Below are 61,547 nucleotides of genomic sequence, written 5' to 3'. Positions count from 1 at the left end.
TATATGTTGTTTTTTTTTTCCGACGGCTTTTGTCTTCCGCACGTACGCGGCACTCCTGCCCGCACGCGGGCATGAGATCGCCGAGCAGAGAAATGCAGAAAGGACGGGGAAAAGCTACCGCCAACGAAACACGAGAGATGCGCCGGAGTCGGAGACCGCCGCCGCCGCCGGCCCACCCGACTGCGTATTTCCAAACGCTCTGCTGCACAGCGCACCCACGTGACATGTCTGTTCGCGCGATGAATAACGGTAATTTAACGTTTTCACTGGCTGCGCCCCAAAATCTAAAACGACCTAAAACATACCAAATCACCATTATTTATAAAAACAACGCGTATATTTGGGTGTAGAAAAAAAAATTATTATTAGACAAAAATTAAGCAATGAAAAAATAAACTAAAAAGTAGACCTGCTGAGGCTTGAACCCAAGCCGTCAGCGCCAGTACCCGGTTCTTGACATCGAGGCCACAGAGCCCGAACGGTGGGCTCGTTTTAGCAGGCGCTCAAAAGAATAGCCCGCGGAGTGACATCACACAAGTCACGTGGGTGCTCTGTGCAGCGAAGCGTTTGGAAACACGTCACCCGACTATGGAGGTCACGTGCTGGGCCGACTGCGGCGGCTTGAGAAAGGGAAACGGCGGAGGGAGCGGATTCAACGGAGCTGGGCTTGCGAAGGCTAGCTGCGTGACGTCATGCCGTCTCCTAACTTTTTATGCAGAAATGCATTATAGTCGGGGGTTGTCGTGCGTCCCTTGGCCGGCGTGAGCAGCGCGTCTGATGATGATTGTGGCATGATGCCCCTAGGGATTGGCCAACCAAACAATCCATCACGAGATAGCTTCGCGTTCAACCACCATCGTCATCTTCCCGTAGGGGAACCGCCGAAGAAGAAGGAGAAGAAGACAAAGCTGCGAAGAGGAGGGCTGCGTGAGTTTTGGCTACCGTTATCCTCCTCGGCCGGCGCATATTCCCGATCTGAACCCGGTCGAAGAGCGGCTCATCGCGCCTCGACTCCCCTTCATGAGCATCAGGCGGCTGACTCGAGGCAACGGGCAGTTTGGAATCAAGGGACAGGCGGTGAAGGTGCCCATCGACGTATCGAAGGTTGTGCGGTGCCTTCCTCTTATGGTACCCGAGGACGTTGCGTTCGACGTTCGCATTTCTGCATCCTCACAATCCCCCTCGGGGAGGTGCGGGGGAATTTTTTTTTCCCTCCATGCGTGTGGTGCCTAGACAAGCGACCGTAGCATAACATAGAGTTTCATACTAATATATACTAGAGGGAAATCTGTCGTTGCAGTCGCGGGCCGCGATGGGCGGCGCCATTTCCGAGCGACGTTCCTCGCCTACTTGGCTTAGCTAGCCATATGGCTTCTTTTTTTGTCTCGAAGGCAAAATCAACAAAAAAAGTAACATTTTTTTTGTTCACCGTGCCTGAAGCTTCTACATAATCACTGACAAATTAATCTTTTTGAAGGTTTACTTTTATAAAAACAAGACAAATTTGATGAACCTACTGCAGTTATACTGTTGCTTTTTTGCAGTCAGAGACAACTTTTCAGCCTGTGCATGAGCCACGTCAAGGACAAGTGGAACGTGCCCGGCCGGTACACGAAGGAACGCTCGCCGAAGCGCGGCTCCCCTAGACAGTGGCGGCAGATAGTAAATATAGTGTGAAACTATGTAACCTACTGCTATCGGTGAAGACAGCGTCATCGCCTATCGCGTTATTGCGATGGAAGGTCGATTGCGGTATAACTTGCAAATTGCAGGCTTTTTTGCCAACCCCCGGGAAAGCAGTTTACTCATAATCTAAATTAGCCGTTTCTATCTTCCGCGGTGACCCACGGAAAGGGCGCGCGTCACCACATGGTTGAATCGAGGAACTTACGACTTACTGGGGCAGAAAGCACGTGCTGTCATATTGTTGCTGTAATGGTGATTCAACAGCAGAAGGACGAGTGTGTTTGGGAAATCCCTGACGCGGCCAATCCCGGTACTGGGTAGGTTTTAGGCCGCACGAGAAGAGAACAGACAGTCATATGGGGAGGAATCAAAACGATGAAAATACCCTAAAAATTATGATTAAAGATAAATTTAAGATTACCGTTATTCGAAACCAAAGGCGAACTCTTGTGTCTAATCACGATGAAGTTGTTTAGCGCGACAGGACCGAGGTGACACCCTTGGGTGCGTGACGAGACAAGGAAGAGAAAGAGAGGAATTTTATTGAAATGAAAAAAAAAAAAAACACAGAAAGGTCGGCCTGATGGTAGTATATCTGGCCAGCTATTCTGTGTGTGGGAAGGGAAAGGGGAGGAAAGAGCGTGGATAGAGGACGAGAGAGATGAAGATGGCGGAGAAATGAATAAATGGCTATGTATAGAAGATGCCTATACCGATACGGTGTATTTGTTAAAGTTAAGCCGGACGGGCCTCAACTACAATATCTCTGAGAGGCCGCTGCTGCGCAGAAATGTCAGCACAGCTTTAAATGCCTTGTGGGAACGCTTCGCGTCTGGCCAAGGTCCCAGCAGTACTTCCTCCGACACCACACGACAGTCCAAACGGGCCAATGTTCTCGCTAATTGTTCTCGAGGATGCGGAAACTTTGAAAATGGCGAGCACACTCCGGAACTCAATCCGATGCAGTCAATGCGAAAACTACAGCGTCCGAAGATTCAGAGCACCAGGGTACCGTTCACAATACCGGCATATTAACTAGGCAATTGCACGCTAGTTCTTCAGCTTTCACTGCATGGTAAAGAGTGCTTAAATGACTTCGTAATTTCTTACGCTCAAGTTCGCTCTAATAAATTAACGTTTAATACAAATTAATACTGTGCAATAACGTTTCAGTTCAGTTTAAGTTAATAGTAAGGTTTTCGCTCTCCAAGGACAACCAAAGTATCCTATGGCTGCGCAGTCAACTTAGAGATAGAGATTACAGCTTAGGGGAAGACTTCTCGCCAGAAGTTCGCCTTGCTCGCAGACACTTGATCAAATTTAGGAAGGCTTGGAATGTGCAGTTTAAACTTAAATTCTTGCGATGAAAAAACTTTCATTTTTGCCATCGCCAAGACTGTTATAGAACTGGGGCGCTATTCCAGAAGGCCCGAGATGGCTCGGTCCGGGGCCCTATTCTCGACTGCACAAATTGCCGGCAATTCAGGCAATTTTCCGGAAGTCTTTTCTGATTGGCTTTCAATTTTGGTCACGTGCTTCCGGTTGACAAAGCGGTTGTGTGTGCTGTCGTCATTTTCACGTTTCATGTCGTCTACGGACACCAGTTCTTAAGTTTGCCTTATTTCTCGTTACTAAAGGCGCATAATTCTTGGCCGGCAATGAAAAACCAGACTAAATGCAGCGGACATGACAACGTAAGTTTGCCTTTGCTATTCAACAACAGTACTGCTTGTAATACACACCCCCTCTCTGATTGGCTGAGAAGGCGTGACGTAATTTAAACAGTTGGCGGGAACGATTACGTCATGCATTGGCAACTTCAGCCTGCGTAAAAGTGACGTAATTCTACGTAACAGCTTGAAAATGGCGGCTGTTTTTGTCGCAAAATACAAGCAAAATAGGGCACAATATTGCCCCGGCTTACGGCGCCGCGAAATGTGCGGCAATTTGCAGCAGGCGCAGTTTCGCATGCGCGCTGTTTAAAGCATGTTTCCTACCGAAAAAAATTATAGTTTCAACTGCTTCCAAGTCAGCGATCATGGAACATACAAATAACATGCAGTATTTTGCTTCTATGTTTGGCAATGAAATAAAAATTATTTGTTTGGCGTAACCGCAACTTAAGAGGGCAGTACAAGCCTCTCCATGACAAAGAGAACCCAATGCATGGCATTTGTCCATACTTGTCCTAGTAAGCTGTTGGGTCACATGATCGAACTCAAGAGAAAAATAACAATGAAAAGTGACTATTTAGTTCATTACAGCGCTGATTGCAGTCGAGCTTGACGAATGAGTGAATCGGCGACATCGGTGCGCTCCGCGGTTATCAGTCGTAGCGCTTCGCTGCTCTTATGTGTCATAGAAGCGATGATCGCGGCCGTCTTTTTCTGTGAGACACGCCATAAACTTGTAACATAGCAGCAGACGATGGCGTGGCGGCGGTGGCGGCAGGGAAGGTGATAACGCAACAAAGCTTGCATTGAAGCAGAGAGCCCAGCTATGTTAATAAAAGCGATTGAAAGAAATAAATAGATACGGGAAAAAAATTGTGTGATGTTCTTTAGCTCGACATCCGCCTTTCGCTCGCTTTTGGATCAACGTTACTCGATCGCCTTGTGGTGTTGGCGTCAAATTTGACCTCCAGAAATGTGTTTTTCTTGTCAGCCTCAGCTACCGTCTTAATTTTTATAGTACATGCAAAGTGTTTTTATATCTTTCTTGCACAATATTTGATGCCTTGGTAGCGATCTTTATGAGTGACTCGTCAAATTACACTGCATGTCGTCATATCTATAGGTGCAGCACGTCACTGATTGCTTACGTCGTGCTTACGCAAAAAAACATGGGCGAATTGCCGGCAATTTGTGCAGTCGAGAATAGGGACCCGGAGTTTCCATCTGCTCCAGTTAACAGAGTAGTGATAGTGCAGCATGCGATAAAACTCAAGCTATACCGGCGCAATGGCGCAGAGCGCGCTTAGCATTATCAGCGCGCCCAGTTGAGGCCGCTCACGCTGAAAAAAGCACAGCTTGCACGAACATCCTCGTGCAGCGCCATCTAGAATCTAGGTGCAATATGCACTCCGTTATGCAAAGTAGATAACCCAGCTATTCCTTTTAAAACTCTGGCCTGGCCCCAGCCTTCTTTTGTAAAGCGGCGCGGGGCGGCTCCGATTTTCTCGGTGTTCTGTTTTTCCACTGAAATGGGTTTGCTACCTGGTTTGAGGGTGGCTCCAGTGCAGCTCAGCGCAAGCCCAAAACAAGTAAGGGAGGAAGTTCACTGCAGCGAAAGGAAAGCACCCTTCTCCCGACTGTCAGACTGACCGGCTTTGTTTACGTGCGGACGGCGAGCGTAGTATCAGACATCGCCCCTATTTAGCGTGTCATGAGCGTGATTCACCATTTTACGAGTGCGTTTTAGACGTTGAAGGTGTGTCATCTGTTGTCGATTATGTTTTTGCTGTGCATGAATACGGCTGCCGTGGGAAAATCTTGTCGTCTTGGGTGCTTCTATCGTCCGGACTAGAGCGGCCACTTCGTTCGCACCGAACCCTTCCCCCCCCCCCCCCCCCCCTGTGACTGTGGTGTGGCAGCATTTGACTGACGGTGGCCTGGGGACGTCATTCGTTCATTGCTGTCTGCTAAGCTTTGCTACCGGAGCATCTCATGCAAGTGACTTCATGGCTGCGGCGCTACCCTATCGGCGATGTGGACGCCATGGCAGCCGTAGTTGGGAGGGGCTTTGGTCGCTACGCCGCGCCAACGAACGGGCTGGGTGTGTGTGATTGACACGAGAGCTCGGAAGAAACTCGGGAGAGAAATTGCGCGGGTGAGTTGAACTCGTGACGCTAGTTTTGGCGGCTGCTGCGGCGTGGATCATGGTTCACGGTCGCCGTAGCAGGCATATATCTATGCCGACAGAGTTTTTCCTTTAGCGGAGGAGGAATTCCAAGCCCTTTTTCGTCTCTCGAAAGTACTGTGCATTGGCTGTGCCGCCATCTGACAGCCGACCGCCTTTGCGACGACTTTGAGGCGGATGTCGCTTCAGAACTGCCGAGGATCAAGTGTTGCGTGCGCTGCGGTTTTAGGCGACGGACACCTTTCATGGAAGCGTTGGTAGCGACCGCACCAGCGACCACCCTCAGTCGACAGCCAGCCGGTGTGTGCACCATAGGATTACTGCAGAGAAGTTTTTCGCCTTTTTTTTAGGTGGTTAGCGGGACATGGCTTCCGCAAGTTCTACCATGCGTTTATCCGTCTGCCGCCAGAGCGTACGCGTCAGCCGTGACCACGGTCGCGACCGCTCGATGGAAAGAAGGTTTTCATTGAGTGGCCGTACGCACTTCCGTTAACAAATCTTTCCGATGTGGCGTTGCATGACCGTGCGCTTCATTTATCGTCAGCGCGGCCGACGCTTTTCTTGAGGCGTTTTGTGTTACACCATTCTTGCGAAAACTTTACTCGCAGAATAGTATATAATCAAAGGCGTGTGTCTATTATCCGAGGCGATCTTTACGCATTTCAACGGGTTTTGTCCAGCGTCTTTGTCGTCTTTCTGAAGCGGATCATGAAAACCTTGTGAAGGGAAGATTGAGACCGAAAAAAACAGCGTGACGCCAGGAGAAAAGTGAAAGTATAAAGTCCATCGACCAGATTTAGCGGAAATCCCCAAGGTGGAGTAAGTTTCTGGGAAGGAAAGTTTGACATCCACCTAAATGCAGCCAGTAGAGTCCATAAAAAAAAAAAACCATCAACTGTGGAAAGCTTAGTCGAACAAGAGCTGTGAAGACCAAAGTGAAATAAAGGAAAGAAATTTGAAAAGCTTTGGTTGTTGCCATTCCTTTCTTCGTAGCACATAACCAAATTGAGGACTTACCAGCAATTCAGAGATTTCAGGAGCGAATGGGCTCCGTTCACAAAACTGATTTGGAAAATAAAAGTTGTAGAATAATGCGAGACACGTGAACGTGATGGCACATGAGAATGACAGGTGCGCACAAGCTGCGCAGAACCACGATTATAGGGAGGCTGTGCTGTGTTCCAGTGTTCTTGCTGGCGAGTTAACTACAAAATGAAAGAGAAAAAACTGACGCAAACGCAGTATAGCAGAAAAGAATCCCGTCGAATGCCGAAATTCATGCCAAAAGACAACGAAATAAAAGCGAGGAAAAATACTCCGGTGCAATATATGAATTAAGAATTACGGCAAGTACAATTATCAGTTGCTAATAAGTATCGCAAGTACAATGTATCAGTTGTTATTGAGAAACGCCGAGCTTTCGCCTTCAAATCACGTAAGCAGACTGAAGTGGTTCTTGGAAATTTCGTATCTGAAAGCGGATGGAGGCTTTCGATAGCACCGAATAGCAAGTACTTTGAATGTGGCACGTTTCCACCACTCGCTTTCTTTTTTGCCAGTCGGCTTTAGTCCCGTCATTGCATTGTCTGCCACCGACGGCAGAAATGGGCAGAAACTGCTGCTTAGGACGGTAAATTTCCAATCAAGAAGCTCATAAGAACGCCTAAAAAATAAATGAACTTTGTAGTGAATTACAGATTATTATTAAAATAAAAGCGCGATAAAGTAATGTAGTCGGATTTGCTTGCCCCCAGTAGCCACCGGTGCAGCAGTGGAACGAGAGACAGCAATGATTTTTGTTGTTGTTGTTGTTGTTGTTGTTGTTCCTTTTTTGTGGCGCATATCCACTTGGGGGATTGGCTAGGATCGGGAGATATATTGGGGCTAGTGTGCCCGATTTAGGAGACTAAATTTTGGAGAGAAAAAAATTGTTGATCAGAATAATTGCACAACAAATACCGGAATTGGTAGAAGAAAAGTGTGCTTTATGCAGGAATTCGCAAGAAGAGGCTATGCGGGATTTCGCAATAGGCTCTTATTTCGTCTGTGTACAAGAAGAGCGGCTAATGAAGAACGCGCCACGCCCTAGTAGCACCTCCTTGGAACGCGATGATCTGCACCGATTACGTCATCCCAGTAATCAGCAAATAGCATGGATTTCATTTTTAAAGCGCTTGAACTCCGCTTCGAAATATTATCAATACGTTTCGTGGGAGTCGCTAGAGTTCATTGTTTCCCGAGTTTCGCTCAATCTCGGGCCTTCGGGAATAGCACCAATGAGCTCTAGCGACGCCCACGTGACGTAATAATAATACTGGATCATCAGTTAAATTGTCATCATCATTGCGAAAATCGAGAACTATGCAGAGCACAATACACAGCCTTGAGATGGCGCTTATAGATCCCACGAAAGCGTTTGATTCAGTTGATGCCGGCGCAGGTGTTGAACCACTGATAGAGAATGGAAATTACGAGACCTGCATCAGCCTACTTAATGCTATATGCATGTGATGTTGGCCAGGACATCCTTCTCAGAGAGGCGTGCGATAATCTCTATCCCGAACGGCATCAGATAAAGAAGCGCTGTTCCTACACAATATTACTTTCTTCCTTACTGATTGAAAAACAGCTTAAATACTAGGACGAAGTAGAAGGCAACATCAGCGCTTTTTGTTTTGTCTTTTGTAAAATGTTTCCGCCGCTGTTTTTGAAGCGATAATACTCATTAGCGCTCCAACCAACCCGACCAACGTCGAACTTTACTGCTGGCATGCGCCCGCCTAGGTGGCTCAGGGGCTACAGCATCGCGCTGCAGAGCTCAAGGCTGCGGGTTCGACCCCGGCGGTGGTGGCTGCTTTCTGGCTGGAGGAGAAACGCGAAAACGCCCGTTTGTCTGACCTTTCGGGTCCCTGGCCAAGGAGGTCAAAAAACTACTACCGTGCGCCCCATGGCTAGGTGTACGTTAAGCGAGTTAAACCGCAAAAAATCGTTAATTGGCTACCCTTCGCTCCCTCTCCCGTAAACCGGTGAGGAAAAGGGGGGCTGTCCATTTTGCGTCGTCCAAACCAAACAACTTTTGTGGAGAGAGCATTGCGGGCCACGAAGCGAGGAGCCACTCACTACCATAGCACACTGCTCAGAAGACGTTTCGTAGCGTGAGCTACAATGGCCAAGGTTTAGCTGACTTTTCGCGTGACTCCTGGAGAGCCGTGCTGCGCGTGCGCGAGGAGCAGTGACGTCTCACGGCGCAAAGCTGGCGCGCCAGAGCACAGAGCCGCCGCCGCCACCATGACTGGATTGGATTGCATTGGATTGAATTCGATTAAATTGGATTAAATGCGGTTAAATTGGATTGGATTGTATTGGATTGGAAATCGTTTTAGCAGCACTAAGCATGATAATCAGCTAATCCTAGACAACCAGGAAACCTAAGAATAACGTGCTGAACCTTAGCTCACGCTACGTATATCCTGGCAGAGCCGAGCTAAGCTACTGCTAATTTTTTTCTGTCTGCATCGAAAGCGAAAGCAGTGCAGGCGCCACCCATATGCATGGAGCCTCATATTACGGTAGCGATGATACAAGTGAAGATGTAAATATCGTCACGCACTTACTGTGTTTGTTTTGGTAATGGGCAAACCAGGACGCTGTATCAGATACATAACTACGCAAGACATACCGAGCAAAAAGAGGATATTTTATCGCGTGAGTTGTTGCTTCTGAGACCCTACATGAAATTGTGCTTCATTGCATTGCATACGTTAGGACCTTCCGCGGTGGCCCAGGGGCTAAACACAGCGTGCGGCTGAGCTCAAGGAGGCGGGTTTAGTCCCGGCCGCGGTGGCTGCTTTTGGAAACGCTCATGCGTTCCAGATTCATTCGACGCACGTTTAAAATCTGCAGGCGGTCCAATTATGCGAACCTCTCCACTATGGCGCGCCTCACAGCCAAGGTGCAGCTTCGGCGCTTTACACCCCACAGTCAATCGATGCACACTTAGAGCACGGCCGCTGGATGAAAGGCGCAGTGACGTGCGCTCTCATCCAGCGGCCGTGCTTAGAGCAAACTGGCAGCCTTTTGGTTCCAAGGCACGACGGTTGATGTTGCAGCTATATTTCAGCAACATTAAAACCATGATTTTTTCTGCCATTGCCATGGCGACTAAGCGGCATTCCCTAACCGCGCCGTTTCACGGTACTGTTCATATACCCGTCATCATTCGCAATCCCGTAAGCGCCAGTATGCACGTGTTTGTAAAATCAAGGGAAAGTCTGAAGAAATACAGCATGCAAATAACTTCTTGCCACACGTGGGATGCTTCCCAGTGCGTACACCGATTGAACACTCAAACTCAGCAACAAGCATTGCTTGTAATTGGCGAGAAAACATCGTGAAGACAATACATCGAATTTACGCAAACAATGCGCCTCCTAGGAGGCACCAACATCAGTATATTGCTTCTAAAACACTCGCTTCCCCAGCACTTGAGGTGGCTTTGTGGAGGGCCCTATACCATTAGTCTATTCAAGCAAAGCCCTCCGCCAGAGAAGCACCACCGACGCGGCTAACAAGGTCAGAATTCGGGCAGGCCTCCGCCCTTGGCAGCCCAATGTGGGAGCTCCAGGACGGTGCGGCGGTGGCGTGCTAAAAGTCTTGTCGGGACCTGGCTCGTCTTTATGCAATTCGCAGAGCCCCGAAGAAGCGTTGCAGGTGGTGAATTGCGGGCAGAGCGAGCATGAAGGGCCCGCTTTGTAGAGCTCGTCCCCCGGCAAGGCCCCAAGGGGTCCGTACAGGCAAACGTACGCGTCCACTATGGTCCTGGGACCCGTGAGGGCGGTGTGGTTGCTGATCGTGTGGCTGCAGCCGACGGCGTGGGTACGCGCCCAGACAACCTGCGCGAAGGCACTACAATTGGCCTTGGCGTCGTAGGCCCCCACCTTCTGTGCCGAATACTTGATGGCCTGCTCAAACCAGTCGCGGATGACCAACTGCCAGATGACCGGTAGCCTTGTTTCGTTGGTGAACGAGTAGTACGAGTTGTGGCCCGAAGCTTCGAATCGTGGCGCGGACAGGTCCTCCGGATCTTTCTCTATCGGCGTCTTTGTGTCCGCCCTGACGCAAAGGCTGGCCAGGTACGCGGCCGTTTCGGCCAGCCCGTCGTCCCACCTCATGGCGAGCATGTTCGCCGCGGGCGGGAAATCCGAGAGGTGTCCCTGCGCAACCATTGCCCGATAGCGGTTGTGCGTCTCCATGATGGCGGCCTTGTCCGACCAGGTTGTGGTATTGGAGGTCGCAAAGCATTCGATGGGAATCTGATCGCAGAAGACGTGTGAGGTCTTCTTTCCCCAGAAAGTCGGCGGACATTGGGGATCACCGACAATCATCAGGACTCCAAGGGAGAACCAGAAGAGCACGGAGAACACCAAGGGACGGGGCGGCATGGCAGGCAACATTTTTCTTCTTCTTCACCCCAGTCGCGGGAGTGCGTGATGGCGTGCATATCCAGCCACGGCTTCGAGACACGAGCAGACCATAAGACGAAAACAAAGTGACAATATTCTTTAGCGCAAAACAGCGCAAATATCAAGACAGAAAAAAACCACAAAACGTGTTTTCTGAGCTAGTGTTCTTTGCTCCGTTTCCCTATTATGAGCTCCATTTTTCGTTCAAGTCCTGAACCAACTAGCCCAAAATCTTACCTCGCGGAACCAGGAAATGAACTTCTCCCGATCAGGCCTCATCCTACAACGTGACAGTTTTTTGAAGATGAAAAAACAAATGATGATGATGATGATGCGGCTCGGTCGTATCGGGGTTTCCCTATGCGACTGTTTTTGGTTATACGCCTCCAGGGATTTGGCTGCCGAGGCTATATTGTGAGCGCCCGGTGAAGTAAACCTAAATCGGCTGTGCTTCTCAACATGAACGTGTGGTCGCTTCTTACCGGGACCTTGGAGGCAAACGTGGACGTCACTACAGGCTCCGCATCAAATTGGCATGCAACCGCCAAGAGGGATAGGCTGCCTTGCAGCCCTACAGGCGTATATTTATTTAACCGCTCCCCCCCCCTCCCCTGTACGGTAGGAACTGGTAGACTAAAATAATTTTCTTGAAAAAGAAAGAAAAAACTTGTACCGAAAGTTGTAGAACTGTCTAATAATGCCTATACAATCTTATGAAGCTTGTCCTCATCGTGAGTCCTTCTTTGTAGCAAGATTTGGCCATGAGCAAACATATTAGACAACGTTTCATGGTTTTAGTTCGCGTTGTGCTCTAATTTGGTACATTCATGGCAGCGTTTCACTCATGTTTTTAAAAAGGGTAGATATATCGTCCACCAAGCCGCATCATTATCATATTGTTTTCATCTTCAAAGAGCCTCTCATGCCCTCAAAGAAGACCTGATTGCGAGCGTTTTATTTCGCGTTTCAGCGATGTAAGATCTTGCGATATTTGGTTCATGACCCATAAGAAAAAAGGCAGCTAATAACAGGGAGAACGAAACGAAGACCCTAGCTCTGAAAACACCGCTTGTGTTGCTGTCTTTCCTTGTTGTTCGCGCTGTTTCGATAAATAATATTTCTACTTTCTTTTCGCCTCATGGTTTGCTCGTTCCTTGAAGCCGTGGCTGGATACGCACGCCAGCACGCGCTCTCGTGATTGTGGTGAAAAGGAAGAAAACAAATGAAGGAAGCTCACACTAACTGGTTTGAAGGTAGCGAAGCTGTACGCAACCTCCATGAGCATCAGGAAGGGTTAAGCTCATGAATTCAGCCGATTTGCTTCTTCTTCGGTGCGAAACAACCTTTACTCCATCATTGTTGCGATAAGTGTGAGCTTCTTTCGTTTTCTGTGCTGTGCTGTCGCCGCAGTCGTGGCCAATCTCCCCAAGTGGGAATGCTTGGCTTGATGAACGTGCGCACGGGACGCTGGGCGGTCGTCGCGAGGCACGCACATACGAGCGATAGGCATTTGTTTGGTTTTGTTAACGGCCGGGAAGTCGCCGCGAAGGCCGCGCTAATGTGCGCGCGCTCACGTGTACGCGCTCGGCAATTTTGTTTGGTATTTTTAACTGCGGACGCAGAAAAGTACGATTTCCTAAACAGCTTCGCTGTTTAAAATGTTTGCTACCATGCAGCCTCGGCCCTTGCTGTGCTCATTGTGCTCTTCTGGTTCTCCCTGGGCGTCCTGCTGATTGTCAGTGATCACCCTTGCGCGCCGGCGTACAAACGTCGGGTGTCGCACGTATGCTAGGAGGCGATCACCCAGGTTTGAAAGACGTTCTACAACTACACAATCTGGTGTCACAAACTCGAGCGTGCGACGCCTAAAAGTACCGTATAGGTTTTTCATATTATTGTACGGCGCCTAATTCTTGTCACAGTCGTCCGATTACTTCAGTTTCGGTTCTATTCGCCCCGGGAAAACCCTGGCACTCTCTCGAACGAAGCGGCGGTAACTTAGACCACTCGCCGGCTTGCCGGCAAAAAACATACCAAAATAAAATCTCCGCCGCTCAGCTTTCACCGAAGCTTCGAGTTGTTTCGAGGGGACGAGCGTATCTTCGCCAGTGCTAAGGTGCGCCGATGATTCCAGAAGGGAGAAAGAGGGAAGTTGTGCGCTCGACGGTGGCGGGCGCTTTGTGTGTTGTGCCCTCTCTCTCCGCGCCGGCGCAGTTATAAAAACAGAAACCGCGTCGAAGCAAATTAGTTACGATCGGACGTCGTGATGTAACAACGGCTTCTGCCAGTTTGTGCAGGGCACTATCGGCGACCCGCGCCCTGGAGTACTCCAACGTACTCCCGGGTCTCGAATCACCGTGATCGTCTCGGACGGCCTGGCCTACGACGAAGCCACGCTTCCCAGGTAGCCGACTCGCATCCGAAAGTGGTGCATCGTCCGGCCCGGTCGGTGAATATTGCGGGACTCTGTCTCTCATATGCATCGAACTGTTCGTTTTCTTTTTAGTTAACTACTCTACTTCGTAACATCTATTTGTTAACGCTCCTGATTGTATCCTTTTGTCTAATTTTGAACTGTTTCTCGCATTTGTATTCCTTCGAAGTTACCTCTTGGTTACGTTACATGTCATCATGCTTGTACAGTGTTTTGCGTGTCCAAATATTAGTCTTTCTTCTGTTGATTCGTTCAAGGCTCTGACTCATTCTTACCGCTCTGGTCGGTGACAGCCGCACATCAGACGGCCACCCCTTTCGTCACCTATGCCCTGTAGATTTGGTTGGGTTGTTTGCTCGCTTGAGTCAACTCCCCATACCTTCTAACAGCGCACCCCATTGAGGAAACGGCAACATCTGGTCGGACATGGACGGCATCATAGGGACGCACAACCGCTACCGGGCAATGGTTGCGCAGGGGCACCTCTCGGATTTCCTGCCCGCGGCGAACATGCTCGCCCTGAGGGGGACGACGGGCTGGCCGACATGGCCGCGTACCTGGCCAGCCTTTGCCTCAAGGCAGGCACAAAGAAGCTCATCGAGAAACAGACGGAGGACCTGGTCACGCCGAAATTTGTCAATTCAGGCCACAACTCCTACTACTCGTTAACCAATAAAACCAGGCTAGGGGTCATCTGGCGGTTCGTCACCGGCGACTGGTTAGGGCAGGCCATCAATTATCCGGCTCAGAAGGTCATACGAGCGCCTTCGCGCAGATTGCCTGGGCGCGTACCCACGTCGTCCGCTGCAGCCACACGCGCACCAACCACACCGCCCTCAGGGCTCTCATGAACATGGTGCACGCGTACCTTTGCCTGTACGGACCCGTGGGCACCATGCAGTGTGGTCAGCTCTACAAGGTCGGCCCCGCATGCTCACCCTACCCGCAACTCACCACCTGCCACGCTTCTTCGGGGCTTTGCGTTTTGCAGGAAGACGATTCATGTCCCAACCAGACTACGAGCCCGCCTCCGAAAGACAGTGCAGGTGCCACGTCAGTCTGTCAAGGGCGGGGGCCAGCCGGAACTGCAACGTAGCTAGCGGCGTCGGTGGCGCTTCTCTGGCAGATATCTTTGCCGGTATAGACACACGGGATAGAGACCGCCGCGATGTCACGTGTAGTGCGGGTGAAGCGAGCGTTTTAAAGGCGATATTTGCAAGGATACCGCGGCTGCTAGAAGCCGCATTATGCGCAAAATTAACGTGATATATTGTGTACATTAGTCCTGTCGCCAATTGCATCCAATGCTTGTTGCTGAGTAGGAGTATTCCGCAGTTGTAAGCACTGGGGCGCATCAAACATGAATCAAATAGTTATTTTGAAGCTATACATAAATGTGTTTACATCATTGCGAATTATGGCGGCGATGTGCACGCAAGTAGAAAAACAAACACAATAAAAACGGCGGGAAGGGAATGTAACTTTGTCTGCATGGTAATTCTAGATAATATTGCAGTAAAAGCTCGACAATTCAAACTCGGTTAATTCGAAATTCCGGTTAATTCGAACTCACGCCCTTGTCCCGGCACAGCTCTGTATACTTCAACTCCCGATAATTCGAGCGCGTCGGTATCCAGAATGTTAATTCGAACTATGATCCCCTGGTTTCCATCGCTCCTCGCAGAAGCAGTCGGCTTAGAGTGATTACAGTGTGTTGGAAATCCAAAACAAACCAAGTTTACGAGATGCAAAACAACGAAACAAAAACACAACAGCGGGCCGCGAGCGCTGCGCTCCTGCAACAGCTTATTTCGCTGCGCCACCGGCGGCAGTGCTACGGCGCATGCTATTATTATTCACGGAACATTATTGACTAAATCACCCGCCAACAAACGTCTAGTAGCGCCTAATTTGCGTTAACCAGTCCACAGGTGGCTTCCTTGTGTTCTGGCCGCACGGTTTGGCGCGATTTCTATTCCTTCTAGCGCCCGGCCGCTATTTCGGTCTCCGCTTAATTCGAACGATTTTGTAGCGTAAGCTACACTGGCCGAGGTTGAGCAGTTTCACGTTGATTTTGAAGGGCCGTGCTGCGTAAGCGCGAGGAGCATTGGAACGCATTGGATTGAATTTCATATGATTAGATTGGGTTAGATTAAATTGGAATGGGTTGGGTTAAAGTACGGGTGTGTAGAGAATTGGGTCCGCATTTTAGCCGGTCTCCGCATTCCAGAGGAGTGACGTCATAGCCGCGGCAGACGCACTGTCACCGGCGCGTGCCCAGCTGTGCGCCTCCGTAGCGCAGTAGCCAAGTCTGAGGGTGCGCCGGAGCCGCTTGACAGCCGTGTCGCGTGGGTCCTCGAGAGCCGTGCTAAGCATGCGCGAGGAGCAGTGACTCGACTGGAGTGGACTGGACCGGACTGGACCGGACTGGACTGGACTGGATTGGACTGGACTGGACTGGATTGGATTGGATTGGATTGGAAATCGTTTTAGCAGATGTAAGCATGATAACCAGCTAATACTAGACAACCAGGACACCTAAGAATAGCCAGCTGAACCTTAGGTCACGCTACGCATATCCTGGCATAGCCGAGCTAAGCCACTGCTAATTTTTATGGTCCCCATCGAGTTGGAATTATCAAGCTTCTGCTGTATGGGTTTAATGCTTCTAAAATATTGCTGAAACTTCTATAGTACACTGAAAAAATGGCCAATTTTACGGAGAAAGCTGCTGGTAAAATGTTGCCGGACACATTTCCGTAATTTAGACAACGGAAAGAATTTTAAGAACGGACATTCCGTAATACGGAAAGGCCGCAACAAAACAAACACTCCGTTTCAAAAAGCACGTCTTTGAGTAATTCATAGAACCTTAAGAAAAGAAAAATACTTCGACGAGGAATCGAACCGGCGACGTTGATCGAATGGGCACGACGCTCCGTACGTACGCTGCACTTGTGCCGAACAACCTGTATACTACATGGATGCCCACCCTGCGTGTGCCATACATCGGTGTTTAATTACTAGCTGGCTTACAGTTTTCCTGGCTGATGAAGTGTGATTTCTAAAGTAGCGCTTCCGCAGTAAGGTTCCGCGAAGCCCCCAGAATAGTTGATCGCCATTAACTCCGCTGTTTCGAGAAAGCGCTCGCAAAAATGTGTGTGACTGGCTGCGACTGCGATTTCGCATTGCATCAATAGTGCTTGCTGTGCTTTGGTTTTGAGCTTTAGGCTAAATACTTCGGCCAATATTGTTTCCTTAAGAACTAAATTACCTTGCGCAACTCTGCTTCTGCGCGAAAATGACCTTATATTTTCTACAAGTGTGCCGGTCACACACGCATGTGGAATTTGCAGGTCTGGGGCAGCGACGCCGCCGGAGCGTCGTAGAGACAAGATACGGAGCTCGTGTTGAGCGGTATGGGCCTCATGGTCCTCACTAAGTTTACTACACTTTAGACACTAACAAAACAGAGCCGCATTCATTACGCCACGAATATTGTCGGGTCGAACTTTTCGCTTCTCCATCGATTCCCGACGATCGACACGACAATATATTTCTTGCAGTTATTAATAAACTGATCTGCTTCTGTTCTGCATGATAGAGAGGAAACGCCCGTATTTTGCAAAGGAGAAAAAGATTCCGTTTGACGTGTAACGGAGAGAGCATCCGTATACTGAGGGACGGAGCGCACTTCGTTAAATTACGGGTGTTTTTGGTTGTTCTGCATCAAACGGAACACGGCTCTGTTTTATTACGGCCATCTGGTCCGTAATTTCCGTAAAATTACGGGTTGTTTTTACAGTATAGTGCTTTTAACGAACTTCCGGTCTTCTTGCTCTACGTGTGGAATGTATTGAAGCACACGTTTATGTAGGATTGCAGAAGCAACCGATGACGTCATAAAATATCTGCGTATCTCTGGGAAATTTTGCACTTATAAATGTGATATATCGTCCCGCTGAGCGCGGTACCAAAACAAACGCAATGGTGTGTTTTGCGTATTTTTCCGTCTTCACTCTGAAGACTTCTCGAGGGCTGCCCGAGCTACGTCATCGACAGCGTGATCATGGTCTCCGCTGGCACATGCCCGGCTTGTGCTGACGACGGTGAGAGTAAACGTCTTTTGAGCAGTGTGCGAAGGTCTTGAGTGGTTCCTGACTTTGTGGCTCGCACTAATCTCTCCGCCAGTGTTCTTTGGTTTGGACTACACGAAGTGGCCAGCGCCATTAACACTAGCGGTTGAAAGGGAGGGGCATAGGGGAAGGTAGCCCAGAAGTCATATTTTAGGGTGTAATGCGCCCCAACTACACTTTGCTACGGGGCGAAGCGTAGTGGATGTGTGACCTGCTTTATGGGGGAGTAAAATGGTCTAAACAAGCAGCAAATCTTTTTCCTGTTTTTGGAAAAGGAAAAGGATAGTTTTTGGCAAAAGAAGAGTTACAACCGTCTCCTGTAAACAAACGCTCTTCGTATACACTCTTAGTCAATTTGTGGTTATCCGACCATCATGCAGGTGGCCTGCGGCGTCAATTTAAAGCCGTTTATAAAGCGGCGGTTCAGGCGTCCTCGAGCGCAAGCGGCCCGCCAACGACGCGGCCCACCGAACACGGCGCCTAGCGCTTAAGCGGCCCTCTTGAGGGCCGCCTAACCACGGGGCCACCGGAACCTCGGGCCGTGTGTTCGACGGCCCGCTGGCTGTAATTTTCCTACGCGGCCCGTTATGCTAATCTATTCCCGCTTACGAAGCGGTCCCCAAATAATACGGCCCCTCAAATAAGCGGTCTTGTTGCTTTTCAACAAAAAAGAAAAAAAAAAAAGCCGCTCGGACGGCACCCCGTGACGAATCTCTAAAACATGTTACATCATACAAGACACACAAAGTACCCATAAGCACTGTAGGGATGCAGCCCCTACGAGCGCCCGCGCAGGGTGATTACTGTGAAGTGCGCGCGTCGAACAGCGATAGTGGCGTCAGGGCGTCATGAGCCCGTGTGCGCGTGTGTGATGAACAGTTAGACGGGACAAATACGTGTAGTGCGCATACAACCCGGAACATGCGCACAACCAACGGAGTGGCGTAAAAGCGGCGCTCACAGGAGAGCCGGGGAGGAGTGCGCACCGGGGCACACGCCGAGAGCGGGTGCTTCCGCGGGCTGCGGACGGGACCGACGGGCGGCCAGCCACAGCACTGACGCCCGGACAGCGAGGAGCAACCAGCGTCCGCGGCGGACGCTCTTCACCCGACGTCGGCACAAGTGACTGAAGACGTCGTCGTGAGTGTACAACACCATGCTGTAACTTTCTGGACAAGCAGGGCGACAACCACCGCAATGTTTTCTTTACGCGCTTTCCGTGCTTGCCTGCTGTACTCTTTTTATATTGCTCCCAACTTGCTTTGTTTGTTTTTTCCTACCTTGGTTTTCCCGGAATAAACCGGTGATTTGTTCTCATGCGGATCGGCGTTACCTCGTCGGGCGGGTTCGGGTGGAAGGGCTCTGAATTTTTTCTTCTCGTCGTAGCTCTTCTGATGCTGCCTTGATCTTTATTTTTGTAATAGGGGGGCGGTAATAAATTACACATCCGGTAATGTAATGAACCAATATTAAATCACTCACTCCATATAACATTGTGTCGCGACGCCTGCAGAATTGCTGCGTTTACGGAGCTCTAACGCCCAGGTAAAGAGCCGTCGGACGGCACTCTAGATACTGCGTTTTTTTTTATGGATCGCGAGCACACAAAGAATATCTTAGCGTTTTCTCGCGCAGACCGCATAGGCGCTCGGCCGTGTGACTTGTAAGTTGCCGTGTGACACCCTCCATTTCCACAAAAATTCAAGTTTCGTGGAATTACCACATTTAATCGTTATTTAATCTCGATTTGTTTATTACAAACGCAGATACAACTGTTTTCAAATCAGGAGTTGTGTGTTGGGATCTTAGCTATCATCTTGGTATTTACAGAAAACTTCAAAACTACATATTAGGTACCGTACACAGTAGAAGAAAAGAGTATCTGCCAAATCTCAGCAGCGGTGAGAAACAGTCGCCAACCCGACGCATTCGCAGAACTGCACACCCGGAGCTCTCCCCGTCCGCGGAATCCCGGGCACTCCTGCTGGTGTCTTTGTTTGTACTTCGAGCAGTGTCGTGCAGCGTACACATCTCCTCTCAACTCCTCGTTTCCCTCAGACCTCCAACCCCGAAGTGGCTGCCGTATTTGCTTCAAGACAAAACCTAACTTCGGTGGAAAGGCGCCGAGGAAACGGATCTCAGCAATCACATATATAGCGTGATTTGCGCAATAATCAGCCTTTTCATAGGCGCGTGGGGGTCTTCTTCTTCTTCGGGGCTCCTTCGCTGGGAGAGCGGAACGCTTGGGCCGTTTAGATCCTGAGTACAAAATCGTCCAACTCCTGCGCGAAGAGCCCACGTACCCCACGGCTGCACGCTCATAATGGTTGCTTCAGCATCAACAGTGGCTAGTTACAATAAGCAGGCTGGTGCTGGCAAAGGAAACACAGCAAAGACAACCAGTGGGCGCCCCGGACACGCGGAGAAGAAAAGCCTACAGGCCTGCAGGCATGCGGTGCGCCGAGAGGCAAAATGCGTTGAAAGGTCACCGCCGCGGTGGAGATCGGCGGTCGCGGCGACGTTCGCTTCATGTCTGGGCCGGTGGCTTCTCTTCGCCGGAGCCGGGGCCCGGCATGACGAGCTTGGTGGGCGCCGGTATGATTGCGCGGTGACGACTACGAAATGAGGAGAAAGTGATTCTCATACTTGACGATGTCCTTGATTGCCAGTCTTGCCCGCTGTGTGCGGACGAATGACGTGAAATCAGGTGAAGCTTGCTCGGCACGCTGGAGGGAGAGCTCGAGGATGAAGAGCATGAAGAGCAGCGATGAAGAGGGGGATCCCATGATGGTAGAGGGGGTGTTCGATACCGCGCACTCTCCAGCACTTTTGTAACGGCGTAATTTGGTCCAATGCCTGCCGCAACGGTAGCATGCTTATCGCAGGGAAAAAGTCGAGGCGTTGAAGAGGTTTTAAAGTTAACTGATTTAATTTACTGGTAACATTGATGACATTTAGCACATACAAACTTGAAACAATTACACTTATCACATAGATGAGAAAGACAGTCACAAGATTAAGAGTACTTAGCGGGACATGGCTGACTGGATCTCGATCTCCCGGTGGGAGGGCACGACGACGAGCGGCAGAGTTTCTGAAGTTAGTCCTAGTGTAGGCCGCCCGCCGCCCTCAATAGCCGGAGGAGCCGCGCTATATTCGCTTCAATTGGTCCGGTGGGGGACGTATCGGGGGAAAAAGTGCATCCTGGAGCGTGCGGGCGCAATGGAACAAGGCTTTCTGCAGCCAATCGGGGAGACGCTTCTTAGCTCCAATAGGCCATGTTCCCGCCAAAGTGGAAAGGAAAAATGAAACACAGACACAAGGCCGAACCCGAAAACGCGCGCTTGGAGAACCATGGGTGTAAAAAAAGTAGTTTAGACAAAACGCACTAATGTAAACAGGGAAAAAAAAAGGAAGGTCGTCTGAAGAACACTGAGGACACGGAGCCCGAACGCGACCAGCGCGCACGCCACGGGGGGAATGGAACGCCACTGCGGCGCGGTAACACAAGCCTAGACGATGGCTCGCTCCCCTCAACAGCCGCGTCCTTCGGTCGGTCTGCGCGCAGAGACACTCCGCATGCGCTTCTTAGAAAAAACGGGGCTAGGCGACCGGAGAGGGATACTACAAAAGAGAAAAGAGAAAACGGAACGGGGCTTCGCGACAATATATTTGCGGGAAACGGAAGTACCGTAAAAACCCGCGTATAATACGAGGTGTAATTCGGGGACAGCAAAATCAGAAAAAAAAGTTGTCATCCGCATATAATGCGAGGTAAAGAGCACAGAAAACATTTATTTGCACTGCAGTTACCATTCAGTCATTGTCAGTTTTCGCTGGCACTGTCTCCCGACGTCCGTTCAGTCATCGTCAGGTTCGCTGCCGCTGTCTCCTGAAGTCGCCTTGTCGGAAATGTCTTCCCACAGAAAGTGGTCCTCAGTGCCATCAAGGTCGTTCGAGATGCCACATTTCTTAAAAGAGCGACTGACGAGCTCCTCTGGGATGCTGGCCCACGCATCCGTGATCCAGCCACAAAGCACCGCTGGAGAAATCCGCGTCAGCCATTCGGTAGCTGTCACTTACGGGTCTCCTGACCTCATCCACTCTTGGTAGCAGGACCTGATGCAGTCTTTGAAAGGCTTGTTGATGCAAACGTCTAGCGGTTGCAGCTGGGATGTCATTCCTCCTGGCATGACAAAGAGTGCGGTGCGGGGTTCGCGCAAGCACTTCTTCACGAAATCGGCCAGGTAGCAGCGAAAGGCGTCCAACACAAGCACTGAGGGGAATCCCCAACAGTGCTCCAGGCCGCCGACACCACACAGACTTTATCCAGTCAAGCACCAGTTGCTTTCTCCACCCACGAATGCTGCCTTCGGTGACGCCGAACTGCCGTCCTGCGGCGCAATTCCTGATGGTCTCGGCACATAAAATAAATTTTCTTTTAATTGCAGCCGAATACTGTTATCGTGCACCCGACATCGTGACAGACTTGCGGTGAACGTGCCTAGATCCTTCGCGTGGTCAAAATAATCAAAATAGCGCCAGCTGAGAGAAGCAGCAGCCAGCTAACGCCACCGCAAGATGGCGCACCCTCCGCTGAAACCAAAAGTGCAAATTTTCGGCTGAAAACTTTGGAATCCACATATAATACGAGATACAAATTTTACATAGTAAAATTTTGAAAAAAACCTCGTATTGTACGCGGGTTTTTACGGTAATAGTGGTCTTCTTTGGAAGCACCTTTCAAACATTGTAACTCCTTGTTCCTTCATACGATCTCCAGATAACCTGTTTGTGCAGGAAGGTGTCGCTCTAGCGAATACATTTAATGAGTCCTTTCTATCATGCAACCATTCCCAGTATGAGTCCAGGGCGGTTAACTACGTTCGTGTTGATTACTGCTCAAGTGCTTTTTTGGCTCCCTTTACTGATAATGAAGTTATTACTGTTTTCCGGAGTCTGAAACACACTAAGGGCCGTATTCTGAGTCCCTCCTCCACTCCATTTGCTCCCTCCACTCGGCTGAGGGAAGGATTCCGCAATGCTTAGGGATGGGGAAATCAATTTCAAGGCTCTCCTCCAGTGGAGGCTCGAGTGGAGGAAGGACTCAGAATACCAGGGTAAGTCTTGCGATGCCGACGGTTTCCAGATGTCGTCAATCGTGTTTGTTATTGGCGTGATTGCACTGGTAGACAAGAATGACGACACTAATTACAGACCCATATTGTAACTTCCTGTTTTGTCTAAAGGTCTGGAGAAGGTACTCTTCAACCACCTTTTGCGATTCACTGACCGTTATAATACAATTCCCCGCTATCAACATGCTTTTAAAAAGCACTTTTTTGCAGAAACCAGGCTTCTTGAGCGAAAAGAATTTTCTCTTCGGAAAATAGAAAACAAAAACCTAGTGCTAGCTCTCTTCATAGATTTCAAAAAGGCATTTACAGCATAAATCACGCTATTCTAGTAGCTAAAGCTGAAAAGGTAACGTACTGTCAATCATAAGGTCGTACCTACCCCATCGACAACAGTATGTAGACGTCAATAGCTACTGGTCACGAACATCGCATATTGCATGCGGAGTACCACAAGGAAGCAATTAGGGCCGTTTTTATTCAACTTGTATATAAATGACATCACCAATATTAACACAGACGCCTTTTACTCGATCTATGTAGATGATACTAGTCCGTTTTTCAGTGGATGTTACCAAGATGAGCTAATTAAAAATGCAAATGACTCGCTTGTACGGCTTGCTCAGTGGGTGAATGCTAACGCGCTCCAGATTAATGTAGCCAAAACCAAGGCCATGTTCTTCTACCCCAAAGGTAAAATAATAAATGTTTCTCGATCGATTAGTCATAACTCCAACGATATTGAGATTGTAAGGGCTTTCAAGACTCTGGGTGTATCGTTTACGGACAGAATATTATGGGATAATCATGTTGACTACGTGAGTCTTAAACTGACCCGTACTGCGGGTATTTTAGCTCGTTGGAGCCACGTTCTGCCTACAAACATCAAATTACTTCTTTTTCAATCATTATTCATGTCCCAGCTTCAATACTCTCACCTAGTGTGGGGTACAGCCACACAAACAAGCATTCAGAAACTTTATCTACTCCAAAAAAAAAAAAAAAAAGTGTCAGAGTGGCTTACAGCCGCCCGAGGGAGTATCCTACTTTTGAACTTGCCCATGCGGCAAAAGTACCGAAGGCATCCTCCCTTTACCATATACAGCTAGCGTCGTGTAACAAAAAAGAAGTCAGGCACAACATTTCAACACTGTCGAAAATAGCCGGCCTAAAAAAACATGTACCTACATACCATCTGCTCTACGCACAAAATTTTTTCATTCCTACATCACGTACCAACTACGGACCACAAATGTTGCAACATAACCTTCCCAGCGTCCTGAACTACATATCTGATAAAGGCTTAAATACCTCAACATTTAGCAGAATACATTTATTTAGTTTATTTGACTCCAAATGATAAACATAGCTACCCAACTCTATTCACACTTTTTCGTCGTTACTATGCACCTTATTTTTGTTGCACTGTATTGGCTTGTTCTTTGTGGGCTTTGGGTATCTTCTGATGACCGAGTTTTTTTTTTGTTCTGCTAATTTTGAACTGTTTTCATTTCCAATGTGTTCACGAGTAATATCTCAACCAGCTTAGTGATGTCTTGTGCATGCTGTGCTACTCTTTGCTTATTACTGTATTTCATTTTGAACTGCTATGATGTGCAACTAAGGGTCTCCTTTGTCTGTGAGTAGGGATGTAGCCAATTGCCTTTCCTTGACCGGTGCTGCGGTCAAACCATGAAGGGCCTGGGAGCTAGTCAAGCTTTTTCCCCTGGTGCCCTCTGCTTTCTAATTGGAAATAAAGTCCTCAATATAATATCGTAAATGAAGATCATTGGTCAAATGAAATTTTGAGAAAATAAAAATTAAGAAAAATAGAAAAAAATGATGAAAAACGGCGAACTGTGTAACGCCCTGCATTTTTAAAAAAATGCAGATTTCGCGGAAGTACCACGTTTAATCGTTATAATATCGTAAATGAAGATCGTTGGTCAAGCGAAATTTTGAGAAACTAAAAATTAAGAAAAATATAAAAAATGACGGAAAATGGCGAACCGTATAACGCCCTGCATTTCCATAATAATAATAATGAAGACTTTTGCAGAAATTCCACTTGTAATCGTTATCATAGCGTAAATGGAGACAACTGGTCGAACAAAATTTTGAAGAACTAAGAAACAAGAAAAATATAAAAAATACAAAAAATGGTGAGCTGTGTAACGCCCTTCATTTACAAAAAATGCAGATTTGGCGCAAGTAACACCTGTGGTCGTTGTAATAAGGTACATGGAGATAATTGGACGGACATGACTTTGAAAAACCAAGAAAAGTGGCTCTAAAAGACTCACGCTCATGAGAAGCGGTATAAGAATGCTGCGCATTACTAGAAAATTCTCTGAATTTCTGGAAATTTTTTTAAAGTGGCCTCGTTTCATTCGCGCTTCTGTTATTAACGAGTTATATTATTGTTCGCGGAAGCGCGAAGTCGCGTTTCAACATTTTCAACATTTTCAAGGCCGTTCACCAAAACCCTACCACTTGGGCATGAACGCACCCTTGCGCATCGGAAGTTTAGACTGTATAAAACAACGCCTCCAATAAATGGGTTGCAATGGCTGCAATTGCACTTACACATTTCTAATTTGTGTACTTCTGGAACATCTTCATGGCCTCAGTTTTCATGCAATGAGGTTTTACCTTTATAATCTCAGTGTTTTTCCACCTGTGAGGCCTCAATGCACATACCACGACATAAAAAAACTCCCTATATTCACAATGCCATGTTGCAAGCAAAGCCATAAATCAAGTATCTGTATACCTTAAACCTATTCGGATCTTGAAGTGATAGTGCAATCATTCAAGCTTGGGACACGAACAGAGAACTGAGTTGGGTATGTAAATGTTAGGCATTTTGTAATTCTCGAATTCATGAGCATGCACAAGTGTGAGATAAAAATTACATAAATGACCCCATGGCGAAGGAACGATGTTTTCTTTTTATTTGATGTCATCCAAAATACAAATATGAACACAAAATACTTATACTGAAATAACAAATACAAATATTAGCAGATTGCCCTTATGGTACGCACAAATGAAAATATTTTTGTGGAAGAGCAAATAAGGACCTGTCAAGATAAAATTATTGTTTTCATTTATGGAATTTTCAACAGCTTGCTGCTTACAAAACAGGGAGGAAACTCATCTTTTTTGCAGGCTACTGGCTGTATAACGTTCAACGTTTGGCCTAAAGCTGACGGGTATCTCATGCCCTTAATGTAATATATTACCAAACAAAGAAAAAGTACTTTCTCCGGGCTTCAATGATAGTCCAGGTACACCACTTCTGATGATTTAGATGGCCTTAGTAGAATTGCCCCAAGTAATCTTTGGCCCGGTAGCTGCTGCTTCTGGAATTTCGTCACGCTGGAATAGAAACAGCGTTGTAAACATTTCAAAAACGTTGAGTCACGGGTAGGAGTCTGTTCTGTTGGCACTGAGTGAAGAAAAGAAACGGCAGGTGAAAAAGTGACCAGGTACAAAATGGTGGCGTTATATATCGGCGGTATAACAGTTGCTGAATCTCCCTGGCGGGAACCGGCACACCTCCCGGGCAGCAGGGGAAGAGGAAGAGGAGGTGGCACGCGGGGAGACACGAGAGGGAGCGAGCGAGTAGAAGAAGAGAATAAGGCAGTGTTCGTTGAGATCCCATGCACTAAGACGCGGATGTCGTTCTCTCTTCACGTTATATGATTTCTGGTGCCGAAACCCGGGATGTCGCTGAAACCCGACTTCTACGCCAGCTACAACGCTTTCAGCATGAACCCGAACTTCTGAGGGAGTACAACTCTGTGATGGGCGAGTATTTCAAGGAAGGCCACGCAGAGCCAGTTCGGTCATCTGACATTCCCGGAGCAACCGTGAATTACCTTCCTCATCATGCGGTGGTGTGAAAAGAAGCTGTAACTACGAAGGTTCGTGTTGTATTTGATGCGTCTTCCCACACCCAGGGTGAGCCGTCACTTAACGACCTCCTTGACAAGGGTGTGAAGCTTGGGCCTGACCTTTTGCAGCTCCTCTTGCGGTTCAGGTGTTACCCAATAGTTTTGACCGCTGACATTCGAAAGGCCTTCTTACAGATCTGGATCCGACGGGAAGACCGAGACGCACTCCGTTTTTTGTGGATCGACGGACTGCCCACTCCAAGAAATCCGGTTCCGAAAATCGTAGAGTGGCGCATGACAAGGGTGCCGTTTGGAGCGGCGTCGAGTCCGTTTCTGCTCGCAGCAACGATTCAGCACCATTTGCAGGCGTGGAAAGACACAGCCAACGATTGCCGCCCGCCTGCAGCAATCATTTTACGTTGACGACCTGGTTATGGGCGCTTCATCGGATGAGGAAGCGTTAGAGATCTACAACGCTGCCAACGAGATCTTAAGAGACGCAGGGATGGAGCTAAGAAAGTGGAGCTCAAACTCTAACATCTTGAGCCAACAGTTTCTTACCGACGGCCTGTCCATGGAAAACGTCGCTGAAAGTAAGGCCCCATCGAAGGTACTCGGCTTGTTGTGGGACCGTTCAACAGACGACATTATCATGTCCACACAAAACGTCTTGACATTTATCTCGACACAGCCCTTCACGAAGCGAACCGTACTGCACGCTTTTGCGCGTCTTTTCGACCCACTCGGACTGTTATCGCCGTTCCATGTGCGAGCTCGGTTGCTCTTTCAACGGCTTTGGCGTCTTAATTACGACTGGGACGAACCACTGCAGAAGGACGTTGAGAAAGAGTGGAGAGACTGGGTTTCTGAACTTCCCACTCTGTCTTCCCTGCGTAAAGAACGAGGCGTCATTTCCCTTGTGCCAAATAACCATGACATGATAGAAGTTCATTTCTTCGCTGATGCCAGTCCTTTAGCTTATGGAACAGCCGTGTTTGTGCGGAGTCCACTCGATAATGACAACTTCACCGTACACCTTCTGATGAGTAAGTCTCGTATTGCACCTTTAAAGACTGTTTCGTTACCAAGACTGGAGCTTCTAGCCTGCCTTTTAGCGGCAAGAGTATGGAAATACATTCGCCAGATGCAAGAGTTTTCATGTTGCAAGGCGTCATTCTGGACCGATTCAGCGATAGCACTGTACAGGGTTTCAGGCGATGCTGTCCGCTGGGAGACGTTCGTAAAAAACCGCGCCTTTGAGATACAGCAATTAACAGAAGGATCCTCGTGGCGGCACTGCGTTAGTGCAGACAACCCGGCTGACCTACTCACGCGTGGAGTGTCCGCGACTGGACTGACGCAGAAGAGCATGTGGTGGAACGGACCGCCGTGGTTGGCCAAATCACAAGAAAGCTGGCCTCAAAGTGTGTCTCCTCCTCCGACTCCTCAAAGTGTCAGCAGGGAACTGGCCTCAGTATGTCCCACTACTGTAGCACCGGAAACGCCACCTACCCCCCTACTTGACATTGAGAACTACAGTCGCCTGCTAAGGGTTCTAAGAGTCACTGCGTGGATAAGTAGGTTTCGTCGAAATTCTTCGCCGAATGAGCCTTCTATCTTCGGGCCCTTGACGGCAACCGAAATACATGAAGCTGAGCTGTACTGGCTGCGGCTTGTGCAACGCACCGCCTTCCTGTCCGAAATCGCCGCTTGCCGTGCCAGGAGGCCACTTCCCTCACATTCCACCATCCTTACATTACATCCTGACCTTGACGACCAAGGCTTGCTTCGAGTTGGCGGCCGGCTCCATCAACTCGACGGCCCGGAAGAAATGAAGCACCCGATTTTGATGCCCAGTGACCACAGGTTTACCGACCTCTTGGTAGAGGCAACACATCTGCGCCTTTTTCATGGGGGTATTCAGGCTACCCTTGTCGACCTTCGTTCAAGATTTTGGATTTTGAAGGGACGACGGACTGTGAGGCGTGTGCTTAACAACTGTTTACCGTGCCGCCGAAGACGTCTACGCGCTGAGTCAGCTCCTGTCGCTCCGTTACCAAGAGACCGAGTAAGAGAGACAACACCCTTTGACATCGTAGGAGTGGACTTTTGTGGACCTCTTTATTGCCGCACGCAGCCGCCTTACGACTCAAGGGTGTACATAGCCGTCTTTTCATGTGCAGTCACCCGGGCGGTTCACCTAGAGTTAACGTCAGATCTCACAGCCCAAGCGTTCCTTCTTGCCTTCCGGCGCTTCATCGCACGGAGAGGGATTCCAGGGACAGTATATTCCGACAACGCACGAGCCTTCCTTAGCTGTGCAAGACAACTGCGTCTTCTGTCATCGGAGGACGTCATCAATTACGCGAGCTCCCAGCGCATACACTGGAAATTTATCGCCGAGCGCGCCCCCTGGTGGGGAGGTTTTTGGGAACGAGTGATCCGGACGATCAAAGACGCACTCAAACGCTGTCTTGGACGCAGCTGCCTCACCTATGAAGAGTTACTCACCGTATTAATCCAGGTTGAAGCCGCTGTCAACTGCCGTCCCCTTACCCACATTGATGACGACCATGCGGTACTAGAAGCATTGACTCCATCGCATTTCCTCGTCGGGAAACGTCTTGTAGGCCTGCCGTCAACAACTGATCATCTCATGCAGAGCATCACGGCCAACGACCTCAGACGACGAGTGAAGCAACGAGATGAATTGATCAGCCAGCTATGGAAGCGATGGAGAAAAGAGTACTTGCTGCTGCTTCGCTCTGCACATCATGCTCTACAAGCTGTTCCCTCCCGGCTAGGAGTTGGCGACGTTGTCATCGTGCAGGACGACAATGTGCCCGCTCTTATGTGGAAAATCGGGCGCATCATCGAGGCATTGCCGGGAAGAGACGGAACAAGCAGGTATTTCCGACTGCGGCTTCCAGGCGGCCAGGAGCTGACTGGTTTCTGGATAAATTATTACGGACAGGTGCATCCACACTGATCCGCGGCCCAAAATAGACAGTAACGACAGTGAAAATGAAGGATGCACACCGCACTTTTAGTGCAGCGTACTCCGGTGAAGAAAAGGTCGATGAGAACGCGAGAGACGAGGGTAAGTCTTTCCGCACACAGAGCATAACATAGCTGGGTGCATTTGGTCTCTTAGCACAATAGTATTCGATTTCCGGCGGCGGGGGCCGCTTTCCTGATGCAGGCAAAAAGCAAAAAAAACGCCCGTGTTTACGAGATTTCGGCGCACTTTAAAGACCTGATCCCCACAAGGTCAAAATTAATTTGGAGCCCTCCCCTACGGCGCGCCTCATCGCCTGCGTTGCGTCAGTGTGTATCACCCTATAATCAATCAAATCTTCGCAGAATAGTGCACATAGGTAGTCAAGCGAAATTTCTCAGTTACTCGGGTCAGTTACGCACTAGTTGACGTAATGCACTTGTCTTCCCATACGAAAATATTGTATGGTCGGCTATAGAAAATCCTTCTTATGGTCGGCTTTAGCTATTTGGCCCAATATTCTTTAGACGTTTCTATGGGTGTCTTTAGCGAATCGTATCGCCATTCCTATTGGTGTCTTTAGCTTCTTCTATAGCCAGTTCTGTGGTTGTCTTTAGATATTCGTATCGACATTCCGATGGGTGCCTTTAGGTTCTTCTATAGCCGGTTCTATGGTTGTCTTTAGCGATTCGTATCGCCATTCCTATGGGTGTCTTTAGGTTCTTCTATAGCCGGTGCTGTGGTTGTCTTTAGATATTCGTATCGACATTCCTATGGGTGTTTTTAGCTTCTTCTATAGCCGGTTCTATGGTTGTCTTTAGCTATTCGTATCGACATTTCTATGGGTGTCGTTAACTTCTTCTATAGCCGGTTCTATGGCTTTCTTTAGGTCTTCTTTCGATATCGCTATGGCTATAGAAGAAGCTAAAGACACCCATAGGAATATCCATAGAAATGGCTAAAGACAGCCATAGAAATGTCTAAAGATAATTGGGCCAAATAGCTAAAGACAACCATAAGAAGGATTTTCAATAGCCGACCATACGATATTTTTGCATGGGCTGCCGCCACAAGAGAATCGCCACTACTTGAAACACAGCGACAGCAGCAGCCTCTGGGAAATTATTAACACGCTGCCATGCCGGAATATATTCTTGCGGATCTCTAAAACTTCTCCTGTGGCACTTAGGTTGTGTGGCTATCTGCATTCTGTAATATATGCTCCATGAACACTTCAGCGATATAGGGGGAGTGCAAAGTTGCGACTGCAAACACGTCGCCAGTTTTCATTCACAAAAGGCTTAAACAAAGGCAAACAAGAAAAAGCAAAACCAAGGGGTTTATTCATCCCATTCATTACATAAAGGGCTACTATCTACGCTTCTTCGCCGCAGTAAACTGTTGTTCACATACGCCAATCGAAACACACAGCACACGCATTCCAATACTCTGGCTCACGCTTTCGTCATTCGCTCGACAGCCACACTACGCGGCACATTTTCCACGAACGCCCACCGAGACACATAGACCTACAGGTGCTGGGTAGTCCACAGAAAATAGAACACTCAGAAGTCGTTCATTTCACTCAGTACTCAATGCACGAAGTTGCAAGTATGGTGGCTAAAATGGAAATGCACTCTAATTAAACAATGAAGATGGTCGCACATAATGCAATAATAAAAAAACGTTTTCCAAGTCTGTTCAATTAGTTCCTTGTACGTTTTCTCAGTTCGCGAAAAAATAATTATATTTGTCTCATCACCGCGGATAAATCTTCACTTCTGTGTACATTGCAATGCCCATGTGGTGCAGGGTAGCTTGGAAACGTATTCTTGAACACCAAAAATGTCCTGCATTTCTCGCACAATACAGCCTCTTCAGTTCGTAAGATCACTCACCCTGGTGTTTTGCGTACGATGAAATTCCTGTCGCGGTATCGCAGGTATCCATTTTCGCATGACTTCGAGTTGATGTTGAATTAATCGTAACACTGTCGCCGTAAACACCGAAATTTCCGACAGCGAAAAGCGGCACATTTGCTTGGCGTCACACCATCAACACGAACACATTGCAGTCGAGTCGTAAATTTCCAACATTAGGCAACACGTGCCATGCCCGCACACATGAGCAAGGAGACGAGATGTGGCTGTCTGAGTACATCCTGGTATAAGCAGGTTCATCGCGCTAGCAAATAGTGCGGAGATACGTGCCCATCTTTCGACCTTTTTCTAACTTGTTTTCTGGTAATGATTTTATTTGGCAAATACAACATCGATTAACGTTTTGTTTTCTTCATCCGAAGCAACTATATCTGTTATCAGTACTCAGGGAAAATTTTCTGCCACTATTATTGCTGCGCTCACGAATACTAACACAGCACGGAACGCCTGACCCTCTTTTCCACGAAAACTTCCCTTCGCACGACCGGGCTACAGCGTCGACGCGAGCGGCACTCACGCCGCACCTCCCCGGCCGGTCGTGGTCCCCTCTGCCTTTTCAACGCTTCCCAGAACTTCCTTTCCCTGCCTCCTTCAGTCCAGCTTGGGTCACTCTCCCCCTTTCTCAATGACTAATTTCAAAGTGAGCTCCGCGGGAGAAGGAATGTGGTTGTTCGCAGATGCCACCATATTTCTGACTGCGCCCGTAGGAACGGGGGACGCGAAAGTTCTTTCCAATTTGCTTCGACGCTGAGAAGGCCGTTTTCAGAGAAGCCCGCTTTTTCACTTGACCGCGGCAGCGAAGGGCCGCAGAGAAAGAATTATCCGAACTTATACCTCTTTCGGTCGACGTTCATTCGCAAGCTTTGCCGACGCACAGTATCCAAAGTTGCAACCTGAATTTGAGCGTTAATCTGTCTGTAGCTGCCTTTAATCGTACTTTTCCCGTATTGTTGGTATATTAGGTACCTAACGTTATTGAACAAAAACTTTCATATAACTGGCCGATGAACCTCATCATCGTTATTCAGTCTGTGTTGTAGATGTAGCTAGGTAAATCATGAGTGTATAAATTACGCGTCATAAGTCATATTGGAACCAGTGGAATACAATTTAATGGTGCGCTCGAAGTATACCTTTATAGGCTAACACTTTTTTATTAGCGGCTGGAGACTTAGAGGCTTATGTCACTATGTAGTTAGCTGAGGAAGCTTTTATGGATGCAAGCCTCTAAATTCTGCGCCGAACGCTTTCCTAATTCCGGCTAAATGTTGCTTAATTGTCACAAGTCTAAAGGTTTGCAGTTATATATTGAGCTGTAGCCAGCCGCAGAAACTTTTATGGGTGCCTCTATTTAGCTTTATGGCAGATTCTCTCTAATAGCTGGCAGAAGACAGCTGAATGGTTCCAATTATGTAGACTTAGAGCTAGACAATGGCCTATATCCAGCCAAATGAGCTTTTATGGCTTTCTCTCTTTAGCTTTAGGACGAATTCTTTTCAATAGCTGGCAAAAGACAGCTCAATGGTTTTGAGTCTGTAGAGTTAGAGCTAAAAATGGCCTATAGCCAGCCAAATGAGCTTTTATGGCTTTCTCTCTTCAGCTTTAGGACGAATCCTTTTCAATAGCTGGCAAAAGACAGCTCAGTGGTTTTGAGTCTGTAGAGTTAGAGCTAAACAATGGCCTATAGCCAGCCAAATGAGCTTTTATGGCTTACTCTCTTTAGCTTTAGCACGAACTCTTTTCAATAGCTGGTAAAAGACAGCTGAATGGTTTCAAGTCTGTAGACTTAAAGCTAAACAATGGTCTATAGCCAGCCAAAAGAGCTTTGTCGCGGCTGGCCTATAGAACTAAAGCCATAGATTTTTCTTTAGCTGGCTACAGTAGCCTGAATAGCTGTGACTCTATAGACTAAACACACTAGAATGTTCTATAGTCGTCTAAAGAGAATTGTATGGTTTACATTCTTTAGTGCAGGATGCATAAAAACTTCAATAGCTGGCTATAGACTAATTTATGCACTTTATGGGTGACCATAGGGACCCATAGGCGGCCATAGCTCACCATACATTTTTCTATAGACGCCCATAAGGCATTTTTGTATGGGTTGTGCATTAGTATTCTATTAGAAATACCTATCCCATGCACTTCTTAAGCGAGCCTGAATCGTCCCCCGCCGTCCGCATAGCAACAGCTGCGGGTGCGCGCGCTCCTCGTCTTCCCTAGCAACGGGGGGAGATGGGCGCGCGCTGCCTGGCCGCTGACATAGCACATACCCACGTGGGGGATCGTCCGCCGCCGTAGTTCGCATAGCAACAGCTGCGGGTGCGCGCGCTCCTCGTCTTCCCTAGCAACGGGGGGAGATGGGCGCGCGCTGCCTGGCCGCTGATATGGCACATAGCCACGTGGGGGATTGGCCACGAATCGGGCGTGAAAAGGGCTAATGCACCCGCATAAAGGAGTACTGACACGAAATTTCAAAGCTGAGATCCGCTCTAGCAACAAGTACAACGACAACACAAATGGGTGTCTGTGAATAAATGCATCTTTCTTTCTTTGTAGTTGTGTGTGTGTGTGTGTGATCTCTCTTTCGCGAACATTACTGAACCGCGCAAATTCAACTCGTGCATTCGCACTTTCACATTCTTCCCCTCGGGGAAATGCGGGGAATTTTTTTTATTTAGATCGCCTGCAGATCGGTTTAGAATTTCCTCAGCTTGGAGGGCTTGTCTTCGCCGCGAAGCGGCCTGAACGTCGTCCCGGCCGACCCCCGAGGTTTGCTCCTGAGTTCCGCCTCACGGGTGCGGAGGGGCCACCGCCCTCCTCACTCTCGGCGCCGCTCCGTCGATGCCTCTGTAGGGCCGCCGAGGAGTTAAATGTTGAATGTTGAATGTTGAATGTTGAATGTTGTAGTCATAGGAGTGAGTTGTAGTAGGAGTGTTGTTGTAGGAGTTGAATGTTGTAGTCATATGTCCACGTCGCTGCTTGTCGCTGCGGCGGGATGGTCGTCATCCTGGCCGCATTTCTCGCGTTAACGCTGCAGTCCCACAGGATGTGAGCCAGCGTGGCTCGCTTCTTCGCGCACAGTCTACACACGTCACTTTCGTACACCATTGCGCATATGTGTGTCACGAGCACCGGGGTTATCGCGGAGTCCGTCTGCAACTGTCTGTATAGCACTGCCGCTTTCCGAGGGAGCCTCGGGTGAGGGGGTGCATCATCCTTCTATTGAGTCTGTACCACTTCACAACGACGCTGTAACTGGTCATGGTGTCCTTAGTACCGTCGTCGTCGTTGCCCGCGACCAGGTCGTCGGAGTCGCCCTGGCTAGTCGTCGTCGCGCGGCTGGCAAGTCCTCGCGCATCGTCCGTTGTGGTTCGCGTTCCCTCTCTGGCTCGCCATGGTTTTACCCAGGTGGGCCGGAAACCACTTGATCAACACACCACCACTGATGCCGTTGGCTTCGGCCTTGCGCAAGATGCGCGCAGTCTCACTGTGCACACACTGTTCTTGGCAAAGTTCCGCACCGGCGTCCTGGAGTCGCACAGCACCGTCGTGCACCCGGGATCGGCAATGGGCAGGGCCACGGCCACATCCTCCGCCTGGTGCGGCTTCCCAACGCGGATGCTGGCCGCCGTCTTCGTGTTGCCCGTCGTCGCCTCTATCACCAGCGCCGTGTAGGCTTCTTTCTGGTCTTACGCGGCAACGTACGCGGCACCGCTGTCGTTGGCGTGCAGGTCCACCAGGGCCTTGGCTCTTGCCAGTCGCCGTTCTCTGTTGTGTTCGTGCTTCTTGTTGCGAGGTATCGTACACACGGTGATCCGTCGTCCCGCCCCTTCAGGTAACGGTTCCCCGCTCGTCGTCTTGCTCTCCTTGGGCACCAGGCCCAGCTGCCGTAGTATGTGTCGTCCCGTTCTGGTTCCTGATAGTCTCTCGAGCTTTCGTCACTAGCTTGGTGACCGTCCCACCGTTGACGCGATTCTTCTAGATGACCATTCCGAGCACTCTGATCTTGTCGACCTCCGGAATGACTTGCCCGCGTTCCGTGCGCACGGTGATCTTGGAGCTAGCGTGGTCGTTGTCTTCGTCGTACTTTCTGCTTCTGCCCACGTTCTTCGGCGGGAGCACCAGTAGCTCCGACTTTGACGGGGAACAGACTAGCCCCGACCCTTGCAGTTGTTCTTCTATGGCGTGGACCGCTCCTTGCAGCGTCGTTTCTATGTGACTGTCGCTTCCCCCGTGACCCACAGCGTGACGTCGTCGGCGTAGATGGTTTGGCGGACACCCGTCACCGCTCCAGCCGATTGGCCACGCCGATCATCACGAGGTTGAACAGCAGCGGGGATATGACCGAGCCTTCCGCACTCTTAGGCAAAAAGCACTAAAAGTTCGTCCTTTGGGGGACTAACGGCCTTTGCCACAATCATTACTCCCTTTGGGGACTAAATGTGAGGGGAAGAATGGTTTGTCGTATAGCGCGCGGTGCGACCGGGACCCATCTGTTGCCCGACAAGTGGTGATTGGAACGGTACAAAACACCATTAAAAAACTGAAACTGCTCAAGCTGCCGACGCGCCCGACTGTTCTGGGGTTGAATCGAGCCGGTAAGCCGATCGATTATAGTGCGGCAGTATGTGTCTGCTCGTTGAAGAGTAGGCAAATGAGACAGGCTGTTATCAAATGCTGCGTGGTTGACAGGTGCGATAAGGAGGGCGGTATCGGGTGACGATGACGCGGAAGCCGTAGACGACTCAAGAGGGCACCGAGAAAGTGCGTCCGCGTCGAGGTGCTTTTTCCCGGACTTGTAAGTGACGGTGAAATCATATTCCTGAAGTCGTAGAACCCAGCGTCCGAGGCGCCCTGATAAATTTTTGAGTGTCTGCAACCAGCATAACGCATGGTGGTCAGTCACTACTGTGAAGTGGCGTCCGTAGAGATATGGTCGAAATTTCTGAACGGCCCAAACCACAGCGAGACACTCCTGCTCAGTGATGGTGTAATTTTTTTCCGCAGGACTTAGGGAACGACTGGCGTAAGAAATAACGCGCTCTCGATCGTTGCCATCTGACTGCAATAGAACAGCCCCAAGTCCGTGGCCACTGGCGTCCGTGTGGAGAATTACAGGTCTGGACTCGTCAAAATGGCAGAGGACCGGCCCAGAGGTCAGCGCGGTCTTCAGCTGCTGGAAAGCTCGTTCACAATCATCCGTCCAGGTGAAGGGAGTTCCAGAGTTAAGGAGTGTGTTGAGGGGAAAAGCTATAGAAGCGAAATTCTGGACAAAGCGCCGAAAGTAAGACGCCAGACCAAGAAAGCTACGCAGAGATTTTTGCTCCTGGGGCCGGGGGAAGTTAACCACAGCAGCAATCTTGTCTGGGTCGGGCTGAATCCCGTCGTGGTTGATGACGTGTCCGAGAACTTTTATGCTTCGAGAGGCAAAACGGCACTTTTTGGTGTTGAGCTGAAGGCCAGCATTGGCAAGGCATGTTAGGACCTCATCCAGCCGTTGGAGGTACTCAAGAAAGGTTGAAGAAAAAATAACGATATCGTCGAGGTAACATAGACACGTTTTCCATTTAAGGCCCCGGAGAACAGTGTAGATCATCCGCTTAAAAGTTGCTGGAGCGTTACATAGTCCGAAGAGCATCACATTAAACTCATATAGTCCATCAGGGGTGGCGAACGCTGTCTTTTCTTTATCGGCCTCATGCATTGGAATTTGCCAATAACCAGATCGAAGATCGATACTGGAAAAATATTTCGCTCCTTGTAAACAGTCCAAGGCATCATCGATTCGAGGCATCGGATAAACATCTTTTCGTGTGATTCGGTTCAGTGCGCGATAATCAATACAAAATCGAACGGATCCGTCTTTCTTCTTCACTAAGACAACAGGAGATGACCAAGGACTGTTAGATGGACGAATAATTTTGCGCTCTAGCATGTCGGCGACGTTTTCATTAATCACTTTCCGCTCCGAAGAAGAGACGCGGTATGGCCGGCGGCGAATGATCTGTGACCCGTCTGTTGCAATTCGATGAGTTGCTACGGATGTTTGACCGAGCGTGGTACTCTGAGAATCGAATAGTGATTTGTGCCTTTGTAGGAGGTCCAGCAAAGAATTAGCTTGTTCCGGGGAGAGGTCGGAGCTGATAGTGGCGGATAAAGCAGGTTGTGGCGGGTCAGAGGGCGAAGTCGACACTGACGGAATACTGCAGAGGGGAACAACAGAGACAGCTTCAGATTGAGCAGTGGTAGCGATAGTAGTGCCTTTCCGTAAGAGGATCGCCTCAGGGCTAGTGTTCATGGCAACGAGCGTGGCAGACCCTTGCGCAAAGCGCACCAGACAGGTGGCTATTACGATGCCGCGTGGGAGAAGCCGAGAGCGGGGCACGATGAGCACGTCACCATCAGAAAACTTGCCACCACGAACAAAAATTGTCGTATCACATCCAGGACTCAGAAGGTAATCCGCACTAGCCACCAAGCACTGCTCTTGGATATCCGAAGTGTTCATACGGTCTGTAGCGGTGATTTCAATGTCCTGGTACTGGCAGCAGATGACAGCGGAGGCGGATGAGAGAAAGTCCGACCCTAGAATGAGTTCGTGAGAGCAACTGGACAAGACTGCGCACTGGACGTGGTGCCGAATTCCCTCAATAAATACACGTACGGTGCAGTATCCGGATGGCTCGAACACAGCTTGGTTAGCACCGCACAAAGTAGGTCCAGTATAAGGGGTTCTCACTTTCCTGAGCCGCGAACACAAATTTTTACTAATGACTGATATACTGGCTCCAGTATCTATGAGGGCATCAACATCAAATCCTTCAACTTGTACGTGCAATGTATTCGACGGTTGCGCTGGAGGAGTTTTGCCTTTTCGACGAATGCAGTTTCCCCCAAAAAACTCCAGGCTCTAGTTTTCCGGATGGTGGCCCAAGGCGTGAGACGCAGGGCGAAGAGGTGATACAGAGCGGCGATATGGAGAGGGCGATCGCCGCCGTGAAGGACGATCACGCTGAGGCGTGTCAACAGGGGATGGAGGTGGGGAGGAGCGGCGAGGGGGTGAAACAGGTGTGGTGTACCGGGCGCCATAAGAAAAGGTCACGTCGCGTTCAAATGGTGCATACCCTCGTCGCTCATCTTGCTGACGTCGCCTGCAGAAACCGGCAATGTGTCCCCGAATCCCGCAGTAATAACAGACAGGGCGATCGGTCGAGAAAGCCTGGCGGCGAGGTCGCATGTTGGCGTAATAATAGTTCGGGGACGTAGATGCTGGAGAGATCGCTGTCAAATGCTCATGAGCCAGCGAAGCTTCTTGGTGCAAGGGTGGCTTTGAGGCGATCGCCGAGTACGACAGAGTGGGAGTGGTAGGAATAGGAGACGAGGTTGGCAACAGACTGCTCATGGATGCCAACTCCTCCTTGACAAGGTCGCGCAACTGAGGTCCATCCTTCCGAGGGAGATCCCGTGGAAGGGTAGGCTGGTCATGGAGCTGCAGCTCTTCACGGATGATCTCGCGGATTAGAGCCCGTAATTCCGTCTCCATGCGGCTGAGTAGCCCGGGCGTCCTGTGGCAAGCGAATCGACTGCAGTTCGTCGAGGCGTTGACACGTTTCGCGCACATCGCTGATGCTTTTAGGATGTTGAGCCACCAATGCATTGAATGCAAATGAAGAGATGCCTTTGAGAAGGTGGCGTACCTTGTCGGCCTCTGGCATGCTTTCTTCAGCGCGGCGACACAGGGCAAGGACGTCCTCGATGTATGAGGCAAACGTCTCTTCAGGGTGTTGGATACGACCAGACAGCTTCCTTTTGGCCATGTCCGAACGATCGGTTGGAGAGCCGAAGGCCTTACGCAGCTTCTGGGCAAAGCTGGCCCAGTCATCAATGTCGGCTTCATGGTTGAAAAACCATGTTTCTGCAGCTTCCTTTAGAGAAAAAGATACGTTATGGAGCTTGGCCCTATCATCCCAGCGGTTAAATGTACTGACTCGAACGTAGATGTCGAGCCAGCCATCGACGTCCTCACCGCGGGACCCGTATAAAAACGGTGGGTCACGCTGCCGTGTGGTGAAGGCAAACGCCGGAGGCGCGGCAGCAGCGCCAGTGGGGTTGCTCCCGGCTTCACGCTGCATGGCTTGAGCCAATAAACGGCGACCGGAACGGAGCTCCAGGGGTGTGATCAGAAGGCGAAGAGGACAGGATCGAAGTCGACCTCCACCACTTGAGAGGGCCTGAAGAGACAGGTGCAGGAGGACGTTTATTGGGAAGCGTCGCAACCGCCGCGGACTCGGAACCAGCCTCCGATGATGATGATCTTCGCAAGAGGAGGGTTGGTAGGATGGTGATGAGGATGATTATGAAAGGAAGAAGATGAAGCACAGGATGGTGCCCACAATATACGAGCCGGTCACTGTAAATACAACGCGATGCTCAGAACATGCTCACAATATATATATATATATATATTGCCACACGCTCCGACAAAGCGTTCCATTTTTAGTAAGAGCAGGGAGTGCCAGCGACCACCGGAACAGCGCCGCGTCATGCGACCGCGTTCGAGAAGATTCTGCGCCGGGTAGGACGCGCAAGTGTGCCGAGTGGCGTCCAGGGCACAGCTCGCGGACGCACGTGGGAGCAATCGACGAGGAACGCGTTCGCAGTGGAAGAGCGCTCTCTCTTTCTCGACGGCGGCCTCCCTGTTCGTGTTTCTTCAGTTCGGTGGGCACAAGTTCGCCTAATTAAAACAGTTGTTTTGCCCTACTCTATCCATCTGTCGTCTTGTCATCTGTGACAAAACTGGTGGAGGTGCGGGGTAATCGCAACCCATGCAGCGTACCCCTCCGACACGCCGCGCAGCAAGCCCAATTCTGAGCCCCGGACGGCGCGTCTTCCTGGATCAGGACCAGCCACGTACAAGTCGACGTCTACAAAATCAACCACCCGAATTTGGACTCTTGCACGACGGACCGAGGACGAAGGCCAAATTCGTCATGACTTCCCAAGGCCAGCAGACGGAAGCCAGTGCACCGCAAATCATCTACATGCCCATCGCCCCTCGGGCGCCGATGCCCTTCCGTGGGGAGCCATTTGAAGACGTGGAAGACTGGATCCAGTATTACGAACGGGTCGCCCGCCACAACGGATGGACCCCGAAGCAATGCCTGGAGAACGTCTACTTTTCACTAGAAGAGACTGCCAAGTCTTGGTACGAAAACCACGAAGCTTCACTTGCATCGTGGGAAATCTTCAAAGAAGACCTAAAGCGGGCATTTGCGAACCCGTACCGACGGCAGCGTGCCGAGGATCTCCTTCAGACAAGGGTCGAAGGTCCAAATGAAACCGTCACCAGCTTCGTGGAAGGAGTGCTCCGCCTGATTGCCCGCGCCGACCCCCGGGCCAGCGAAGAAAAGAAGTTGCAAACTCTTATGAAAGGTGTGAAGAGTGACATCTTTGGTGGCCTCATTCGTAATCCCCCAACGACAGTGAGTGAGTTTGTTACTGAGGCAACAAACATTGAAAGGGCGCTACAGGCAAGAGCTGGCCACTATCACAGGCTCACTGGCGGCCCTAGTGTCACTACACTGGCGCACAACCACCATGAAACGCTTGCCGCCGAGCCCGGAAATCTTCGCGACATTATTCGTAGCATCATCCGGGAAGAACTTAACGCCGCCGTCCCCTGCGTGGCTTCCGTGGCCGATAGTCGACTGGACGTGACCACTGGCGGCACCGAACGCACTAGAGACACAATTCGCGACATCATTCGGGAAGAATTGACGAAGATGCTTCCATCGTCTGAACGCGCAGCATCCGTTTCCATCGCGGAAGTCGTTCGGCAGGAAGTGCGACGCTCGCTTGTGCCAGAACCCCCTGTCCAGGTTGTCCCTGAGCAGCCAGCCTTGACGTATGCAGCCGTAGTCCAAAATTCACCTCCCACAATTCCTCGCCAATACCTGGCTCCAACACGACGGGAACCACCATCGCAACAATACGCACCCACAACCCATCGCGGCCCCCGGAAAAGCGACGTGTGGAGGACGGCCGACAACCAACCTTTGTGTTTCCACTGTGGAGAGGCCAATCATGTCTACCGCCACTGCCCCTACCGCGAACTTGGACTCCGCGGATATCGGCCGAACGACCCGTGTCCAAGATACGGCCAGCATCCACGGGACATCGCCGAGTATTTGCGCCGCCCGCCGTCTCCGCCACTGATTCAGCGCCGAGAATCCCGTTCGCCGTCACCCCGTCGCCCAGCGTCTCCTGCTCGCCAACTTCGCCGTGAGAGCCCCTCTCCCCTGCCCCGGCGGGAAAACTAGGCACGGCAACCCCGGGAGGTGGGGTTGCCGCCGGCAAAGTTAGCGAAGAGCCTCCAGCGGCGGTGGGGCGCAGTGAGTCAAGTAAAGGTGGTCTTCAACACGGCATGCGTTTTTCCGTGTCAAATAACCTCAATGTGATGATTGACGGCTACGACGCCATTGCGCTCGTCGACACTGGAGCAGACTATTCCGTCCTTAGCGGGAGCTTCTCACGCCGTCTTAGGAAAGTGACGACTGTGTGGGATGGCCCTGAAATACGGACTGCCGGGGGACATCTCATAGCACCTATCGGAAAGTGTACCGCTCGTGTTATAATTAATGGCGAGGCATGCCCTGTGAATTTCGTCGTTCTGCAGAACTGTTCTAGAGACGTCATACTCGGAATGGACTTTCTGTGTGAGTACGGTGCTATAATCGATCTTGGTGAGAGCAGCCTGACGCTTCGAAAACCTGTCGCGCCATCCGAAGACCGGCGGCCGATATTCACGACGGCACGAGTTCTAGATGACCATGTGAGGGTACCTCCACGTTCGGGAGTTTTCTTGCTTATTGGCACTGATGCAAGTACTTGCCACGAAGCCCTGGTTGAATGCAATACTCAGCTTCTCCTGGAAAAAGGCATTGGCGTCGCAAGGGGTGTCACACAACTGCAAGATGGTCGTGCCACAGTTCTTGTGACGAACTTTCGGGACGAACCGCAGCACCTCACGAAAGGTATGGCAATAGGCTACGTCGAAGACATCAGTGATTTCTCCGACGTTTTACCAGTGATAGGAGAGGCAGGTTCACCAGGAGCAAGCTCGACTGGACTCGTGGGGCTCGACGTAAACCCAATGCTTTCGTCGCAACAGAAAGACGATTTGACCAGGCTACTAGATGAGTTTCAAGACTGTTTTTCGACTACAGAAGGTGTCAATCGAACTGCCATTGCCAAGCACAGAATAATCACTGAAGATTCCACGCATCCCATTCATCAATCGCCATACAGAGTATCTTTCAAGGAGCGAGAAGCTATACAGAAACAAGTGCAAGAAATGTTACGAGATGACATCATCCAGCCCTCAAACAGCCCCTGGGCTGCGCCAGTAGTGCTGGTGAGGAAGAAGGACGGGACACTACGATTCTGTGTCGATTACAGGCGATTGAACCGCGTAACTAAGAAAGATGTTTATCCTCTACCCCGTGTGGACGACACGTTTGATCGACTACGGTGTGCTCGTTACTTCTCATCAGTAGATCTGAAGAGTGGCTATTGGCAAATCGAAGTTGACGAACGGGACAGAGAAAAAACGGCGTTCATTACACCTGACGGCCTGTATGAATTTAAAAGGATGCCTTTCGGACTTTGCACTGCGCCTGCCACCTTCCAGAGGGTGATGGATACTGTTCTTGCCGGTCTGAAATGGCAGACGTGTCTTGTTTATCTTGACGATGTTGTAATTTTCTCGAACACATTTGACGAACACCTCCAGCGCCTCAGAGCAGTTCTACAGGCAATCAGGAACGCGGGTCTGACGCTGAAACCGACAAAATGTCGCTTCGGTTACCGGGAGTTGAAGTTTCTCGGGCACATCATTTGCAGTGAAGGGATTCGCCCCGACCCACAGAAGACAGCCGCTGTGGCTGCCTTTCCAACTCCAACCGACAAGAAGACCATCAGGCAGTTCCTCGGTTTGTGTGCTTACTACAGGCGTTTCATCCGGAACTTCTCTCGTGTAGCGGCCCCACTTACATAGCTGACAAAAGAAAGCGTCGCCTTCGAGTGGAAGGAAGGACAGCAAAGAGCGTTCGACGAACTGAAACGAGCACTACAAACGCCTCCGTTGCTAGGGCATTTTGACCAGGACGCCGAAACAGAAATACGCACCGACGCTAGTAACAAAGGCCTTGGAGCAGTCCTCGTTCAGAAACAAAACGGGGCCCAGCAAGTCATTGCGTATGCAAGTCGAACGCTTTCCCGGGCCGAAACCAATTATTCGGCGACTGAGAAAGAGTGCCTCGCGGTGGTGTGGGCGGTGACGAAGTTCCGTCCATATTTGTACGGACGCCCATTCCGAGTTGTCACCGACCATCATTCACTGTGCTGGCTGGCGAATTTGAAAGACCCCGCTGGGCGACTTGCTCGATGGAGCCTCCGATTGCAAGAATTTGACATTACGGTGACCCACAAGTCAGGTCGAAGGCACAAGGACGCAGACTGCCTGTCACGAAATCCCGCAGAATTAGCGCCGGTGGACAAGACTGATGACGAGGAGAGCTTCCTCGGAGCAGTGAACGCAACGGATATGGCAGTGCGGCAGCGACGTGACCCAGAACTACGGCACGTGATGGTACACTTGGATGGAAAAGGAAACGTAGTCCCCCCTGATTTCGTTCGCGTTTTACCCTCACTGAGCATTCGGAACGGCGTCCTATACAAGAAAAACTTCGAACCTGGGGGAAAATCGTGGCTTCTTGTTGCACCCAGTGACCTGCGAGGAGAAATTATTGAGGCCTGTCATGATGACCCCAGCTCTGGACACCTCGGCTATACGCGCACGCTTTCAAGAGTACGAGAAAGTTACTACTGGCCGCGACTCGCGAAGACCATACGCTGGTACACTAAGACTTGCCACCAGTGCCAAAGACGGAAGACACCGCCCTTACGCCATGCCGGCTTTCTGCATCCGATTCCACCGCCAAGGGTGCCATTTCAACAAATCGGAATGGACTTACTTGGCCCATTTCCTAGGTCAGAGTCAGGAAATCGGTGGATTATTGTAGCGACTGATTACCTGAGCCGCTATGCCGAGTCGAAAGCCCTACCGACAGGAACTGCGACGGAAGTGGCGAAGTTTTTTATCGAATGTATTGTACTACGGCACGGCGCTCCCGAGGTAATCATTACTGACCGAGGATCAGCATTTACGGCACAACTTACCGAAGAAATCTTACGTTTAAGTGGCACTAGTCACCGCAAATCAACTGCGTACCACCCACAAACAAATGGGTTAACCGAAAGGCTAAATAAGACGATTTCTGACATGATCGCTATGTACGTAGACGTGGAACACAGAAGATGGGATGATGTACTTCCGTACGTAACCTTCGCATACAACACGGCCGTGCAAGAAACTACCGGAACGTCACCATTTCAACTTGTTCACGGTAGAAAGGTAACTACCATGCTGGATGCCATGTTGCCTCACCAACAGGACGCAATCACAGACGTCGATTGCCAACTCGTGTGCCAGCGTGCTGAAGAAGCCCGTCAACTAGCAAGAACTCGAATATGCGACCAGCAGCGCACCGATTCCCATCGGTACAATCTCCGCCGTCGAGACGTACGGTTCAACCCTGGTGACAAAGTATGGATATGGACACCGATAAGACGCCGCGGCCTCAGCGAAAAGCTCTTGAAACGCTATTTTGGTCCATACAAAATAACCCGCCGTGTCAGTGAATTGACCTACGAAGTATTACCCGACGACACTCAAGCGTCATCCAACAGGCGGCCGCTTCGTCCGGAGGTGGTGCACGTTGTGCGGCTGAAACCGTACTACTCTCGCTAGTGCAGTGAGTGTATTGAACGCTTTGTTGTGTGATTTTTTTTTGTCCTAGGCAGCATCGGGACGATGCAGCTTTTCTGAGGGGGGATAGTGCCACACGCTCCGACAAAGCGTTCCATTTTTAGTAAGAGCAGGGAGTGCCAGCGACCACCGGAACAGCGCCGCGTCATGCGACCGCGTTCGAGAAGATTCTGCGCCGGGTAGGACGCGCAAGTGTGCCGAGTGGCGTCCAGGGCACAGCTCGCGGACGCACGTGGGAGCAATCGACGAGGAACGCGTTCGCAGTGGAAGAGCGCTCTCTCTTTCTCGACGGCGGCCTCCCTGTTCGTGTTTCTTCAGTTCGGTGGGCACAAGTTCGCCTAATTAAAACAGTTGTTTTGCCCTACTCTATCCATCTGTCGTCTTGTCATCTGTGACAAAATATATATATATATATATATATATATATATATATATATTATATATATATATATATATATAGAGAGAGAGAGAGAGAGAGAGAGATAGAATAACTTTAATCCACTGCGAAAGGAGGATGTAACTCCTCTTGCTTAGGTGGCGGCCAGGAGCCCGTGGGACCCAGCGGCACCCTCGGACAGCTCGATCACGTTCTTCCGGATGTGCGGGTCCGTACTGAGCAGCGCGGTCTCCCAACTCAGCGGCCCCGTTATATGTAGCGATGAGCGGATCCTTTGTCGCTCCTTATATTGCTCTACCATTATATTGACGTCGTCTTCCCCCGATTTGGGGGGGGGGGGTCAGCTTGTCGTGCTATATCATTTGACACCCTGTTATTGTCTTATTGTCGGTTGGCCCCGAGCATGGCCAGGGCATATGTGCGAGATCCGCCCTGGCTTCTGTACACCATTTACAATGTGCATCGTACATTCCGGGGTAGCTCCGGTTGTGTACGCTGATTTGATTACATGTTCGCCTGAAGGAGTCTCCATGCCACCGCCTGCCCCCTTTCTAATATTTTGCTGCTGAGCACGAGGTCGTGGGTTCGATTCCCGGCTGCGGCGGCCGCTTTTCTGATGGAGGCGAAAAGCAAAAACGCCCGTGTGTACGAGATTTCGGCGCACGTTAAAGATCCCCAGGTGGCCAAAATTAATTCGGAGCCCTCCACTACGGCGCGCCTCATCGCCTGCGTTGCGTCGGCGCGTTAAACCCTACAATCAATCAAATCCTTTCTAATATTTTGTCCGCCGCCGAGTATTTGAGCCGGGAGCTTCTGTTATGGTCTAATATTGGCCTATACGTTACGAATCGACCGCTCGCGGAGGGCCCGGGGTTTGACGGCAGATTGCCTCCACCGTCACCCTGTCCGATTCCCTCCGACCCAGTCGGCGACGAAGGCGCTTCTGTTCTGCCGTCTCCGTGTGCACCGATACGCGCGGACTCACAGACGCGGGGTTGGATTGTTAATCCTCGAGCTGCTTCTTGAGCGCGTTCGTTGCCTGGGGAGGCCAGACTCTGCCGGCGCCCATAGCAAAGTAATAGGATTCTTGTTAAGTCTAGTGATTCTACTCTTCGATAAAGAGACGAGTACCTTTGTAGCCTCAAGCGTCACGCGGCCTTTGGCGAAGTTCCTAATCGCCGCATTTGAGTCGCTGACAATCACGACACTGTCGATGTGAGCTGTTACATCCTTCTCTCCTATTGGCCTTGCTGGAGCACTGGTGGTGGCCATCTCGAGGGTGAGTGGCAGCGGTGTGTCGTCCTCGAGATGCTCGTCGGCGACTGCAGCTCCGATTGCCAGGGCGACTGCCACCTCCTCGCCTACCTCGGGGCTGGTCGTCTAGACCGAGCCGGATGCGACCAGGTTCCCCTCGTTATCCGCCACCGCAGCAGCCATTGCGCCGCATCTGCTCTGCGATCTTCGCATGATTTGATAGTCCGCAGCGTCCACGTAGTAAATTCTGTTTGCATTTGTCGCGCCCGCGTTGGGCTCGAGCTGCCTCTTAAGAGCTGCCGCTCTGGCCGTTCTTCTTGCCACGTCCCTCAACGGGTGCATGTTTGCCGGGAGAGAGGGAATCTTCAGTACCCCTTTCGGAGCAGTTGGGAGAGACTGTCTCTCTCGAAACTGCGACTCGTAGCGGATACTGAGAGAAACTAAGATGTGTCGGCCCGTCCGGCTCCTCGAGAGTCTCTCCGCTTTAGCTATGCGTTGCGCTTCTATCAATTCGTCAACCGAGTTGTGCAGCCCCATGGCCGCAAACGTTTCGGTCGATGTCGTGATTGGTATGCCGAAGGCCTGTTTGTAGGCACTTCTCATCAGTCTATGTACTTTCTCTTTTTCACTTGTGAGCATATTGAGAAATAGCACCACGTACACTACGCGACTCACGAGGAAAGCTTGTACGAGCCTAAGGAGATTCTCCTCCTTGATTCCCCGATACCGATTGCCAATGCGAGAGATGAGTCGGGTCGTCTGGTGCACGCTACCCTCCAGCGCTTTGATAGCCTCCATGCTGTGCCCGTTCGCTTGGATCCTGAGCCCCAGCACCCTGATGCTGTGGACCGCGGGAATCCGTAGTCCCTCGGCCCAGAGCTGAATCGGAGGAGTTCGCTTAGCTGCTTCCATCGCGGTCTTTGTTTGCCTTCTAGGATTATGTAATAGAAGCTCGGACTTCTTCGGCGAGCAATGCAGACCCCTCGGGGCAGCGTATTCTACGTCCGCGTCCGCGGCTCTCTGCAGTCGCTCCTGGATCTCTCCATCCAAACCGCCTCTGGACGACCAGATGGTAATGTCATCGGCATACAGGCTGTGTTCCAGCCCCTCTACGGAATCTAAAATGCGCGGGAGCCCGATCATGACCGCGTTGAAGAGAAACGGGGACAGGACGAAGCCCTGTGGCGTGCCCCTGCTCCCTATCTCTATGACATCCGATTCTACTCGCCCACGACCAGGCATGCCGTTCTATTATACAGAAAGGCTCTAACGTAGTTGTAAGTACTGGTGCCGATCCCCAGACTCTCTAGACTTTCCATAATTGTCTCGTGCTTGACGCTATCAAATGCTTTCGTCAGGTCCAGGCCAAGAATGGCTCTGGTGTCTAACGGCGAGCACCCTTCTCCGTCAAGAATTTTATGCTTGAGTCTTAACATCACGTCTTGAGTGGACAAGCCCGGTCTAAAGCCGATCATGGTATGAGGGAAAAGATCTCTTTTATCCATGAGCGCGTGAAGTCTGTTTAGGACTACGCGTTCTAACAATTTGCCCATACACGACATTACTGAAATGGGTCTTAGGTTCTCTAGGTGAAGTTTTTTCCAGGCTTCGGAATCATTACAATCGCTGCGTCTTTCCACTATGCGGGTATCGCGCCGTGTTCCCAACACCAGTTCAAGTACCGAGTCAGCGCTTCTATCGAGTCGTCGTCCAGATTCCGGAGTATCTTGTTTGTCACGCCGTCGGGACCCGGAGCCGACTTTGTACGCAGCGCCTGAATGGCTCCGCGCACCTCGGTCAGCGTTATGGGTTCATCTAACTTAGGGTTTGAAGGTCCCTCGTAATCCTTGAGTTTCCCCCGGAGGTCGTGGCCCACGTATCTGTTTCGAATCTCTTCTACGAGCTCCTGGTATGACCTTCGAATTTGTGAATGATTTTGCTTAGATTCTGCTTCTGAGTGGTTTTGCTCTTTTGGGGGTCAATCAGGTACCTGAGTGTGTTCCAGGCCTTCGCTAGCCCCGTTTGCCTGTCCATCTCGTCACATTTGTTGTGCCACATACACTCTAAGAAAAAAGGGTAGAAAAAGGGAGGAAATCGAGGGTTTCCTCCCCCGGACCAGCGATCTTCTCCCTTTAGCTAATTACACGTGGCGCCATCTGTACGGCCTCTACGAAACACCGAAACGGCGGAGGAAATATTTTCCCCTGTCGTCTGCAATCTGCTGTCTGCGCCGACGCCGAAAACGAAACCGTTCATCGTTCCACTGTGGCTTTCGTCGATCGGGCGCATACGACGACTATGAGCAACACCTCCTCTGCGGTGTGGTGCTTGCTTGTTTTCTCGCTTTCATTTTTTTATTATTACCATGTGCCCGCCACGCTAACGCACGGCTCGCCAGCTGTGCGTTTGAAGCACATTCTGTGGGCACCGCTGCATGCTTCCTGTGGGCGACTCACCTGCGCCCTGTTCAACGTTACCACTGCATTTGTGGACGTTTTATACTGACGCCCAAGAGTAAAAGAGGTCAGCGATGATAGCAAACTGCCCCTTTTTTCGTCAACGAGCATGGACCGCAGCATATTGACGCATCAGTTACCAACAACAAAGGCCCCCATTTGGTAACATCTTGGCTGAATGGTTGCCAGAGCAGCGGTGTGCTCTGCGCTAAAAGAGCGAAGGCGAGGCAATGAGTGTCATTACCCAAACATACCTCCCGTATTGTTCCGTGAAACGTTTTTTCTTCTTCGAGATATTTTACTGCTTCTTACAAAACGACAAATTAATAAAAGTTTGCAATTGCACGGGTTACATTTGATGAAATAACAAAACCCACCTAAGGCTCACGCCCTGCCATGGGTTATCGAAACAAGCAACAAGCTCATTGTTCCTACCTGCACTCTCGGCGATCAGGGTTATAAATATTTCGTGGCCGTTGGAATGTTTAGTTGTGGCTTATGATCATGCGGACATGTCAAAAGTGTACTATATGTGGTGGTGGTGTATATGTGTTATGCTTGCGATGTTGTGCGTTGCGTGTATTGTGCGTTGGCAGTGTCTTTAATGAAGTGTATGTCCTGTGTTGTGCTATGTTTCTTCCCAATGTGTGCCCGCCCACATGCGGCCTCCGTGATGATGGCTGTAATAATATACGTTATCCATAATGGAAACCAAGGAAATGCCTTGATGTAAGTGCCCACTGATGGTGATGCTTAGTAGCTGCCCCTGCCCACCCCTACTTTTTTTGCGTCATCTATCGGTCATTTTAAAACGCTTACGATTGCTTTACTTCGAGCATGCTAGAGGCCGAGCATTGTCATCTCCTCGCACGGACGGATGCGACAGCGACGGATACGTTTTTCGTGTTGCCTGCATTGCCTTGGCGCTGAGATTTACGATTGCAGACGATCCACGATTTGATGTATCGTTTGTAGCAAGGTACCGTTACTAACAACAACTGGTTGTTCTCAAACGGCCGCATTGGATGCTTGTGATCTCGTGTGCGGTGAACGGCGGGGTTACGAGCCTTTCGGAAATAAAGGCGGCAGTTTCAAAGCAATCGGTATGACTTCTGCTATGTTTAGGGCGGCGCGTTCGCTCTGAACGCGTAGGAGGGGCGCGCAGCGAGACGAATGCAAAAAGTCGCGCATATACGATTTGCGACATCGCTTGCTAACCGCAGTTCTGGTGCTCGGTAGGTAATTTCTTGGTTATTTTAGCGCATTTTAAGCGCACACAACCACAGTAACCTACGTATTTGCACTTCCTCGATCCTCAAACCGATCAACTGGCTAGGCCTTTCTCGCATGACAAGCCTTGCTCGGGTGACGCTGTCAGGGGAGGAACGCTCCACCATTAGCTTACGAAAGTAATGCCCTTATGTAATGCCCTCGGGCCTTTAAGGATGCAATAAATGAAATGAAATGAAAGGGGGAAATCTTCCTCCACTCCTAGGGGGAGAAACGCGCTCCTCCCTCTTAAAGGAAGAATCTTTCTACCTCTTAGGGAGCAATATATGATACATTCCTGTTTCACCCTTAAGGGAGAAACTACCACACCCTTTTTTCTTAGAGTGTATGTTGTGCCACGTAATTACCATAGTCTTCAATTTCTCTGTTGAGTCTGGCTAGCCGCCTGCGGAGGTTGCGATTGTATTTTTGCCTGGCCAGTAGTCGTCTTTGCAGACCCTATTTCGCTTCCCACATATGCAGAAGCCTGGCGTCGGTCTGCTCGAGTCCCGCTTCCTCCGGGATTGTTTTAGTCGACGCTTTAACGTCACCGTGCAGCTGCGTGACCCGCACTGCCAAATCTGTTATGTCACGGTAGCTCCTACCGACACTCCGTTGCCATCAGTGGTTTCGCAACACCTCCGGAGCCTAAAGGAATCCCAGTCCACTAGCCTCAGTTGAGTACCACACCGAGCCTTCGTCGGGCCCGCAACAAAATCGGTGGCCACGGTAAAGTGGTCGCTTCCAACATTTTCCTTAATGTTCGTCTACCGTACGATGCCTTCCCCTACATTCCTTACAAATGGAAGGTTCGGATTGGTGTCTGCACTCGCGCTGTTTCTCGTGCGCGTGGGGCAGCAGGGATCCGTCACGAGAGTGAGGGCCCCTTGTTGAGAGTCCAGCCAAAGATTTCTCCCTTTGATCATATCCTTCTTGTACCCGCACGCCGGGTGCGGTGCAATAAAGTCTCCCAGTATTACAAGCGGCTGCTTGCCCGCAATATCTGGGGCCTTACGGAAAAGGTTCTTGAATCTATGTCTCTTCTGAGGGCTACTGTAGACGTTCACTACGAAGGCACTTCTCTCTCCTCGTTTTTGAGAGGAGATAATCTCCACGAGCACGTGGTGTACGGTCCCTATGCCCGTTTGTGATGCCGAAATATCAGACAATATCATGCATTGTAATATTGTGTGAGCGTTACAACGCTGGAGAAGAAGGGGTCATTTCAGCTTGCTGCTTTCTTATAGAAGAAAGCAAATCTGTGGCCGAACATACTGTCAATTCGTACAAATTTATACTGCTGGTACGAAGGAAACGTTGGGGAATCATACTATACGTTTGCAACCACACGGAGTAGTTTCTTGTGTAGGTTTACAAGGTTTCGCATATTTGTTACCGTGGTGTTCTCTATACTAAGAAACAGTAACTCACATGTGAATAAAATAAGGAAAATAGCAATTTAATTCAATTATTGCCGGTAACAGACCTTTGTAACGGCAAATCATCCTGTTAAACCTTAAAAGTGCGACACAGATTTTGCTGACATGGGCGTTCCATGATATAGTAGCAGTAAATACTACACCAAGTGACGTAAAACTGTCAACTTATTCAATGGCTGTATTCTTTAAAAAAAGAGTAGGCGGGGTCAGCACAAGTTTTCCTTTTGGATTGAATATTACAGCCTTAGCTTTTCCGCTGTTTATTTTTAAGGAACTAAAGAAAGACCATTATGTTAACGATGTCGATAACCTATGGGCCACGCTTATTAGTTCGACAAAGTCACGGGACGAGAGGAATAGTACAGTTGGTACATAGCGACGTATCGAAGCGCAGCAAAGACAAAGACAGGAACACAGAAGGCGACACACAAAGCGCTCTGTGTGTCGTGTTTCGACTTCTGTGTTCCTGTATTCGCCTTTGCTGCGCTTCGATACGTCGAGAGGAATAGGCTGGTGTCGTCCGCAGAAATTATACGTTTCACGGCCTTGCTAAGGAACTGGACAACTTTGAGGTTCCTCTTCAGGAAGCGATTTCATTTCCAACCGTTTCTGTTCTCTTTCTTTGCTGCTTGAAACGCTGAATTTATCATTACATGTCAAGGAGCTACCGAACATACTCGAATTTAGGCCAGCGTCAATTGTAAACCGACCACCGAAATCCGGAAGGCCAGAAAAAAGTTACCTCTATATAAGGCGAATGAAAAAAAAAACACTAGACTGGTTCTAAAGCATGCGCTTTATTCCGCTTGCAACACTCGTCGTAGCATGTTCAATGCTCACTCATCGCGGTCGTCTTTGTCAACATTGCTGTCGTTTTTGTTGCTGGCCTCTACCCAGAGCGCACTGCTCGCACTTGCGTCCAGCGCATCCCAAACGGTGCAGTTACGAAAGGACCGCGCAATTACCTCGGCCTGAAGTTGGCCCCATTCTGCGGTGACCGTAGTTTGCTACTTGGCTGAGTGAAACATGCTTGATATGCCTGGTTAATGGTCTTGCAGCGTCAACCAGTCATTTTACCGCTTGCGCAGCCTGTCCCTAAACGCGGTGTGGATGGCCACATCGAGCAGTTGTAGCTGGCTCATCATAATGCCGCTATTACCGCAATGTCTGTGTCACCTTCTGAAAGCACGGAATTAACGGCATCTGTCAAGTAACCACTGTAGGAGTGATTCATAGGAGTGACCAGGGGCGACTCGCTATACAGCAGAGCCCATGGCATTGCCAGTCTTCACCCAGTATTTGATGAGGGCACCACTCATCCACCCATTGTCATGATCTTGTTCGACAGCGTTTCTAGGATACACTTTCCAGTTGGAAGGCTTCTCCTTAAAAATAATGTGGGCGGCAATGTTCACCCATCACCTGTGCAACATGACGTCAAGGTGGTGCGCGGCCTCTCGTAGCCCTCAGTTTTCACTTTCACTTGTTTAGCACCCTTCTCATTAACTGCGAAGGCCACAGCCATACAAAATATACTGCGGTCTGATCGGTGTTACGGATCTGTCCCACTCGTTTTTCAGCTGCTTCTTGACAACAAAGGGTTGAAATGCGACTAGCCTCTCCTTAATGCAGGGGCTAGGTTTTGTCCCACAGACGTCCGCCGTCACAGGCTCAACCCGGCCTGCTTCGTAAAACGAGTAACCTAGCCCTTACTTGCCTTTAGCTGAGTCCATGCAACACCTCGAATGTTTTCGGTCTCCCTTCTCTTTACCTGTATTATGTCCATCGTGACAGGCATTCGACGTTCTCTTGCTGCCGGATAAAGTCGGCGACATCCTTCTCCACCCCGTGTTGTCGACCTTTCTAAGGTCTTGTGAAGGCCATTAGCTTGGCAGCATAGTTGAAAAGTTCGTTGTACTGCTTCCGCCATCGGCGCACATCCTGCTCATCCATGCTGGCGTCACGCTGTGCTTGGAGGTTTGAAGTTCCCTTTGCCTCCAAGACACCCTTACGGTTGAAAACCACAGTGTAATGGCACCGCTTGGTGGGCACCATTGTGCTGCGAACACAGGTGTTTCTCGAAGTCACTCGGCAATGCGCACAAGCCAGCACGAAACATTGACGGCTGTGTCCACGACGCTTCAATAAGCAAAATGAAGTCTGTAATCCTGCAAGCTGCAAGCCTGTGGCTGTGAGATTCGATTGTATTGAATTATTTATTTATTTTGCACACACAATGAAAGAAAGGAGAAAGCACAAAAGAATACTGCGGTGAGTAGCTTGATAAGGTGACTGCCCCCAAGAACGACAGGACCGTTCAGTGCCTAGGTCGTATGACAATATTGATAAAAACAACGACAAAAGACAAGGAAAAGGGCGAAAATTGAGCGAAAAAGCGAGGTACACAATGAGTAGTACAAAACTAAAGGTACAAAATTGCATAGCAGCAATAAAATAAGGCATTACACAGAACTCGCGCAAGTTCTAGCAAAAATATGGTCTTCATAAACCTGTCTTCGTAAAAACCATCTTCACAGCAGCAATCTTCTTAAAACAATCTTCATGAAAACATATCACGAACCTCTGACAATGACATACTTGCAATGCCACGACGATATTTCTGGTGTAAGCTGTTTAATAATGAAGGAACGTCAAGGAAATACAGGAAACTCGCATCCTCAAATCTAAAACTGGCCACGAATTTTCTAATCAGCCTTTTAAAAAGCAGGACCACCCGACATTCAAGTAAATACGGTAATATTTGTCCAAAAGTTCATATGTCAGATGGTCATTTCAGTCTGCTGGTGTGCAATTCACAAGACTTTTTAGGTGCGTTTAGTTCTGTGCCTCCACGCGTCTTGAAGCCTTTGAAGTCTTGACATTTTACCCACTTTGCAGTCCACAGCTGTTTTGCAAGTTTATGGTGCTGTGAAGAAAAACTCAGCACAACGCCACAGCCACTGAGACATCGTGGCGGGCGATTTTCTCAATTTATTCGCCATTCTTAGATGCTACGTAATGTAGCATCGGGTAGAGCCTTTACAGCTTGAGGAGCATGATTGTATAGGGTGGCATGCGGTGGAGCTGTGTACTCATTGATCAGCTTCAATATAATATGTCTCAGGAACTCTTTTTACTCACGTAGTGTTGAGTGCAAAGGACGAGTGGACGAAGCCGACAATTAAGATTTGTGCGTGTCTGGAACGTTTGTTTCTAGTATGGGACATGGAGCTAATATAAAGCAGTGGAAGCAGCTTCTTTGCTTTATTATTAGCTAGAGAAAAGTGTATTGCTGATGCTGATAGTTGTTTCCTCCAACTTTGTGTGTTAACTGGCCATTGACCCACAAGGTCCTCTCATCGTATTCGCAATGGTTTCTCAAACGAGTCAACTGGTGACAGATTCGAAAAACATTTTGCCAGGCTTTCATGAATGCTCACGTAATTGTATTACCCTGGCTGATAATTCACTGCTAAATCGTCTGCAACATTTCAGCTGATGAAGCTGCGTGGAAAGGTCATGGCAGTGAACGCTCTGATGGAGAGTTCTGATCCTACTCATCCTTCTGTTACTCACCAACGTATGGGGCACGACACCCCTCAGTTCGGGAATAGCGGGTGACAGTGATGAGGACAGGGTCTTGGAGAGCGTTAGGTTTGTAGAAAGGAGAACTGAGGCAAAATTTCAAAGCTGATGCAAAGGTGTAAAACGCTTCCTTTGTATATGGAGATATCTCCCAGCAAGTTTCAACAGCGATCGTTCAGGATAACATATTTTGAATCCGTTTTAATCTACGCACACGCGAAAGCTCAGATTCGATACCCTTCCACAATCGGAATCAGCGCTGTGCCATCTACTCCTCCTGGTCCCAAACTGGCGACGTGAGGGCCCCGTGACGTGGCCAATGCGCTGGCTGCGGTAGGCGTGTGCTGCTTGGGCTTGTGTATCACGTCACGGGTTTTTGGACTGACATCATGCTGCCCATGCGCGTGAAAATAGGGCAGACCACGGCCGGGCTGGGTGCGCGCGCGTCCACACCGGCAGTGGTGTGACGAGAACGGTGGCCTCACGATCGCCCTCCTGTCATGGCAGCCGCCTCGGGGTTTGTTGTGTCGAAACCGAGACTGGCATGAAGAAACGAGGCTGCAAGTAATTATTTAGGCGACAACTGATCATCGAATGCGCCATTCTATAACTAGTGGGCTGGTAGGCACCCATAAAAGAAAAAAAAAACCTAACGCGAAATTTTTGTGTCAGTGTTCCTTAAGTAAAGTTTGTAAGGTTAGCTTGGAGGCAGGCGTACCTCACCTTCCGTGATGAAATTGCAAGCTGAGATTTCTACAGACAAATCATAACTTCGACTGTTGCACCGCAATGGGGACTATAAAAACATTTTATTGCTCTAAAAAAGCAAATCTCATAATTTGTAAGCTTGTTGGTTCGAAATTGGTTCATTTGAAATTACAGTTAATCCAAATTGATGTCTAGGTTCCAGTGCTACAGTGTGTATTTTGGTGGGGGAAAACTTTCGATAATTCGAACGTGTCGGTATTCACTACAGCCAGTTCGAACTAACAACCTCACGTTTACACCGCTCCTTGAATATATAAACATTGGCCCATTGTGAATACAATGCATTGCAAAACCAAATCATCTTTACTAGACACCCAATAAAATGAGTGAGAAGCACAACCAGACGTGTACTTAGTGCAAAGTTCAACTTGACTGGTTGAGTTAGCGCGCCAGCGATCTGGTGCACGCCGTGAGCGTGTTCTGACATGCACAACGGGCGCTTCCATTGTTCGGCTCAATGATGATTTCGGGATTAATGGCGCAATGCCGACAAAGGTAAGCAGCGCCATGACAATGGTGAAAGATATGATTAGGATTTGTAGGAGGCACTAGTTTAAAAACAACTTTACTCAGGGGGTTGGTGTATAGGGCCATAATGAAAGCATAGTGAGTATATTAAGAGAAATGGTGTTTAGTGTCATAATAAAAAAATGAGTGCAAGCACCTAAGGTGTAAAGCCTCAGGTTCCACCGCGGTTTTAAAACACAATGAGCACCGGTGAGTTTATGGGCTATATGATATGAATTTTAAAAGGTCTACATCTGCTAGGTCACTAAAAACGTTTTGTCAGAAAACATTGGATGGTCTGATAAAAAATAAAGGGTGCAAGGGAATGTGATATGTGTAAGCTTTATTAAAATTACGTTTCCTTTCAATGTTGCAGATGTCACACTCAATAAGCATATGCAAGACAGAAAGCTGACCCCCACTTCAATGGCACTGTGGCTTGTTTGCGTCTGTTAAAAGGTATAAGTGTGTGATGTGTGTGTGGCCAATTCTCAACTTGCATAAGGCTACCTCCACAAATCTGTCATGTTTTTCAGCAGGGGGCTTTCCTATTTTGGGTTTAACGACATGTAGTTTATTCTCTGCTTCTCTGTCCCATTGTTGCTGCCAGTGGTCCCGCAGCTTCCTTTTTACAAAAGGTTTCAGATCTTGATATGGGACCCCGTTTATGTCTATGCTGCTTCGAAGGGCGGCAGCTGCAGCACTACGGTCAGCAGCTTCAGTTCCAGCAATGCCGCAGTGGCGAAGAACCCAGCAGACTGTGACAACGAGTTTCAGGCCATAGGCCCAGTAGAGAGCTCTTAAAACACAATTAAAAGAAGGGTTCCTACAGATCTTCCGAAATGAAAGATTTGAGACGACACTCAGAGAGTCCGAGTATATAACTGAGTTCTTAATTTCGTTTTGAAGAATGTGGTTCAAAGCCAGTAGAATACCGTACGCCTCTGCAGTGAATATACTTGTGTTCCTGTTCATTGTTTTGGAGATATTAAGTAGGGGGCCATTTGTAGCACAGGATATGGCTGTGGTAGTTTTTGAGGCATCTGTGTAAAATTCAGCTGCCTTGTATTTGTCACGGAGGAACTGAAAATGCTGAGTGATGATAAAGTTTGGTACATTTTTCTTTTGAATTTCTCTAAAGGACATGTCACAGTGAATTGGGAAAGTGTCCCATGGAGCGACCAAATCATAACTTGAGGTACAGTAGACATCAGTAAGAGGAACTTGGAACTCGCTGACGAGGTGTGACACTGGCAGCGGAGAAGGTGGAGCTATGGATGGTCGGTTTTCAAGGAGATGATCAGTTGTGTTATTTTTCATTATGGTATTCAGAGGGTGCTCCTTTAGAGACGTGATCTTTGCGGCATACATCACAGCAGTGTTAGGCACGCTGGTACCATAGAGACCACTGATTTGATTCGGCATGAAGGGGGGGAAAAGGACTTGTTCGATATGCACCTGTGGCCAAGCGAAGCCCCAAGTTGTATACCGGGTCCAACATTTGAGTGCGGTTTTGGTTGCAGACTGGTATAAAATGCAGGCGTATTCTATTCTTGACCTAATAACACTATTAAGAAGTGCCAGCAGGCTTTTTGTATCCGTTCCCCAGGACTGATGAGATAGTACCTTTAAAATGTTCATTGTTTTCAGGCATTTTACTTTTAGTAATTTAATGTGTGGTATGAATGTGAGCTCGTGGTCGAGCAAAATGCCTAGAAACCTGTGTTCCTTTTTTACTGGAATGAGCTGACCTTCTAATGTGATACAAGAAAGAGGTTGACACCGCGTATCCTAGAGAAGATAACAACAGCACTTTTATCAGCGTTAAACTGAGACCCATTTTGTTCAGCCCATGTAACCAGCCTGTTGATACTTAATTGGATTTGACGTTCTCATATCGATAGACTACAGGATTTAAAGCTAACTTGGATATCGTCAACGTAGGCAGAGTATGAAAGAGGTCCAGGCAGCACATGTTTACGAGAACTCATTTTAACAATGAATAGTGCACAGCTCAGCACTCCTCCCTGGGGTACGCCATTTTCTTGAAGAAATGTTCTAGACAGGGCAGTCCCCACACGGACACGAAATGTGTGATGAGACCAATAGTCTTTAATAACATTGAGGATATTGCTTCAATTCTATTGGACTTGCTGCCGTTTGGCTGCAAGTTCGCGATAGCTGAAGTTTTTGCCGGGTCAGGTAGGACTCCCGCGGCGTTGACGACGTGGCCCAAGAACTTGAGTTCCTCGTAGGCGAAACGGCACTTTTCAGGCTTCAGCGTCAACCCCGACGTACGAATGGCCTCGAGTACAGACTCCAACCTTGCAAGGTGTTCGTCGAAAGTCCGGGCGAATACCACTACGTCGTCGAGGTATACGAGGCAGGTGTGCCACTTAAGGCCAGCTAGCACAGTGTCCATGACTCTTCGAAACGTCGCTGGTGCTGTGCACAGCCCAAACGGCATCACCTTGAACTCGTATAGGCCGTCTGGGGTTATAAATGCAGTCTTCTCTCGGTCTCTCTCGTCCACTTCAATTTGCCAGTAGCCGGTCTTCAGGTCCATCGATGAGAAGTACTTCGCGTGGCAGAGGTGGTCGAGGGCGTCGTCGATTCGGGGGAGGGGGTACACGTCCTTCTTCGTGATTTTGTTCAGTCGCCGGTAGTCAACACAAAACCTTAATGTGCCGTCTTTTTTCTTTACGAGTACGACGGGCGCAGCCCAGGGGCTTTTCGATGGCTGTATAATGTCATCGCTCAGCATGTCGTCGACTTGAGTCCGGATGGCTTCCCGTTCGTGTGAAGAGACGCGGTACGGTGACTGTCGGGTAGGTCGGACTCCATCTTCGGTTATTATTCGGTGCTTCGCTAGAGGGGTCTGACGTAGTTTTGCGCTCAACGAAAAACATTCGCTATAGCGACGCAGCAAAGCCAATAATTTTTTCCGTTGTTCTTGCGGTAGTGCCGGATTCACGTCGAATGGCTGCGGGAGCTTGAATGTTTCTACGGGTGTGCGTTCAAAGTCGGTGACTGCGATCACATCACTTGCTTCTTGCGTTTCTTCGAAAAACGCAATTGCAGCTCCCTTGTTTAAATGCTGGTACTCTTCGGTGAAATTAGTGACCAAAACGTGAGATTGGCGTTGCTTAAAGTGCGCAATGCCTCTTGCGACGGAGACACCGCGGTCGAGAAGCAACCTTCGATCACTCTCTACGATAGCGTCGATGTCAGAAGCAGCATCCTCACAGTAGACGGCGATCATCAAGCTTGCGCGGGGTGGCAGGGTGATGTGATCGTCGGCGATCCTGACAGCAGCACGGTGATCGGGGTTCGGCTGCGGCGTCGTGGAGTGATTGGAGGAAAATGTTATCGACTTGGTCTGCAGATCAATTATTGCGCCGTTGTCCGTCAAAAAGTCCATTCCGAGAATCACGTCGCGGGAGCAGTTAGGCAGAACGACGAACGCCGCAGGGTACGTTGTGCCGTCTATGGTGACGCGCGATGTGCACGTTCCACTTGGCGTCACGAGGTGGCCTCCTGCTGTGCGTATGTGCGGACCGTCCCATCTGGTCATAACTTTCTTCAGTTTAGACGCGAATGGTCCGCTCATTACCGAATAGTCAGCTCCCGTGTCTACGAGGGCGACTACATCAAAGCCGTCGATGGACACCTTGACGTCAGATGCAGTCTTCCTCGAGTTCCGGGTTCGTCGGGGCGTCGTATCTCTGCTTGCACGTGTTGATGGTCGGGCACTGTGCATCGTCGTTGTCGTCGTCTTCTCAACGAACGTCTCGGTCAGGTCGGGTACGCGTCGCGCCGTGTAGCTGTCGTCGTGTTCAGGAGTCTCGTCAGGGTTAGGTCGGGTCGTCGGGATGACGGCATGTCGTGAATCACTGTCTTCAGCGCGTCCTTGCGTCGTTGGAGGGTTTCTAGTTTTTCGCCGTAGAGCAACTTCACCTCCAGAAGTTGCCGCCTTTAGTTTCCCCCGCGTGGGCTGGGGGACCTTCCACGGGCGAAGTCAGCGTTGCTACGGCGGTTCGGCGATTGGTAGGGGTAGGGCGACGGCGAACGGTTGAAACGCGCTGGGCCACGGCTGGTTTCAGATAGGTACTCGTCGATCTCACGTGGTCGTTGGCCAGGGAGAGGGCGAGGTGCGTCGACGGAGAAACCACGCAGTCCGAGTCTCTTGTATGGGCAGCGACGGTAAATGTGGTCGGCCTCTCCGCAGTGGTAGCACAGAGGACGGTTATCGGGAGTTCGCCATACGTCCGTCTTCCTCGGCGTCTGGTTTCGGGCTACCGGGGGTCGGGCGGGTGACAGTGGGCGGCGGTACGGCGGGGCCTCTTGACGGCGTGTTGGAGCTGGGCGGGGTCGACGAACAGCCGCGGAGTATGTCATAGCTTGTGGCTCTCGGGGTACCTCGGATGGCGTAG

At 49.7% G+C, this 61,547-nt stretch overlaps 2 protein-coding genes across 2 annotated transcripts; one reads left to right on the top strand and one right to left on the bottom strand.

Moving 5' to 3' along the window:
• Positions 1 to 10,064: 10,064 nt before the first annotated feature.
• LOC144146668 (scoloptoxin SSD552-like) lies at positions 10,065 to 10,988 on the bottom strand. The gene has a single exon (XM_077678598.1). The coding sequence runs from the start codon at positions 10,983 to 10,985 to the stop codon at positions 10,065 to 10,067; it is 921 nt and encodes a 306-aa protein (XP_077534724.1). The 5' UTR covers positions 10,986 to 10,988.
• A 29,388-nt stretch (positions 10,989 to 40,376) lies between these two features.
• LOC144145546 (uncharacterized) lies at positions 40,377 to 41,875 on the top strand. The gene is made up of 2 exons (XM_077677193.1): positions 40,377 to 41,121; positions 41,212 to 41,875. Exons 1-2 carry the CDS (start codon positions 40,377 to 40,379, stop codon positions 41,868 to 41,870), a joined length of 1,404 nt encoding a protein of 467 aa, XP_077533319.1. The 3' UTR covers positions 41,871 to 41,875.
• The last annotated feature ends 19,672 nt before the right edge of the window (positions 41,876 to 61,547 follow it).

The sequence above is a fragment of the Haemaphysalis longicornis genome, unplaced genomic scaffold, assembly GCF_048455015.1.
Source record: "Haemaphysalis longicornis isolate Haplotype H1 unplaced genomic scaffold, Haemaphysalis longicornis Haplotype H1 scaffold_7, whole genome shotgun sequence".
NCBI lineage: Eukaryota > Metazoa > Arthropoda > Arachnida > Ixodida > Ixodidae > Haemaphysalis > Haemaphysalis longicornis.
Note: the sequence above shows the minus strand (reverse complement) of the source record. Positions and strands in the feature narration are given on the sequence as shown.

Excerpts from the sequence above, each read along its gene's own strand:
- LOC144145546 (XM_077677193.1), top strand. The coding sequence starts at position 40,377 with ATGCAGCGTACCCCTCCGACACGCCGCGCAGCAAGCCCAATTCTGAGC. Across the intron at positions 41,122-41,211 it reads CAGGCTCACTGGCGGCCCTA|AACTTAACGCCGCCGTCCCC; the intron begins GTGTCACTACAC and ends TCATCCGGGAAG.
- LOC144146668 (XM_077678598.1), bottom strand. The coding sequence starts at position 10,985 with ATGCCGCCCCGTCCCTTGGTGTTCTCCGTGCTCTTCTGGTTCTCCCTT.